Genomic DNA, 72,089 nt, shown 5'->3' with positions numbered 1-72,089 from the left:
ATGATGGGAACAGGGCAAACCAAACTACAAAAGCCAATTCTTACACTGGGAAGGAAACAAGCTTCCGGGGGCCGGTTTCTGGCATTACAGCCGTCTTCGGCCCGGCTTGCTTGAATCCTGATGGTGCAATGAGCAAGGGACTCATGTCTGAGTATACCCTTCCACGCTTAGGGTGGACAAAAATATTTACAACAAGGGGTGGTGAGGGACAGAGTCTCTGAATTAAGCAGAATACTCTCACCCTGTCAAGAGATCAGGGCTAGATCCAACACCGTTTTTTAGCTCACTGCACCATCCCAGTTTCAGAACCTGGCTGTATGCAAATTAGTCAGTTCCTGTCCCAGTGCATGATGGGAACAGGGCAAACCAAACTACAAAAGCCAATTCTTACACTGGGAAGGAAACAAGCTTCCGAGCAATGAGCTAAAAAACGGTGTTGGATCTAGCCCTGATCTCTTGACTGGGTGAGAGTACTCTGCTTAATTCAGAGACTCTGTCCATCACCACCCCTTGTTGTAAATAATTTTGTCCACCCTGTGCGTGGAAGGGTATACTCAGATGTGAGTCCCTTGCTCATTGCACCATCAGGATTCAAGCAAGCCGGGCCGAAGACGCCTGAAATGGCAGAAACCGGTCCCCGGAAGCTTGTTTCCTTCCCAGTGTAAGAATTGGCTTTTGTAGTCTGGTCTGCCCTGTTCCCATGATGCACTGGGCCAGGGACAGACTAATTTGCATACAGCCAGGTTCTGAAACTGGGATGGTGCAATGAGCTAAAAAACGGTGTTGGATCTAGCCCTGATCTCTTGACTGGGTGAGAGTACTCTGCTTAATTCAGAGACTCTGTCCATCACCACCCCTTGTTGTAAATTATTTTGTCCACCCTAAGCGTGGAAGGGTATACTCAGATGTGAGTCCCTTGCTCATTGCACCATCAGGATTCAAGCAAGCCGGGCCGAAGACGCCTGAAATGGCAGAAACCGGTCCCCGGAAGCTTGTTTCCTTCCCAGTGTAAGAATTGGCTTTTGTAGTCTGGTCTGCCCTGTTCCCATGATGCACTGGGCCAGGGACAGACTAATTTGCATACAGCCAGGTTCTGAAACTGGGATGGATCTAGCCCTGATCTCTTGACTGGGTGAGAGTACTCTGCTTAATTCAGAGACTCCGTCCATCACCACCCCTTGTTGTAAATAATTTTGTCCACCCTAAGCGTGGAAGGGTATACTCAGATGTGAGTCCCTTGCTCATTGCACCATCAGGATTCAAGCAAGCCGGGCCGAAGATGCCTGAAATGGCAGAAACCGGTCCCCGGAAGCTTGTTTCCTTCCCAGTGTAAGAATTGGCTTTTGTAGTCTGGTCTGCCCTGTTCCCATGATGCACTGGGCCAGGGACAGGGACAGACTAATTTGCATACAGCCAGGTTCTGAAACTGGGATGGTGCAATGAGCTAAAAAACGGTGTTGGATCTAGCCCTGATCTCTTGACTGGGTGAGAGTACTCTGCTTAATTCAGAGACTCTGTCCATCACCACCCCTTGTTGTAAAAAATTGCAGTAGTCCAAGCATGACATTGCAAGAACTGTGACAACCGTCCTGAAGTTAACGTCCGAGAGATAGGGTTTTATTTTCCTTAAAGTTTGCAGAATCAGTAAACAGGAGGATACAACTGAGCTAATGTAATCATAGAAAGTCAGTCTATTGTCCACTATTACCACCTACCTATGCTCTGCTTAACCTTCCTCCACGTCACCCTCTTACATTACCCCCTTCCCTTCTGCACGCCATGATCCAACGGCTGTAACTTGTAATTGATGTACCTGCTGTAACAATGTGTAATCTTGTAACCTATGTAACTCTCCTCATGTAAAGCACTCTGATACCTCCGGGTCTAGCCAGCGCTATATAAAACTCAAGTAAATACCCCCAAAGTCCTGGACTCTTGGCTGGTTTCAAAGTGTGCTCCTCCTTTCATCTCCTAGAACCTGGAAATTAGAATCTTTTTGTCTTCAAGCACCTCTGGAGGACTGGGACCAACTTAACAGATTGATCTGAAGAAATGCATTGACATTGGCCCAAATATTCAGGCTAATACTCTGAGCTGTTCCATAGCAATAAATCAGATTTAGCTAGACGCCTTGGAGAAAGTATCTATCTTGTGGAGCACTCTTCAGCTACAGCCTGAAGGTTTGCTCTGCTGGAAGAATCCCAAGCTCCAAAACGTGACTAAATTCAAAGCTAAAATTCTTCACTGGGCGAAGGGGTCAAAAGTATCCCAAAGGGGAGGTATCTTCATTGGGCATGATATCCAGATTTCTTGCACTCGGAGCTTACCTGCCAAAGTCAGTAGCTTCACCAGGATGTCATCCAGTGGCTAGCCAACATCAAGGAGCCTTCTTTGGCCTTAGCCTGCTGCACTGCTCCGCTGAGAATTTTTGACTTCCATTTTAGAGACTAAGGCACCCATTTACAAGATGGTTTGCAGTTTCAGACTCTCTCACTTGCACTCCTGATGTGACCGAAGGCTTCCTGTGGCTCCTCCTCAGGTTTCTGCTCCCGATGGGGAGGTGGCTATGACAATCCTTTCTTTGGTCCCTCACCTGGGTAACATTGCACCGGTGCTCCCACAACATCCTCACTTCTCCAGGGGGGAAGAACAATTCTCAGTCCTTGATGCTCCTGGTGATCCACACTCTGCCATTTGGCGTCACCACAATTCACAGTCCACAGGCTCCAGCCCGAACATCATTGTGATACTCTGTATGGTGACCCCTCCTGGCATACTAGGTCGCCTCTCCGCTACAGCACCAAGCTAAGGCTCCTTTCCGCACTGCACTATTTCTCTGGTCGCCCCTCATGGCATACAGAATAGCAGCTCTGCTGCTGCAAAGGGCTACAGCACCATTCCTCATGACAGTCTTTCTCCGGTGGACACTCCTGGTATACGGGGTCGCCACCTTGCTACCACATATGGGCTGCAGTCTGATTGGCACAGCGTGACACATGGCTAAGTTCTCAATGGCCCTCTCCTTGCATATGGGGGTCACCATCTCTGTCTTGTTCACTGGCAATGACCCAATCGCAGCACCTGTTTCTTCACACCTCACAAAAAGAGTCCACTTGACAGGACTAACCACTGGGCCTCGTTCTATCTGACATTTTCCTCTTCCTCATAGGGCACACTGGTCTTGGGAAGTAGGCAGTAGCAGGCGCTCCAGGCTCCAGGGTTGGTGGTTTGGACTTGCTGAGTGATGTCCCCTCGCCCAACAAAGAGACAGGCAGTTCTTTACCCCAATCCTGGTCACAGCCAGTAGTCTTGCAGAACCTCCCCTTTTTGCACAGCGTGCCTTCCTGCTTATCTGATGACAGTTTTTGGGGTCTCAACCTCCCCTTTTTATAGTCCATTTACAGACACCAAATGTGATTTGATGACTGAGTCTTTGGCATGTTATGCTGGGTGTTCTGCTTCTTTTGAAGTACTCACTCGTCATGCATCCTGTTCCTCCTGAAAAAGAAGTCTGTCACAGCAGGAATGTCTCCGAAGGTGATAGTCAAACAACACAGGCCATGGTAGTGACTAGAGTTCACACCCAGATGTCAGCCACTATGATATATGCATCAAAAAGTTAGCCCAGTTCTACTCTTTATGATTCACTTACCAGCCTCATCTCCTTCCTGAGATGTGCCTTTGCCCCTTCCTTGTGATCTCTCACAGAGTCCAAGAGCAACCTTTGAAGTGTACAGGGGAGGCCTGTGCGTCCCCTCTCACACTGCAGAGTAATGTATCATCCACATATTGTATAACTCACAGGCACACACACATCCAGCATATGCATTTAACATGCACACACTGCCTAGCACTGTATTCTTTGTACATTGTACCATTCAGAAGCCCACATACATCCAGCATAAGAATTTAACAGGCAAGCTCTGTATTCTTCATGTATTGTATAGCTAAGAGGTACAAATACACCCAGCATATGCATTTATTCTGCTTGCACTGCACAACACTATATCTTGCAGGTACTTCATCACTCATAGGCACACTTACATCCAGCACATGCATACAATATGCACGCGCTGCTCAGTACTGCACTCTCCCTGCATTGCGCACTTCCCAGGTATGCATACACCCAGTACAGATACATCACGTCTGCACTGTGGAGCACCTCACACCTATGTGATGTAGGCCAAGGGAGTTAAGCACACAGCAGCATAACTTTAAAAGTGAGCGAGCTTGTAGGCCTTCTTCCAATTCACTGTTCACTCCTTCTGATCACTACACCATATACTGCCGCTACTGCACAGGTGCTGCCTAACTCCTGGTGAAAGCAGGAACCTTCCATCACTATAAGGGTAGTTCTTTGGGCACCTCACCCTGTCCAACAAGATCACATTCTGTAGACGGGCCTTTGTCATCACAAAATAATCTGCATTAGTGATCAGTACAGTTAGGCAACTCAGGGCAGGGATGTACATCTATTACCATGTAGAAGACTTTTCCGTCCAACAGAAGCCCCTCCCAGATCAGAACAAACCGAACCAACTACTTTCTTGGAGCGTTTGGGTGGTCAGATTGGTAAAAATGATGGTAAAATACATCAGCTTTCCCATAGCTCAACCGGGCTCTATGCTGCACCACAAAGTCTAAACACTGCAAAGAAATAAACTCTTAACAACTCAGGATTTTCTCCCTTCAAAGTTATCAACCATTTCAGTGGCTTATGATCCATTTGCACTGCAAACTTAGTGGCAAACATATAAGGTTGGAATTTACGCAAGGCCCACACTATGACAAAACACTCCTTATCATTGGCTGCCCAGTTCTTTTCTCTGGGTAGTAATCTCCCAAGGGTGAGCTGAACTTGCAGAGTTTCACACTGCAGAATTCAGTGGAGTTTCTGAAATACTCCAAGAAATTCCATGGAATTTCACCAATGGATGGAGAAAAACAGGTTGAGCTGCTAGGATGCAATTTAGCACCAGTAGTGTGATTAGCATTAGAAAATCAGCACTAACAGCAGCATGCATTGCAAAAGGGTGCACAGCCATTTAAGTTGAAAATCCACTTGCGCAGCAACAAATCTCCTCGAATTGCAGCCCTCTGACTGTGACCATTCATGAATGCTGATGACAGCCCAAGCTAGAAAATTGTGCCTCATGAAAATTACTGGAATTTGCCCTGAAACAGCATTAAAGAATAATGGGGAGTAGCCACAATTATGCCAATTCTGCAGGTAGAATGGAACATTCCACCCACCCCTATAATCTCTTACTAATAATGGCTATCAGATGCTCTCTACCTTTGTCATCCAGTTGAGCTAACACTGCTCCAACTGCTTTGTCAGAGGCAACTGTCTGTACAAAGAAAGGTTGACTGTAGTCGGGGGCTTTAAACACAAGCGCAGTGCATAGCGCCTTCTTCGGTTCCTAAAATGCTTTCTGATACTCTGCAGTTCATATCACTTTTCTTGGCAGTGTCCTAGTGGTCAAAGGAGCCAATAGGCAACTATACATCCATTGTGTACCACCAGGGGTGGGTGGAGCTCCCAGAATTGCACTAAGCAAAATTCTGTGGAGTTGCATAAAAACTCAGTGGAATTCTGCATTGTTCCATTAGCAGGCAGAGTTGCTCCACTCACCCACCCCTAAAAGATGAACAGTTGTCACAATAAAGGGAACGTAATCATATACATTAAAATGCAACACTACTGGGAGGTTTTCCCTAAACAAGGTGTTGATTTTGGCAATAATATAAATCCCTAAACATGAAGTCTATTTTCCATATTTTCATTGTGCCTTACTTTTCTAGCACCTCATTCCCTCCTAGGCGGGCCGGCCAGCTGGGACTCCCCTTTTGCCCTGCGCGGTCATCTTAGAATTACACAATTAAAATGGAATGGAGGCAGTGTCAAGCTTCAGCGAGTGCTGCTTGTTTTACATAAAATTCAGGTTAGAAAATGGCCACGTTCACATTAGCACTGCCATTTGATTTTCTCTGCAGCTGTCTAATTGTAGTGTAGCGGCAACACTGCATTATTCTTAGCCTTTTACAAACAGGTTTACTTATCAACGTGTAGTTAGCAGTTGCCTCTAGGCCCAAGTAACAGCAGGCGCACCTGGGCCTGTCCCATACAGTGTGACGACACTTACCGGTGCATAGAAGTGTCCTTACCCTGAGTGCTGCTCACTGGATCCCCAGTCCTCGCAGGGATGCCCAATTCTCCTTATCTGAGCATGTTGGTGACTGAGAATCTGGCCCCAGGGGGTGATGCTCAGTCTCAGCAGGAGTATTGGGTTCTGCCTGAAGGATGTGCCTGTCCAATTCTTCCAACAATGAGTGCTGCTGCAGGTCCCGGGTGCTCTCGGCATGCTGCGACTGCATCTGGTTCCAGACTGGCCCTGGGTGCTCCTAGTGCTCTGTTCTCGCAGTGTGCTGTTCACTCACAAGACGCTGTGATGCACTTCCACTAGGAGCTTGCAATGCTTCCGAACTTGTGGCAGCTTCGACCCCACCTGCATCGTCTCCGCCAGTGATGTCACAGCTAGGAGCTGCCTCTGTAGCCGGTGCTGAGAGCAAGCTCTCAAAAGATCTGCATTAGGCACTCAGATGCTGCCATTCCCTGGGATGAGAGGACGCCCGTTCTCATGTTTTGTTTCTTTCCAGAGAAATAGTTAACGTTGGGCAGTAGGGGCAAACTCCACTACACAGCGGAATCGAGTGGAGAGCGGAGTCGCAAAATTCTGCAAACTCCATCACGAGAGCAGAAATCAACCGCCCACCCTTATTTGCTTTAATGTATCCGTAATACTTGTTGAGTCCTAAACATGCACTCACTTCATTTCGGGTAGTAGGCACCTCCTACTCCATCACAGTCTGATATTGGCATCCAACGGGCAAATGTTCCTGTTCCCCACCGTATTCCCAGATAGACTACAAAGAACTGCCCCACCTGACACTTGGCTGCCTTAATGGTCAGTTTTGCCTCCTACATCCTCCCCAATACCTGTCTTAGGTAGCTTAGCTGGTCCTGCCATGACTTGCTGAACACAGCAATGTCATTCAGATGAGCCACTCAGAACTCTTCGAGCCCTGCAAGAACATGGTTCAGCATGCACTGAAAAGTGGCAGGAGCATTCTTCAATCAAAGGGCATCACTTTGAACTGATATAGCCCCTCTGACATAGAGAATTCAGTCTTCACCTTGGCATTTATTGTCAAAGCAATCTGCCAATTTCCAAAGTACCTTAAAGCACCTAATCAAACCATAAGCTCATCTGCTCTTGGAATTCAATGGGCATTGGTTTTGGATACCTCATTTAGAGCCTGGTAGCCCACACAGAACCCAAGTCTGGAGACTCTTGCTTTGGTACTAGAACCACAGGACTAGACCAAGGACTATGAAATCTCTCAATGACCCCAGATCCAACATTTTGACAACTTCCACCATACTGGATCCCTGAACCCAGTCAAACATTCTGTACAAACTGCCCTTTACTGGCAGACTGTCACTTGTGCCTATGTAATGCAAACAGACAGCAGTTAACCCTGGAGTCATCAAGAAGAGGTTGACAAACCTTTCCAAAACTGTCTATACATTCTCTCTGCTGCTCAGGCGTTAACTCAGATGTTAACTGAACCTCCTCCACAGTTCCATCCTTCATGACACTGTGCTGCAAGTCAGGAAGAGGATCACTATATTCCTTAACTTCCTCTGTAATAGCCATGACATTCACTGTGCATTCCCTCTGGAGGTATGGACTAAGCCTGTTTACACGGAACAGATTCTTGGGTTACCGAGTGTCCATACAGAAGCTCAAAGGGACTGAACCCTACCCCCTTCTGTGGATTCTCTTGGTAGGGAAGCAAGAGACATGGCAGGAGAATATCTGACTTCCTCCTGGCATTTTCTGGCAGAGTTGCTATCATGCCCTTCTGTGTCTTGTTAAACTGCTCCACCAAAGGATTGTATTTTAGGTGGTATGGTGTGGAGAAGTAGTATGTCACACCAACTTGCTCACACATCTCTATTATGTATGAAGAGATGAAGTTGGTTCACCAGTTAGAAGTTAATGTCCTTCAAAATCCGACCCTAGAAAAGTTCATTCAGAGATCTCTCTCTACCACCCATGCAGTCATGTTTCTCAGAGGTACACCTTCAGGACACTTGGTGGCATGATCGCCACAACTAAGATATATTTGTTGTCTAATTGTGAGGGGGTTAAAAAGGTTTCCAATCAGTACCTTGTGAGCTACTGTAGCTCTCCAGCTACCTTCGAGTAGCTCACTGTGTGCAGCCCAGCTTATTAAATTAGAAAGTATTTGCTAGGTTGAAGCATGATACATAAAAATAAATTGAAAATATACAACACTAATAATATTAGGAGCTGTACATGCATTTAATTGACCATGAGTAGCAATAAATACAGAAAAGGTAAGATACCCTATTCCCACCTGCTCAAATGGAACACCTACAACTGGTAGAGGCACTAACAATTCTTCCTCGTGTCCAACCACTCATCAGGCAAGCATAACAGGTTCCACAAAACCACTCTGTGTCTCTGTGCATCCCTGGCCATTATAATAGATAGTCCAGATTATTCTGGGTATATCTAATCCCTAAGTGTCCTGCTTAGGGAACTTCATGGGCCAGTGACAACAGGGAGTTCCTGTGCAGTAGATACATTTTTTGCATTGCTGTTACGCATCCGTTCCCTAACTTGCAAGCAAAGTCACATACTGAAGAAGTGCCTTTGGAAAAGACATGATGCCTGGCACTGACCAAAAGGGATTAACTGAGGGAAGAGTTGAAAAGGATTCCCAAATAAGGGAATATCATGGCCTTATTAAGCTTATTGCTTTTAACATCATGTCCTCTTACCTTGATGTTTTTCGGTCTAATGATCATAATATTGGACCTGGGAAAGTTAGTATTAACATCGAGATTTTCCATAAAATCAAAAAAGCTATTCAAAAGTTGCTGCAAGCCTAGTGTGGGTCTAGAAATTAGGACCGTGTTCTCTGCATGAAGTAGCAAGGTAAATCCTGCCCTACCTCACACATCACCTTGTCCAAGCTGGTACTATATAAGGTAAATAAAAATATACAACCCTGCCTGACACCGCTTTCCAGAGAAGACTTAGTAGTACATTCTCCAGAGGGTGCATAGCAAACAACAGATGTAAGGACAGGTTGCAAATCATGTAGGAAAGTAACAATAGAATAATTAAAGCCCATACCCAAAATAATGTTCCATAGCTTGTACCTACTCACCCTATAGAAGGCTGAGGTTATGTCCATAACACCCAAGTGACCCGCCTTCACATTGTTCTACTTGGCTGTGATCAAGTAAAGGTTCAACCACTGGTCCACTGTCCCTTTGCTGGGCTGAAAACCATATTGCACATGTGACAGAACCTGGTGGTCATTGGCCCACGTAGTTAATCAACTCAATAAGATTCTTCCTATAATCTTGACCATAGAATCGATCATACAGATAGGAGGATAACTGCACATGTTGTCTCTTTTACCCTTTTTAAAAATGGGAACAAGTATGGAATTGGTTCAAAAGGGGGGAATCTGATGTCTAATGCTAATAATTTAAAGTGTTAAAAGAGGAGCCCATAGGTTGACATTGGTTTTGAATTTATCCAGTAATAAAGTATGTGGGCCTGGGGCATTTTTATTGGGAAGGTCAGAGGTGGAATCTCTGATCTCCTTCCAACTAAATGTTAGTGGGAGGGCTAATGAGAAAGGTGGCAGAAATGGTTGTCTGACTGCCTGATAAGGTAAAAGGGGTAGGAGTGTCATAGATGGAAACAAAATGCTCAAGCTAAAAATCAGGAGTAATGAACTTTCAGATGGTGCTATGAATGCCTGATTAACTACTTCCCAGAATATCAAACAATATTTGGAAGAACAGGAGTCAATCTAATCAAACCAGGCTTCCTGCTTAAGCATTCTCTTCCTATTTTAATAGTCAGGGTATAATCCTGGTGACAGTAAATAACTCTATTTTTATCTCTGGGCTTCTCCTTCAAAATTACCATGAGTTGCTTATGCAAAATGGAACTAGCATGATCAAACTATCTGTAAAGAACTTAAACATTGATTTTGTTTATGGGTAAACTGGACCTCACCTTAGTACAAATGATGGTAAAAGAGAGTAGAATATTGTCGACCAGGGGATCTTCATCAAAACAAACAAAAATCTCCTTCTGACAATCCCTAAAGAATTCATGATAGAATTGACTAGAAATAACCTGTACGTTTCTTTAGATCCCATCGGTCACATCAGACAGTTATTGTTTAAGCAGGGTAGAGCACTCCTCGAGTCACTCTGTCACAATCAACTGATTAAGTGACTGTAAGTCCTTGGCCTCCATCCCTCTTACCAACTTATTACAATCACGCAATACACCATGATATCAAGTTTCAAATGGAATACCATCCTCTCTCTTGCAGTCAGGGAATCTCTGAAGTTACTTAGCTGGCTTCATCTCAACCCTCCTAATCAAAGCTTCCTTCATTCGCTCATACACCATCTGAACTGCCTCAGGCCTTCTCCCATTAACAGCTGTGCCTTCCAATGACATACGTCCCTTTAAGGCAGCTTCCTTAGACACATCATTTAAGCATTGTGCTTTACAAGCAAGTTGAAGCTCTCAAACCATTGCAAAATATCCTGATCTTCCACATACACATGCACAAGATTTTTGGAACCTGGGCCACAAAGTGGCCTGAACTGGATGTAGAGTCACCTTCACAGATGTGGTTGTTATTGCTGCCCTCCTAATCTTTTCTCTTTCAATGGCTATCTTTTCCCTTTCTAGCTCCCTTTCCTTCTCCTTAAGTTTCACCTTCCACTCTCTCTGTTTCTCCTCCATTTCTCTCCGTTTCTGCTCCATCTCTCACAAATCCTCTTCCCCAGGCACTTTCCTCCCAATCCCCCCTCCTCTTATTCCCAGTGAGCTAGTCTTAATTGCTCCCTCTTAGACTCTCTGGTTTTCTCATATTCCTCAGTTTTAGCTTTCTGAAGTGCCAAGTGAAAGCTCAAGGTCGCAGCTAGACTCAACACACCAGAGGGATTGACTCCTGGAATTTGTGTCTGGCACACCCTAAAAATGCGATGTGATATGTATACCTGAGGTATTCTAGAAACTAAAGGTGGTGAAACTCTGGAAAATTAATTAGCTGACACACTCGGTGTGTGTCTTGTATAGAATTGTGCTATGGGGATCTTAGCGCCTGTATCCACAGTGCTGTCTTTCTGGGTTCCTAACATGGTTCACTTTCAAAAGTCAACTACAGCCTCATCCCTTTCACTCAGTATCTCAAATTAGTCTCTAATGAAGTTAGCAAGGACCTCGCTGCCCCTATTTCTGGGAGTCCTCCACCCTCTGTCCCTATGTAAATCCTTCATATGATCTAAGGACATCGTGCTGAGATATATACCCAAACCCTTTGTTTTCCATTGACTATGCTTGTTGACTTTGTGCAAAGAATAAACTGAACTTATTGTACTACTGGCACAAATTGTAAATGGCCAATGCCATACCTGTATCCAGGCTTCTAGAGGTTAGGCTCATTGTTAGAACCCCTTTCAGAGGGCCACCGGAACAAAGGGTTACTGGGCCCAACTGTGAAGGTTAAGGCCTTTTACTCCTGATATACTGGGGCATTCCCTTCTATGAAATCTGGGTTACCAGTACAAGTACCCTTTCTGTACTTAACTCTCAGGATAATGTTGTCGAAGCAGTTCAAAGCTCCACAAGGGGAGGAGGGGGAGGTGCAGATACAGATTAGTGAATACAGGCTCACAACTCAAAATGTGTGCAACAACAGAATAAACCATTGTGCAGACAAATACTCATTTTGATGAAAAAAAAGACAAATATATTTATAATGCTACCCAAACCAAGGAAACGTATAACATTCACAGACAACTACACAATCCCACTTGAGGTTAGGATTCTAGTTTTTCTATGATAATTCCCTATGCCATTCCTTCCTTGTGTTAGCAATGGTGGTTACTCCCTATTCACTATTTGCAATGTCTAGGGCATACCCTAGTAGCAATCCAAGTCTAAAGAATCCGCTTTGACTCTCAGTTGAAGTCAATAGTGGTCATGCGTCATAGAGCTACTAGCAGCAAGTTCCCATGAGCCTGAAAAGCTCAAAAACAGTCTTAGCCACACCAGCAGGTGTGAAGCAGTTAGAGTTCCTGAGTGCATACATTCGCAGGTGCTCACAGCGGTTTCAACCAAGTTCAGGTAAGTCGACACGTGGACCAGGCAGCTGCACTCAGCGAATGCAGTGCAGACTCTCTCACTCGTGGTCGCACTCTTGAACTGACTGGAGACTTCCTGCAGCTCTTCTTGTGGGACAAGTGTTCTTTTGGCTCCCGGTTGGGGTGCTATGATAATCCTGTCTTGGATCTAGTGCCTGGGTGATGGTGCACCAGTGCTCTCATGGCTTTCTCTCTTCTCCAATGGGGAAGAGCAAGTCACATTCCTTGATACTACCAATGACCCCCTCTGGCAAAGGGGTCACCACAACTCACAGTCCACAGACTTCGACACAATCAGCATGGTGATACATTTATGGTGGTCCCTCCTGGCATACAGGATCAACACTCCAATACCACAAATGTCTACAGCCTCTATAGTATGACAGATATTCATTAAATGCAACAATACACAAATCTGTCTGGGGATCTCTCTACCTCCTTTCCATCTTTCACAATGCATGCCTAGGTCTGCCAAATTGGGACCCTCTGATCTCCACATATTGGACTGTCCACAGATACATATACACCCAGTGCATGTATACAACATGAAATGCACTGCACTGCGTAGTACTGTTTCTTCCATGTACTGTCTGACTCATAGGCACACACATATCCAGCATATGCATTTACCATGTACACACTGTATTCTTTATGTATTGTACCTCTCACAGGTATACATACACCCAGCAGATGCATTTATCCTGCACACACTGTATAGAGCTACATCCTGCAGGTACTGCACCACTCATTGGCACATTTACATCCAGCACATGCATACAATGAGTGCAAACTGCTCATTGCTGCATTTTCCTTGTATTGCCCCCTTCCCAGGCACACATATACCCAGCGCAGATATATAATTCCTGCTAGTGCAGATACATATTTCCTGCTCTGTAGAGCACTTATCTTAAAATGTATTTGAAAATTGGGACATGTTACAAGTTTTACATACCCTGGTAGTGAAAAACTCTTACGTTTGTTTTTCACTACTGCAAATCCTACCTCTTCAATAGGACAGCATTGAAGTTACCTTATCACATGTATACGCTGTAATTTCCAAATCAGAGCTGTTAAACAGTTCTTGTTAGGTGTCTTTGGGACTGTAGTGAAAAATAAGAACTTAACAGATTTTAAATCACAATTTTGAAAATTCGACTTTAGAAAGTTGGCATTACGTTGCCTTAGCCATGTAGTGCCTGTAGCTTGTACCTGGATCACATTACTGGGTGTAAGTAATGGTTGAGCTTTGTGTATGCCTACAACACAGCAACACACAATGGGGAGCTTAGTTGAGCTTGGTAGGGCCATCTGTGGTATGATGGGGGAGGAACTGGGAACAGCCCCACCTACACTTGAATAGGGTTTGTCCTGGCTCCACACAAAGGCTGAATACCCTCTGAAACCATTTCAAGGAAGGCCTTGGGACATTAAAGGGAAACCTCTAGAAGGTTCTCTCCCACTTCAAAGACACAACTGGGAATAAATACTGGCCATCAGACAGCAACACTTCAGAACACTTCTGGATCTGTGGAAACTATGCAAGGAAAAAGGACCACTGTGCTGCTGAAGGACTGCTACTCTGCAGGACTGCTGCCCTACTGGACTAGTACCATACTGGGCTGTTGCCTTGCTGTGCTGACCTGCTGTCTGATGCCATTTTGTCTGGCTGAGAAGAACTGGACCTGCAGCTCTTGAACCCAGAACCCCAAAGTTATTCCAAGGGCTAGTTGGCTGGCCTCTTGGCTTGAGCCTCAGGGACCGAATGCTCCAACAACCTTGACCCAGCCCCTGGACTCTGCCCTGCCAAGTGATGCCACCCCAGTCCAGGACCCTTGGAATGAGGTCTAAGGTGCCCTGTCAGCCTCCGTGGATCCAGCCAAACCGACAAATCTCCTCTACTGCCCGGTGCAACCATGAGCAGAACTGACACATTGCTGCTACTGTGTGGATCAGACCCACAGCAAAAACCTGCATTGCATCGCAGTCCATAACCGCATCAGATCCGCCACTATATGACGCATACTCAGCAAAGGTCCTCACATCCCGTATCGACCGCAGACTCAACGCTGACACCAGACTCTGCATTACGACCTCGCAGCTCCTTGGAACCAATGCATTGCCTCAACTGCGCAATGCATCCTCGAAGCTGGACTTCCATCATGAGCCCCTCATCAACAGAATCCTTGATGACAATGCAGGCCCTCGCATCACAGTCTAGCCGCATCTCGGAACTGACACTTTGCTTCAGCGGAATAACACATCTTCGACATGGATCCCTGCAATGATATGAAAGCCAGGATTTAAGGTACTCTGTTCAGGGGGACTCACTGGCTCCATGTATTTGGTCCATGCTCCATTGTGGTCCACCTGATCTTGTGACTTTGCCCCGGTCCGGCGTGACCCAATATACATTCACAGTTGGTGCTTTATGCCTTTTGGCGATATCTTTACTAAAACTTGTACAATTGAATATCTCCGGTTCTACTAATTGGATTTTTGTCATTTTAGTCTGGTTTTATTTACTCAAATGACTCTATTGTTCTAAATTGGTGTGGGATCCTTTTGTGGCGTGTTTTCACTGTGTTACTGTTTGAAGTGTTGCAGAAGCTTTTACACATTGCCTCTGAGTTAAGCCTGACTGATCTGTGCCAAGCTACCCAAGTGTTGGGCACAGGTTAATTTAGAGTTTGCTTGTGACTTTACCCTGAGATGAATTGTGGTTGAATATTAAGAAGGGTTTCACACCCCTCAAACAGGAAATTATTTTTTTACACAATGAACCCTTCAGTTGGAAGGTCAACATTTTTCTTTACCAATTAATTCTGACTTTATGTCTACTATAGCTCCCACACAACAATTACATTTCTCACCTACTAGGTACTAGGTGAGAGATTCCAAGTAAAGGAATGACTAGCTGTCACAATAAGAGAGTACTAACTCTATTTGACAGCTACTGGACAGGCTGGCCTTTATCCATGAATCAGACTGTTTACCATCCCAGAGGAGATTTTTCCATAATTGTCTTGCTCAGATAAAGTAACAACAATTTTTCCTGATAAAATATTTAACGAGATTGTAATAAACTGAAATTAGACTAAATCATGTTCACCTTCTAAAAATCAGTCCAATTGTGAGCATCAGGCCTAAGTAATTTATTTAGATTATAAACTCATCACAAATACATTTGTGAAGGCAGGCAGGGCATGGAGGCTGGTTGTTCAACAATTTTGATTGAGTTTTTCAACTATAGATATTAGCAGTTACAGCAGGATAAGAACAAAAACAGGTAGTATTCTTCAAGTACATTTACATTTTTATACATAAATGAAACCAGGAATTTTTCAGTGTCTGCGCAAATAGCATGTGAAACAAATAGCTGATAACAATAGAATGTGAATTTCAGCCTGCGCAACACCATGCAGGCTGGGAATTAAATGCATTGGCTCGTAATAATAAGAAATATTGGAATTGTTCAGCTATGTGCTTTTGTGTCTCCTTATGTCTTCTAGAAGGATAAGGGGAAAACAATGAATAATGGTGATAGGTTACAGAACTTAGAAGAAGAAACTAGGGGGAGCACGAGCGACAACGGTATAATGATGTGAACTCTGACATATTGTGATGGGGGAGGGTATCTGGGGACCAAAGGCCTTTCAATAGGATATGAGGAGGGAAGGGAGTCCTTTTATGTATGTATGGCATGAGAAAAGCTTGCTATGTTAGGGCAGGACTAGAACATTAGCTGAAGGTCAGCAACCTGGATGAGATATCTGGGGCAAGTGAAATTTGCTGAGAGGAACATACAATTTAATTTAGATGGTATAAGATACGCCCTATGAACGATCATATACTGGATGTTTTTCAAATGAGTGTTCCTCGAAACAGTCTCAGGGGATTAAAGGGCTCTGTACCATTCTGTGCTGTGAAGATGACTTGTTAGGTCTTCCTGCCAAAGGTGTCAAAAAGTGAACAGGAGGAATGCCTCTGTGTTCCCTAATAGCTTTTGTATAGGGTAAAGCACCTTCATCCCGCATCCGTGACCCAGCATGCTGTCACAATTCCATCGTTACAACAACCGCGTTTTGACAACGCATACCATCAGTAGCGGTCCGCAGTAGGTGTTTTCGGCAGGGCGGTGGCATGAGCAGGGGCAGGGGCAGAGTGGGGGGTAGTAATGTATGGATTACGGAGTGTTACAGGTAAGTAAACATTTAAATAAATAAAACGAATTTCGTTGCTCGCACTGCATCACCAAATGTGATGCAGTGCGAGCAACGAAATTCGTTTTATTTATTTAAATGTTTACTTACCTGTAACACTCCGTAATCCATACATTACTACCCCCCCACCCTGCCCATCCCCCTGCCCGTGTCACCGCCCTGCAGAAACACCTACTGCCGACCTGCATACCATTACTCCGCAAGTCATTACAACGACTTGTGGAGGGGGGGAGAAGGTGTGGATTTAAAATCAAACACCAATCCTAGTGTCCGCACAGACTGGAGTTGGAATAGTACATTTTACTATTCCAACATCCTTGTAATGAGGTGTCAACCTCCCCCATAAAGTATTCATCACTGCGTGGGATGGCTGTTCTTAATTCATTGCTCCCCTTAATGTACAGAGTGGCACCTGCAATTGCCCATATGTTGGTAACTTTCCCGGGGGGAATAGTATCGTCCTGGCGAATTTGCTCAATTGTAAGGAACTGTGTGTCTTGGAAGAGATCTTCCACAGTTTCTAAGGAGTGTGTGTGCCATTCCAATAGCTGGTCTGCTGTAAGCAGATCCTAAAGGCCAAGTAGGCTCTGGAGAAGGATTTTGGGTGAATATAGAGTGATTTTACCAATGAGCTGGAAAACTTTATTTAGACATTTTTGTGTGATCTGCCTACGTGGGGACTAGGAGTGATGTATCTTATTGGTGGGGTGTAGAAGCTGGCGTATTATGTGGCTGTAATGCTCCATCTGCTGTGCTTGTCTCATGGAGGTTAGTTCCTGCCAGCCATCGGTATGCCCACTGGAGCTGTGCCGCTAGGTAATACGTTTGAAAGGATGGCACCCCTAGCCCGCCTGGACCCATCAGCAGGTACAGTTTTTGAAGAGCCACACAATGACTCCCGTTCTGCCATAATAAGTTCCCCAGCAATTGATCCAAATTGCGCAAAAAGTGATGCTGTGGGAACACAGGAACATTTACGAGATGATTAAAGAGGCAGGAGAGGACGATAATTTTAGAAAATGCTGTCCTACGTGTGAGTGCAAGGAAGAGCCACTGCCGGAAGCGGGCTTGAGATTTAAGAGCTAAGTAGGCTTGTTTCACGTTGCCTTCAAACAGGTCATTTTGGGGGGATACAGATGAATCCCTTGATAACTTACTGCAATTATATTCCAGGCTAGCAGATTATCTCCCATTTGGATGACATGTGGGGGTCCATCGCTGCAAAATGGAAAGGCACATGATTTTCCCCAGTTCACCCAGAGGCCAGCAACTTCCTCAAAGTCCCCAAAAATAGTTGATATTGAAGACTGAAGTGTTGCGTATTTATATTAACAAGTCATCCACATGCAGCAACATCGCATGTGTGGCAACACCGCATGTGTGATTCTGTATAGGAGAATTCCCCACTGCTGCCACTCCGAATGAAGGCGATGAGCCAGGTGCTACATGACGATTGTCAATAGGATAGAGGAGAGAGGACAGCCCCGATGTGTACCTTGGAGTTAATCTAGATCCTCTCGTAGTAAAGCATTGATGGTGGGCAGAGGAAGGGGGTTAGGAAATGTCTAATTATTCCATGGAGTGGAGCAGGAGGTGCCTTATATAGCCTTGCATTTTATGATCTAAATGCTTATAGTATAGCTGATTAGGATCTTAAATTAGGCTCGTGGCTGGGGCGGTTTCCATAATTAGGGAACTATGTGTTTCCTGTCAGGCCAGCCATGCCAATAGACTACTGGGCTTATCTCCTGCAGCGTGTACGTGAGCTGTGCATTCAGAGTAATTATAACAGTGGAGGCGTTCCACTAAGGCAGCTTGTTGTTTCTTGGCATCTATTAGAGTTTGGCACATCATATCATCAAGAAGGGGGCAGTTATCCAATATAGTCATTGCCTTATCTGTGTCTCGGAGGACCCTAGTCAACTCCCTGTGAACCCCAGTTAAAGGAATCCCATTCAACAGCACGACTGGTGGCTATGCCATGATTTTCCTCAAATTACTGGGCTATGTGGCTTAAACGGGTATAAAAAATTATAAGATCATTCAATGTATCTTTGGACAACCTCCAAGTAGGAAGCGGTGGGTGAAGAGTACCCCGCTCAATGTCTACCGTATGTGTGTCATGGTCTGATAATACACAAACTGAATAATCAGAGTGGAGAAGTTGCGGAACTATGTCCTGGGAGCACATAAAACTATCTAAATGGACATAAAGATTGTGTGGGGTCGTGTAATAAGAGGAAAGAGATAGGTGTGGATTATGGATTCTCCACATATTGTGAAGGGACTACTGTTTTGCCCAATCAGAGAACTGTTTGGAATGTTGGTGAGCTGGAGAATGAGGGACTGTGGGGTGGGAACGTCCAAGAGAGACATCCAGTACATTGTTATAATCACCACCAAGTATCCAAGCGATACCTACCCATTGGGCTAGGACTCTTGATATAGTTGTCCAGAATGCCTTTTGTTCTGAGTTTGGTGTGTAAATACAACCTAGAAGGACAGGCTCCCCGTCTAAATCCCTCAACAAGAACAAATCTGTCCTCTTTATTGATAACTGTATTTTAGGTTTGAAAGGGGGTACCAGTGCGCATCCAGAGCCGTGCACCCTGGGAGAATGTGGAATACGTTGTGCCGTGGCTTATACCTCTCCATCACCTACAAAGGTTTTGGAGGTCTACATCAGGGGCATTGACTCAATCACCGCTGTGGGGACAAAACCGGCACGCCGCACGGGACTCCAGTCACCAGGAGTCCGTGCGAGAGTACACCTGCATGGAGGCACGCCCACCCGCCCACCGCCAAATCAAAACGCCTTGCCGGACCCGCTGGCACGGGTCCCGCATCCCCTTCGCCTCTTGACTGGAATCAGACCAGCTACCGACCTCGGAGGGGCTCTACATCAGGGGCATTGACTCAATCACCGCTGTGGTTACAAAACCGGCACGCCGCACGGGACTCCAGTCACCAGGAGTCTGTGCGAAGGTGCACCTGAGTGGAGGCATGCCCACCAGCTCACTTGCACTTTATAACAACATCCGGGTCATGCAGCGCGGAACGCGCGCAGGACAAAGCCCAGACAAAGGGCGGGCTGTCTGTGGCCGTCCGAGGACGTACAAGGACGGGACGGGCCACCTCCCTTTCATCTGCCTAGGACAATCTCACGGAGAAGGCAACTCATAAAAAGGTACTGTTACTTGGATTCAATTCCCCCGGGCTAGAAACACACTATAACAGCAGTCTACTCTGCAACCTCAAGGGAGTTAGACTATTTGATTGTGTCCTTGTTGCTTACTTTTATCCCTACCCAATATTATCGACTTCTTCAGAATGAGTAAAGTGGGAAAAAAACACATACCCCAGCAGCAACACGACCAAACACTAGACTGCAGGTGGCTGCATCACAGCCTCTACCCAGCTTAACAGCAATCGATAAGATGCTACAAAAAACTATCGGGTCGTGGTTACTGCAATCGAAAATACTGAGAGAAGGTTATCAATTACACCCACACTATGTATGCAAAACCAGGGAGATGACTGTTCAGTCATTGCAACCGATGTTCCGGATCAAAACTCCTACTTAACATCGTCCTATGTAGAATTGCCATGTGCACAGGTGTCTACAGAGACCCCTGTGGTTGTAGAGGACCCACCTATTGTTTCGACTCCCTCCTTTCCTAGGGAAACCCCTACAGTAAGCAAACCACGTCCCAGGAGAAAGAAAGAGACCCTTCCAAAAAAATCGGGCAAAAATATTTTGACTAATCATAACCTGGTGACCCCAATTGTCAATACGTTGCATCCGACCTCAGGAATTCCGTGCTGGGTCACTAATATGGTAGCTGACTTGCAAGCATGCCTGGAGCGGACTAACATTACCCACATTAAACCCTTGGTGTCAAAGCTTGATAGATTATCCTCTATACTAAATAATAAGGGGGTAGGGACAACAAATCCAGCTAATTCTTTGGGAAATTCTACACCCTCCTCTGATTCTGATTGTGGTGGCATACCCAAAAGTACACCCAGTGACAGGGTAGCCTTATCAAAAAAAAACTAAAATCAGACTAAAAATGTATTAACACCAATAACTAGCGCTGAGTCTGTACATGTTCTACCCCCCCCCCCCTCTTTTAATAGTAACACACACGGCCAAACTCATTTGGCTGTGGGGAAACTCCACTGTCAACTCTGATAAAACTAATCCAAAGCAGAAGGAGGGTAAAAATGAAAGCAAAACTAGTACCCTAACGACCAGGAACGTACCGCCCAAAGCTTATCCTTGCCAGTTACCAACTATTAATCTACCCCCGGAAGCACTATCATACGTGGTAGCCCTCACAGGAGTTCCAGTTTTAAGTGATGGGAAAAGAGAAAAGGAGATCAATCTGAAAAACAAGTGCATTCAATGGCTAAGCGCGAACAGACCCCTACCTCCAAATGTCGCAGGGGAAATACTGGCAGTTAGAAGAATAGATTGGATAGGGAGGGGACCTAAAACAGTGTCAGGAGATGTTGCAATAATAAACTTTAGGGACACCTCCGCTGTGGACTACATCTGTAATGCCCCCTTTCGCAGGTCAAATTCCCAAATATGTCCAATATGTCATTCTTCTATTCTACCCCCAATTTGAGATCAACCCACCCCAATGGGACTCATTATAATAGGGGAATTCATCCACCACCAAGTAGAATGCAATACAGGCTGACATTTGGAGAGGATACGCTCTTACATAACTCAGCACACCTCCTCCTGCCCCACTGGAACAGGTTTAGTGTGCTGGAGGAGGTAGATTGACTCACATCGAAGGGAAATTCCCCATCACAAATCACTAATGAAGAGCCCACTAGGAGACGGGCCTCGGAGGAAAATGTTACACTCACCTCCACCGGGGACGACTCAGTATCTTTCTCTTTGATGAGGGAGGGGACCATAGGAAAGGGGAACCTGGCTACCCCCCTTGTAAATGGACGGGGGGGGGGTGCACAAGGTTCTGACAAGCCAGTGGAAGGTTGTTTAAAAATTATTTCTTGGAACATAGCCGGGCTAAAAAACAAACTACTCACCCCCACGATATCTGCCTGATGCAGAAGACCTGGGCAATGGAGGAGACCACTAGTCCGACCTTTGCAACTTACGATATCCTTGCAGTATCCACAGGTAGAGGCCGCCCTTCGGGCGGACTTTCAATTTGGATAGGCACTCATTTGGGCATTCAGGCCAAACAAATCCAAACAAACTCCCTAGACGTTCAGTGTGTCCTACTAACACCCCAAAGTAAACCACAAGTAGCTATAATAAATATCTGCTCAAGGCCAGTTAAGAAGGGACAGGAATCAAACACAATTAAAGCACTCGACCATTTATCCAGGCATTGGACCCCTCAATTGCGATAATTCTGGGTGGCGATTTCAACTGCCAGTTTGAGCCTCTGGGTAGTATGGAGTGCTTTGAACAAGACGAAGTAGACTCAGTCTGGCATATTCCAGACCCCAAGATCATTCCAGTCAGGGCATGGACACTGTTGGTGCTCCAGATAAAATCTTTCTCCCTTGCAACGTCTTTGCGGGCGTGCAATGGAAGATTGGATCCCGACTGTCCAGGGCTAGCCACCTATAATAGGGCAAACCAAACCTCCATCATTGATTACATCATGATGGAGGCAAAATATTGGGATAGGCTGAAAGAATTTAGGGTAGTACCAAGGCACGATAGTGACCATAATGCCTTGGTCTTAACCCTTAACCCTGGGTCCTTTGGCCTAACAAACCCCATCCCTAACTCTGCCATGGTGATGACACCTCTCACGGTAACAAACAATAGGAGAAGGAATAAACGGCCCCATTTTGTGAATTCCCCCACCAGGCTTGCAAAAATATACCAGATTGCAATCCCTCGCATAAGCGAGATGGGCGATCCGGCCCTTTGCCGGCAACCCGTAGAAATACACACGCAGTTAGCCGTGACTCTAGGGGAGGTGCTCTATCCAATAAGTAGAAACAAACGAAGCACGCCTAGGTCGCACCCCTGGTTCGACTGTACCTGTAAGAAAGTAAAGAGGGATCTCCTTGCAGCTATCAAATCTAAAGATAATGCAAAAATTAGGGCATCTAGATTACTGTACAAAAAGGAGATCACCAGGGGCAAGAGAGAGTGGGAGGAAGCCAGGTGGGAAGAATTGAGATAAGCGCTCCTTTTAAAGGATGCCAAATCATTCTGGGCTATAATTAATGCTGGCGCAAAAGGGGGGGGTGAGGTTGATTTCCCGAACATTGCTCCCTCAGTATGGGAGGCACACTTCGCAGCCCTTTACACAAGCCCCGAGACTGGTGCCTATGTGTACCAACGGCAGGCCCAGATGCTAGGAGTAGATAGGACCCTTCAGACTTCCCCGGCCCTAGACCCCCTGCATGAGCATCGACTGCCGGGGGCCTCGGGCTTGGGTCGTGGGAGTGGCCCGCTGGATGATCAGGAGATGATTCCCTTTCAAAACCGTGAGAGTATTTCTCCCAAGGAAGTGGAGTCTGCTATTGATAGATTGCTCCTAAACAAAGCCCCAGGCCTTGACAAATTACCCGGTGACCTCTTTCGCTCCCAGCCCAAAATTTGGACTCCGTTTCTTGTAGTTTTGTTTAATGCGATCCTTGGGGGTTCCAAGTTACCGGAAACCTGGTTGGGAGCTGAGATCGTCCCCATTTACAAGAAGTGCTGCCCGTTATCTCCATCCAACTACAGGCCCATTAGTCTTTTAGATACTACGCAAAAACTAATGGGCCGGATTTTATTGGACAGAATATTGGGATGGATAGAGGAGCATAAAATACTGACCACCCTCCAAGCCGGATTTAGATCTGGCATCTCGACTCTGGACCAGAATTTTAGGCTGCAGGTCCTCTTCTTGAAAACTGCAAGAGTAGAGAGTGGCAGCCTCTACCTTGTTTTTGTGGACCTGCGAGCCGCCTTTGACCTTGTGCCCAGAGAGAAATTATGGAAGGTACTGGAAGAACTAGGCCTCCCGTCCTACTTATTAGATGTCTTGATCCGACTTCATGTTGGGAATTACGCCCAGGTGAGGTGCAGAAGGAGTGGAGAACTTTCGGCCCGCTTTCCCGTAACTAGGGGCGTACGCCAGGATTGCGCCCTGGCCCCCACACTTTTTAGCCTTTATGTTAACGGCTTGGTGGATGTATTAGATGGAGTCATGGATAGTGATGCCCCGAGGCTGGCTACTGGACGGGGTGCCCGCTCTGATGTTCGTGGATGACACCTTGTTGTTATCCTGAACATCAACGGGCATCCAGTGGGTTCTGGACGGGTTTGCAACTTTTTGTGCCTCGAGGGGATTGGAGGTAAACTTGGATAAAACCAAGTTTATGGTTTTCAACCCCCCGAGGCACACCTGCCCGAACCCTGTCTTGAATGGCACCCTGCTTGAGCGGGTGAAAACCTTTGTTTACCTCGGTGTCACACTGATCGAAGATTTTGACTGGGGTCACCAGGTGTCTAGATCTGCCCTGAGACTTTCACAGATTACAGAGGGTATAGGCAAATTTCACAAAACATCACAATTTAAACCAGTTGCCCCTGTTCTTGAAACCTATAGAACTCAGACCAGGTCAGCAGCTATGTATGGTGCTGAACTATGGGGACACAAGAACGTACTGAGTCTTCTAAAGGTCGAGCAGGCCTTTATGAGAAATCTGGTAGGCCTACCCCAAAGAACCCCTCTCACACCGCTGTGGCTAGATATGGGCCTTGAGTCCATTGAAGAACTGATAGCCGCACGAACTCTGCTCTATTGGAGAAGGCTTTGGACTGTACCGGAGCTTGTTGATTACAGAGCGGAATTCTCTGCAGTCTGGGGGCAGGTCAAGAACAAAAATATACCCTGGCTATCCCACATCAAGGTTCTTTTCTACCAAATTGGCTTGCCTCAATTGTGGGAGTCCCCGGAGGAGCGCTGTCCATGGTTACAGAGGTCAGAGCTGTTGGCCACTCTGAGAAACCATAGCCTCAACATGTTACACTGCTCGACAACTCTGTGTAGGCTATCAACTGATTTTTACAGGTGAAAATTGCACCCAAGAGGGAGGAATTTCTAGATCTAATGCAGCCTCCTCTTGCGAGAAAACTATATACCCAATTGAGACATGGCTGCTTGCCCATTAGGGCGTTGACTTCTAAATGGACTAACTCAAATGAGGGAACCTGCCCAGCCTGCAACAATAGCATAGAAGATACTGTGCATGTTCTGTTCTTCTGCCCGGCGTATAGTAAAATAAATACAGAAATGCTGGTTGTCTCCACTGTGCAGAAACTTGGGACTCAGACAATGCGCACAGGCTTGCAGAGTTTTAACATATGACACCTCCCCTTCTATTGTTTTTTCGGTTTCCCGCTTCCTACACGGTATGTGGCGTAGAAGGACTACCTTTCTGACTAGGATTTAACTGGGGAAATTCCCCTTTTTTTTGGATAACTTCCTGTTTAATAACTTTTTAACTGCTTGTATTTATGGATTTTATCTGTGCTTGTATGTATTTTATCTGCACTTTTATGGTCAACGACCGAAATAAAGTTATCAAAAGTAAGAAAAGCTAATCGCCACAGCAAAACACCACTCCTGAAATGGATTCTATGTCCAGACTACATTTTGACTTATTTGGTCAATATCTACCAGGAAGTTTCATAGCCAAAAGCTTATTAGTCCCAGTCATAGAACCCTTCAGCTTCTTGTGAAACAGGTTAAGTATGTTGATGAGCGTGGTTCCCATCACTGCTGTTTTACTAGTTGTTCCTAGTCCTACAGGAGAACATGTCTGTGTCCATGGCTTGTGGTACATATTAAAATTAAAAGTGTTTCTGGTGTGTGTAGGTTGTTCTAAACAGTATAATTTGTTACAGTATTCACTCTGTTTCAAAGTAACTGCTTCGGATAAGCACATGTAGGGTGAGCATGTTGTCTTAAGGAATTGAATACTTACTTTTGTTTTATTAGTCCGTGTTTCCCTTTGTTTGTTTATATGTTGAGCTCGATACATATGATACCAAATTCTGATATATGTATGCATAGCAGTGACAGTACAAATAAATGCAATCTTGAAGTATGCTGTAATCTATGCATGCATAATGATCTCAAAACCAGTAAATGCAATATTGATGTACACTGTAACCTATGCATGCACAGTGATGTCAGTAAATCCAATGTCAATGCGCACCATTCCTTATGCATGTATATTGACGTCAATATCAGTGGATGCAATGTTGATGTACTATATAACAACTGTTCACTATTCAAAACTTTATACAGCACTAAGCAATAAAAGTATAAGTATCATACATAATGTACGTAAAATAATGAGAATATAGGTAAATATGATATTAGTGACTGCCATGTTACACGTGCTCACACTTACCCACATGTATCATTGCTGTCGGGTTCATCCAAGATGACCTCCTCATCAACCCCGAGTCAGAGATCCATGGTCAGACAGGCCCTGCGACCCAAACCAGACTCAAACTCTCGGGGAGGGGAGGTAGCCTTACGGCTAGAGCTGTCGACCTCGAAACTGGGGAACCGGAGTCAAGTCTCAGTATCAACGCTCAACATCCTGTGATTCTGGGAAAATCACTTAATCTTCCCGTGCCTAACAAAAATTACTTTGACCTTCTGTAACGAAACTGGTGCTCATGTAAAGCGCTGTGATACCCGATGTCTTGGGTCTAATTAGCGCTATATAAAACTCTAAAAAAGCGAAAATGAAAAAAAAAACAAGCCTGACTATAGACAGGTCACAGGTAGGGTTACATCCAAAAGACAAACGCGCACCCTGGAAAAACACTGATCGATCCCACTGATATGTGGGAACATTCGTGACCAACATCATAGAGCACACAAAGACGCACATACAGACCGTATATACAGGTCAGAAGAGAGTTAAACAAGAGGCTCTACTTGAACTATGGTCCGTCTTCGAGGTGGCCCTGTTCTATAGGACTATCCCTGAGTCTGTAAATGAGGCATCTGCACCTCCCCCACCATACACTGGCAGGGATGTGCTCTTGCTGATGCCGGCCATCCCAGTTGCCCCTGCTCTGGGTTATACCAATCTATCAGTCAAGGAGGTTGGTGGTCCTTCCGTTGGTCAGCAAGCCACCAGACCCGGGGAGGGAGATCACCTGACCAGCCAGCCTAGACAAAGTCAGCCCTGGCTCAGTCCAGTGCCAGGGTCCCTCGGGGGTCCTACCCGCCCCTCAGGGTGCCTTAAGGGAAGTTTGTGGCAATCCTGTATGGTGATTTCACCAGTGCGGGGGAAGAAAGGGGCCCCAGTCTTCTAAAATCCAACTCTGAAGGGGTAGCTATGGACTATACTCTCCAGGGTATGCTCATGGTGTGGGGAAGCCTCAGGGAGTGAGTTGAAACCAAGGTATTACCTAGAAGAACAGCACAGAGCACTGAGCAAAGGAGGCAGCCCAGGTGGGAAGTACAGGAGAGGTATAAGCTAAGGTTAGCAAGAAAGAGAGCTCATGCCTGTAAAGCCCAGCAGGGAACATGTATCTCATTAGAGACCAAATATGGACTGCCCTTAGTGAAATATTTCCTGACCGCCCAGATGTAGGAGGACTGAAGGCATTAAGCATGAAGACTGGGAAGATGTTAATGGATTTCCTAGAAAGGGTGAGAGAGCGATGGGGACAAGAGACAGGACAGTCCTGGAACAATGCAGCTCCCCAGGTTGCATTCTTTTACAACATCCTCAAAACGGGACTACAGAATGAGGTCCAGACTGGATCAGATTGTGCAATTAGACACCACACTAGAGGAGGCCATGCTCTCCGCTAGCACACAGATGGCACCAGCCTTCAAGGGAGCTCTGCAACTGGACCCTATGGGATATTTGCCCAATCCTAGCAGCAGACACCAGGGAGGCTGGCCACAGCCAAGCCTTATGGAATGCCACTATTGTCACAAACCTGGTCACATGGTACATTGATGTCACCTGAAAGCATACCAATATCAAAAAAGTCATAATCCCAGGACAGCCCACACAGAATACCCATCCACAAAATCAAGTCCAGAACAATGCCATTGCACGTTTTAATCAGCTCCAGGGAAATCAGGCAAATGGTACCCCGCCACATCAGGTACTGAGCCGTTGGCTGCAAGGGTGGCAAAATTCAACTCAGACAGGGAGTACAGCCAGGGCCAGGGCCACAGCTGTGGCAGGGAGTGGTAAATGGGAAGGCAATGTATTTACACAATCACAAAAAACGAACATACAGTAGCATAATATCACCCCCAACAGTATGCATCCCCCTCAAACAATCATGCAGATACATTTCCTTACCTACATCTGTAACAATTGTGGAGTCCTACAAAATGCTAGGTTGATCAGGAGGTCATGTCAGACTTCCCATCCAGGTGCACATAGGGATCTTGGCCTTCCTCCACTGTTGGTCCCCCAGGGCTGGGTTAGCTGACCACACTCTGAGAAAGGATAGGATGATGAGGGAGCAGGGCATCCCCCAGCTGGTTCATTAAAACAGGCACCAAGGAGCGCTCACCCAAGTCCAACGTTGGGTGGGTTATGTAATTCTCACCAAATGAGCCCCCCCCCTTCAGTTCCAAAACAAGGTGAATGCTCTGGTGTCAAGATCTGTGTTCCTCACATGAAAAGGGCAAATGTTCTCAAACCTCCAAAGAAATGCAATCACATGACCCCAGTCTGTAGTAGAAAATCCATTGAGTCCATTGCCACCACCCACATTGAGCCGAGCATGATGAGCCTCAGCAGCACACCCGACCCTCGTCGACAAACACAGCAAACAAACTTGACCCCATTAATTTCCCTTCAGAGCCCTAATGGGGGGACAATAAACCACACTCCGACCATCTGCGGTATTCCTTGTTAAAAGCAACAACGCCCAGACCGGAGGTAGATGTTCACTAGAACCTGTGCAAGACAGCCAAGGAACAGCCAAAAATTCTCAAACCTTCCAGAAAGAATGCATATCCCAACAGAACAACCCTGTTCAGAGTGAAGATCAATGGGTGCCTTTTTACGGAGCAGCCCACAGAGGAAAATAGTGTCCCCATCGTAGCAAGCCGAAGGGGTAGCAAAAGTACAAATACAACTTAAAACAAACTTAAAACCCAGCATTCCCTAAAAGTGCTACCACCAGTCTTCCGCACACACCTAGGTGACTTCATACTCCAATAAAGCCATAGAATGCACCCGTATAAAGAAAACCAGGAATTGTTCTAAAAACTGTCTAACAATGTGCTTTTCCCAAGCTAACACACAACCCACAGCCCTTATCCTATCGGTCAGCGATCCAACCACATGTGCACCATAAGTGCAGCATCTGCCACATCTTCAGCCGAAGCTTCCGAAAGTAATTTTGATCACAGCCTTCAAAAGGACTTCCCCAAGCCAACCGTTCAGGAGCATAGACTACAAATTGACTTTCCAGCAGTTTTGTTTGATAACTAACTCTTTTTGCTCTTTATCGAGACAAGACACCTCTGGGCGCCCAGATGACAGACATCTACTCAGAAGACCTTCCAAAAGCCTACTAATGTTTTTTAAGTATGTACCCCAGTATTTTTGTACACCCTCTGCTTATCTGGGGTTCTTGCATGCCCTGTCGATCCCCGAAATGTGACTAGTTACACAAACGCCGCTTTGACATTCTTGCAAAGCATGCACAGAGACCACTCACACCTCATGTACTGAGACACTGAACCCAACAATAGCATGTCATACTCAGTTCACAACACATGGTATCAACACATGACCATCGGGGGCACTCAAACCACAAACAGAACTTGTTACATATGCTTAGCGACAATTACGGCTTAATCTCATGAGTTCACAAATGTTTGCACAATTGTGTACACTAATGTATCGTAAACACCTGATATAAGGATCTATCACTCCTAAAGAAAGCTGTTTGACCCTGAGTGGGTGAAGGTTCTTCTATAAATAATTAGGAGTACACGTTTATCAGACATGAGTTTCCAGTTGGTACGGATAATAATCAATCAATCAATCAATCACTGCATTTATATAGCGCGCTACTCACCCGGGAGGGTCTCAAGGCGCTGGGGGAAGGGGTGTGTTACTGCTTGAACAGCCAGGTCTTGAGTTGCTTCCTGAAGGAGAGATGGTCTTGGGTGTGTCGAAGGTGAGTGGGGAGGGAGTTCCAAGTCTTGGCTGCCAGGTAGGAGAAGGATCTTCCTCCGGCGGTGGTTCTGCGGATGCGAGGTACGGTGGCGAGTGCGTTGCTGGTAGATCGTAGCTGGCACGTGGGCGTGTAGAAGGTCATTCAGTCGTTGAGGTACTTGTGTCCCAGGTCGTGTAGGGCCTTGTGTGCGTGGGTGAGGAGTCTGAACGTCATTCTCTTGCTGACGGGGAGCCAGTGCAGTTCTCTCAGGTGTCAGGTGATGTGGCTGTTTTGGGGGATGTCCAGGATGAGTCGTGCGGAGGCGTTCTGGATTCGTTGGAGTATTCTCTGGAGTTTGGCTGTAGTTCCGGCGTAGAGGGCGTTGCCGTAGTCCAGTCGGCTGGTGACGAGTGCCTGGGTGACGGTCTTCCTGGTTTCAGTGGGGATCCATCTGAAGATCTTACGGAGCATGCGCAGGGTGTTGAAGCACGACGAGGAGACGGCGTTGACTTGTCTGGTCATGGAGAGGGAGGAGTCCAGGATGAAGCCCAGGTTGCGTGCGTGGTCTGTAGGTTTGGGGGCGGTGCCCAGGGCCGGGGGCCACCAGGAGTCGTCCCAGGCGGAGGGTGATGATCCCAGGATGAGGACTTCCGTCTTGTCTGAGTTCAGTTTGAGATGGCTGTTTCTCATCCAGTCGGCGACTAAATATTACTTTATTTGATTTGTAAAAATCATAAAGGGGTGGATCTTACCACCATGCAATAAACTTCAACATCTTTGAATCAACGTAAAAACAACATAAAATGGCACAATAGAATTACTCAGATCAAGCTAGATTGCACGAATAAGCAACAAAATATAAAATAGTATTATTAAAAAAGAAATAAATACAAATAAAAAAAACCACACTGAATGCCTTTGTAACGGAGTTACTGTCTCATTAGAACATTTAGACCAACAAATGAATGCTGTGGCAGAGGATGCAATGTACGTAGGAGGTTATATATAACTGAGTATAACTGTCACATGGTCAGACTGATAAGTGCATTTGCCAAGGGAGTGGGTAGGGAACTGTCTATTGAGAGAATAAGAGAAAGTCCAGAACCGGCCACAGCGGGACCATGAAGCCCAGGTCATCTTTCATTGCTGTGTTTTGTCTAGCTCTTGGGCAGCGAAAGCCAGGAATTTTATCGTTTTGCAGGAAAGTTGTATCGAAGACCCACTGAGGCATTTTATCACCGCCGCCCTGCAGGTCCTGACTTGAGCTTCTCTTAAGTGTGGTTTCAACAAAGTCTTCCTTAAGTTTAGTAATGCCGGGCAAATACATAGTAGGTGCAGTAGCGACTCATCACCCTTCTCGCAAAGGCGACAGACTGAGGTTGGCCAGATCCGTAGCCATCTAGGGGTAAGATCTTTGCTCGTGAAACAACCCAGCCTCAGGAGGCTTAATTTCCTCTTGTAGTAGTCCCTAAAACATTCTTGCAAGTGAGGTTGTTGCTTCAGATGGTTATATGTTGGCATCACAATCCAGGTGTGGCTTTTGCCAGCCACTGAGCCTTTATCCATTTGCAGCAATGCTTGTTTAACAGCTGTCTTAGTGATCTGTTTAAAAGCATTATAAGACATTGGTGAATGCCAAACTTCTTCCAGATTTAGTGATAGAAGCGCTTGCCTAAGGGACTTACATATGGAGTTGTAATGTCTAGCCTGTTTTTCGACTTCTTCCCAGCAGAGGTGTGCAAGTGTGTTTTCTTCGGCATCTCTCATACACCAGTAGTATTTGGCCAGGGCCCCTTGTCTTGCCGGAATCTGATTTGTTAACCCATATTCCAGACGTATTAAAGCTTGTGAAATATGTCGCGGAATCCAGAAGAGATTTTTAAACAATCTTGATTGGGCAAGATTTAGCCTTGTAGAATCCGTGGTAGCCATCAGTTCCGAGCCATATGTGAGGGAGGGCAGAAATGTTGCTGCTACAACCTTTAACACGTGACCCGTTGAGTTTCCACTTAAAAGTGTTTGTACTGTTTTAAAGGCAAATTGAAGTTGTTTGGCTTTTGATTTCTCGAGCTCTAACTGGTATTTGTACTTTAGATGATGGTCTAGTAGTACCCCCAAGTATTTATATTTATCTACCTGGGTTAAGGGGCAAGAATTTAACCTCCAAACAAATTTAGGTCGTTTTTTTCTGGAGCTGGAGAAACATAGAATTTTTGATTTTTTTAGATTTATTGTTAGTTGTGCATTGGAAATGTACAGCGTAAGTTGGTACTGCTACATCTGTTTTGGTAATGCGAAAAAGTGAAGAAGTACTTTCAGATAGAGTCATAAGTCTTCATCCATGCAATTACAGTTTATGACTTGGATTGGGCCTCATCATGTTTTTTAATGTTTTTATATAATTTCCTTACATTTTGGTTACACTAAAAATTGTTTTGCAGTAAGCTCACATTCACACATAGATATATAAAAGAAAGAAACTGAATTTGAAAATTAGAGATGGAAAAATATAACTGGTAGGAATTTTGCACAATTTAACTACCCACTCACTGGAGAGAGGACTTTTTTTCTATAATAAGGCTCTCAGCCCCAGTTTGCACTCTGTTCTCCTGATGAAGTGTGGGCTGGGACTGTGCAATCTATTATGTAATCTTCCACCAGTTGTTCTTTATTGCTCTGTGTTGAAGCTATTGTAAAAATCTGTGGAATCAAACAACATGGTATTTCTGTTGTATTTCACCCAACATTTCAGATGTCTCTCTGAGGTTAATGCTGGGCTTAATTTGAACCAGTGGCTGCAGGTAGGGCACACTGACACTCATTTCTGAGTATCAGGACCTATTTTTCATGGTCAGACCAGAACAAGCGAGAGAAAGGCAGGAAACAGCGAAAGAAGGAAAAAGAGAAAGATAAACAATGACACTCAGAGCAAACAGGGGTAAGAAAGAAGCTGCAGGAATGAGACAAGGGGGCAATGAGTGTATGGTGGTTGATGAAAGAGGCATGAGGTTGAATCAAGACTAGACAGATTTGGTACTAAGCAACCCCACTATTTAGCACCACCATCAGGTTTCTGGTAATTCTTTGGTACTAGGCACTTATTCCTTTCCAAATTTAACACTGAATGAATGAGGATGCTAATTCTGAGTTTATCCAAAATGTGCCCCACAGTCATCTTTCTATACCACTTTCCTTTCCTCTGTTACTTTCTCATGAGGTGCCATCAAAGTAAAGGAAGATAACATAATACAAATGGTAACATCATATAGGAACACACAAAAAGTACTAAAATAAAAACATCAGCACAATAAATCATTCAATTCTGTTTTCACCCTTTTTTGTGCTCATTTAAGACCCTCAACATATGAGTTCCTCATAGTACCACAAGAAAACACACCATTTTGCGAATTTATGCCCAAATCTCAAATATATATGCTTAAATGTGAATAATATCCAAATGAGTAGGCACTCCTAGGTAGCAGTTAACCAAAATCTGACTCTGTCTCATTGAATAAACTGAAGTGGCTAATGATGCGTAGTTATTAAAATATTGCCATGGAAGTGTTTTTCTTCAACTTTATCATTGGAGAATGCATAACACTACTGTAACAGAAATGCTCAGTTTCAATAGAATTTTCAAATACAAGTCAATACCACACCTGGGTGGCTATGATAACTTAATTTAATTTGACATTTGCAAAAAGCTCAAGTATTTTGAATAAATCCCTCAAAGTTCTTACCATCTGCAGCTGGGACTAAGGGAGTGGGAATCTCCTGCCGAGTTGTTTGTGGAGATTTTTATTTCTCTGCCTGAACTGCAAAGTTAAGTCGAAGATATTCACAATCTTACAAAAGTGCCGAAATGTCTGTGGGCTCCCAAAAAAATCCCAAACCACTTGATGTCTCTCGAGTATTGGAGGAAGGGTCAGCTGGAAAGTTCAAAGGTTACATTCGAAAAAGCATTCATAATCACTAAGCCAGCAGAAAAAGGAGAGTTGATTAAGGCGCATTACATCCATTTCCATTACAGACTTGATGGAATATTATCGCCACCAGAAAGTCACTTTTAGCAATGTTCTGTTGGCGATATGCCCTTCTCCATATTTACGAAGCGGCATTAGGCCACTTTTTGTGGCTTATCGCCACCTTATGAATAATGCCCTTATACACACATCACATAGCAGGAAAGAGGCATACAACGGGTATTGTTGTAGGTGTTCCCCTGCAATACGCATTGCTTTTAAAGCTGCCCCAGATTTGCAAGGAGGTGTAAATCTTAGGCAGCAACAAAAAATAAAGCCATGCAAGAGCAGGCTTTAGAATGTCAAAAAGGAGAACTGCTTTTACTTCTCCTGCTTTCTGTTTTTATATGTGTGCTGCATTCTGTGGCACACACATAAGTAACAGATCACCATTAATTAATGATTGTTTATGTGCAGGAGGGGACACCTTCCTACACATAAACAATCATTCCCTGCATTCCCTTCATTCCCAGCAATTGCAGGCACCCTTGCACTATGGTGCACGGGGTCTGCATTAACGTGAAACAGTCATTTTAGTGCCAGGGCTAGGGAAAACATAGGGTTGTCCCAGATTTTTGTGAGTACAACACATCCCTGCATTTTGAAAATGTCAGAGCATAGCGCTGTCAAATTTGGTGCAGACCTGACATTTCATTGTGAACATGCCGTCTTGTCACTTAGTTCAAGTCAACATATTGTAACAAAGGATAGACAGACCATACATTTGTACAATTATATTCAGTAATGGGAGAACTGGTGCATTAAAAGGGATATCTGAGTGCAGTGCTTATAATACTGGTGTGAAGACAGCAAAAGATCAGTACATATAAATTCTTGTAGCAATGTTGATTGTCAATTTTTCAAAATATACAGAAACTCTTACACTGAATTAACTTTGCCAAGGGAGTTATATAAAATGGTCTCAAATAAAAATGTGTTGCCATAAAGGTGATATCAAATGTTATGCGACTAAAATGTTATATATAACATGGTACTGTAAATTCTAAAATGTCTTTTCCAGCCTCACCCATTTCACATCTGATTGTAAACGCTACTATTGTAGAGTACTCATTTGTTATCTTGTTATGAAGGCAAGGTCTAGGAAATCATCATCCCTAATATGCTCTATAAACATCTAGGACGTCCAGGTAATAGGAGCTACTTAATGTTAAACCTAGGTAATAAACGTCAATGTTGTGAACATAATTCTCTTACCAGACTATGAGTTTAGTTTTGTGTTGATGCCCCAAAACATCACTACACCCTGAAATCCAAATCAAATGTTGTCATGGGAGCATCAAGGGTCATCCTTTAGATGTTGTGACAAACAATAGCAAAATATTCTTCTGCCTCATTTAAAATAGCTGTGTTTGTGGAGATTGATTCATGCCCAGGGTATCGGATATTTATTTCCCTATGTCAGTCAGTTGGCCTAGATTTACCATTTCTAGCTTTATAAAGGTCCTACGTGTCAAACATATATTCACTTAATCCCTTGGGCGCGGGCGCGATTCTGCACCTGTGCGGCACTTCAGCACTCGCCCACCGTGTTGCATGATGGACGGGGGCCGTCATCAGCATGGAAGGGGTTAAAAGACATAAACAACATTCCCTACATTTGGAGGGAATAGTGGGTTACTCATAGCTCTTGTCTATCTATTGGTGTATAATGCAAAAAAGAAGAAAGAGATTAAAGACAATTTCGAGCATTACCTTCTAATCTGATGTAGTGGTCGTTTATGGATCTGAGCCTATAGTGGTATTATAATTGTGCTATATCTTTGGATATCCTGTCCCCCGCTTGGGCGAAGAGCACCCAGTTCATGGAACAGTGCAGTTCTTCATTTTCACACCAGTGTATGTTAGCCACATATGAAGAAGCTACCTGGGTGCGCTGAAGGGAGGTCACTAAGAATCACACAATAATTCAAAAAATTGGACACCTATGTTTGTGCAACATTCAACTGGTTAGCAGGAGCGCAATTAAAAAGGTAGCCCCACATATGAATGTCCTCTTTCAGAACACTGATTTAAATAAATTATCTAGATCAACTAGGTGTAGGTGGTTTTTAGTGTCATGGGCCAATGGGGGAACTATCTTGCATGAGTAAATGGGAATTCCAAATTATAAACAAAAAATGAGAGTGTTTAAAACCAACTGTTGTGTACTGCGATTGACAGATTAATGAAAACACAAGGAGATAATGGACGGAGTGCTGAAACTTTTCTGACACTCACCCCAGTCATAGATCATTGTTCTTTAGCTCACTCCGCCACCCCAGTTCAGACCTAGCTATATGCAAATCAGTCTTGACCCTGTGCCCCATGGGAACAGTCCAGCCCAATCTGCCAGATCAGGTCTTCCCTGAACCGCAACAAGCACCGTGGGACCGGTTTCAGGGTAACACTGCTCATCAGGCAGGTTAGCTTGAATCCAGTAGCTTGAGTGTCTGAAAAATGTCAGTGCTCCATCCATTATCTCCTTGTGATTGACAGATAAATAGTCATTCATTGAGTAACATCCTAAACTACGTGAGACCATGTGCAAAAAAAAAAAACTAGTATTGGTACAAATATTCAGCATTCAAATTCTAATATTCATAGATGTTTAAACGTCTATTAACAAAGTGATGTATAAAAATCAGATATTAATTACTAGACATTGATCTGACCATGGCACCTCAAGTTGTGAGTAGTTGATTCCACTCTAAAACATAATTCAAGCCATTGTGATCTGTTGTTTTTGAAAAAAAAACATTTTGATATTTTTAATAAAGTACTTTCTCTGCTTAGTGCACTATTCGCAGTGCTAGAACTGTCCTAGTAAAATCTGTTGGTCGGGGTTTAGCTGATGTAAAGTGTAAAACTTTTTCCGGATGATGCTCCTGAATTCTGAGCTTGTTTTTACTTGCTACCATACCTATGTGCTGTTAGTGGCAGCTTCATTCCAATCTGTATACTATTGATGTGGTGTTACAGGTAGGCTGTAGTGAGGATATGATGTGCCCATGTTTATCCATCACAAAAAGTTGCTATTTTTGCGTGACATGATGAGTTGTCGGACATCATAGTTCTCAACGGTTTGTGACCGTAGGTGGATCTAAACACCATAAAGTTGTCTGAGATTTAGTATTCACTGGGGTGCAGGAATGTACACTTTTGTCCTCTGAGTTTTTACAATAGTAAATCCCTATGATTGGTCCACTACAAGATGGAAACCAAAATGTGCAATTTCCAGGGGAATGAATATTCCGGGTCTGATTACCCACCTATTCCCTCAATAGGATCCAGACATGTACCTAGAAATTTTGGCCGTTTTAAGCTATAAACATCAGCTTATGAAAGTAAACAGGTCTGCAGTGTTCCCACAGATATCAAACATCCGATGTGGCGGTGACTAGTTAAAAGAGTGTGAAACTCGAGTAATTTGCTCCTGAATAATTATGTGAAATTTTGTGAAGATTAGATGAAATTATGCATAATTGCATGACTTGCAAAACTGGCATTTGGAGCAGCATTTTACCATGTATTATTGCGATCACTTTGGATGCAAGGATACATTTTGTACAAAAATAAAAAGTGCATAAAATGAGCACAGTGAACAATAGCCCCGTACCCTCTGTCATCCTCATTGTTCCTGCACGTTCATGGTACATTTTAAGCTTGAATGGCTCATTTGCAGTTAATGTTTATTGCTAATGACACTTCGGTACACGACGTGGAGTAATAACATAAATCCAGGAATTTTGCATAACAATAGCAACAGAAAAAATACTGAAATTACACTAATTATGCCAGAGTAAAGCTAATTTTGCCAGTCCTACTAACTACGTCCCAGATTTGATAATGACTTGCTTGCATTGTTCTTGCACGGCGTACATAGTCGCAGGGCAACACAAGTCCTTATACGGCATTTACAAAGCTATGCAAGGACTTTGCGAAGAAATGTAACACAACGCACCTGCTTGTGCTACATTCCACTACCTTTCATAATGGGTAGGGCATGGGCATTCCCATGCACCCACCAATGGAATTCGATGCAATACCAGATTAACTAAAATCAGCTAATGCAGGATTGAGCCAAAATGGTACATCACCCCAACAGAGGTATAACAAGGAAAATATCTATGTTTCTTCTCATTACTTCTTCTTTCTATGTGTGATGCATTCTACATCATGCATAGAAAGAATATGCCTTCAAGGCCCTAAATCCGTGTCTGGGTGCTATTTATAGCACCTGTTAAATAACAATACCATGAAGTATGTTATTTATTGAGTGTGTTAATATCACCTTTACAAGTTTGTGGGAAATAACTTGCGGATATTGGTGTTTAATTCATCAAAATCTGCATGATATGGTAAAAAGCATATGCTTTTTCCCTATTAAATTTCAGCAGGTTTGACCTGCCAGAATTTAACAAGCGCTATGGTATTAAATGCATTTGATAATTATCAGATACTTTAAATGCCATCTAACTCATAATTCAGACCAATGCAAAAACAGGGGTTTACGCATGAGTTGAAAAAGACCGACAGACTCGTAATCAGGCCCTAAGAATTATTTTTGTGCAGGAAGCAATACCTTCCTGCACAAAAACAATACTCCCAAAAACATAGGCACCCTTGCCCCACAATGCATGAATGCCTGCATTGGTGTTCGGCTGCCTCAAGTCCGCCAGTGCAGGGAGAGAGTTGAAGATCGCATTATCCTGGTAGATATGGCACTGTTCAGCTCTCTCACATTCACATGACGCAGCAACTTTGCTGCTGCCCTGCATTGCGTGAAGTGTTAATAAATATGCCCCTATCTTTACTGGCCTCACTGGAAAGAATTGTCTATTGGTAATGAGGATCTAAAGGGGTTTCCTTCACAATGCCAGATGAGCCCATGTAGTTTATGTATATAGCACTCAATACTAAATGTGAGACTTATAAAACAGCAAATGTATCAAACAAAAACCTTCATTACCCCAAACCTGCCCCTCATATTTGGGGTGTTGTGAGCCCCTCACACTCTTGGACCCCAATGCAACAACACCTGCTGCACTAATGATAACCACACTTCTGAGTAGTGGTTTTTAAAACATAAATAAACATAAACAAAAGGCATTGCCATTTACAAAGCTAATAGCTGAAACTCGCAAAAGCGAGACATATTGCATTTAAAATGCTTGTATTTACTGCCCGTGCAAACACATACCTGGCACTCAGAATCAACACGCTTATCACATGCATGTATCTGTTGTCTGTTTGCACCCCTTGCCGAGTGTTTGCCTCTTTCTTGTGAGGTTAAGAGCTCTCTGGATAATGGAGCATCCAGGGCATGCACCAGCCACACCCTTTGAAGACCAGAGGGACTGTAAACCTTTATCACTGAACCTGTCAAATAAACAATCACTCGCGTTTTATGGGATCATTTCTCGTGGAAAACAGAGGTATCTGTTTACTCATTCCGAGCCCAAGAAAACAGGAGTACAAGGAGCAGTTCTATTGCTTTCCACCCCCATTCCAGCCATATTAAAGCCATATCCACCTCGATAGTCAAAAACATAGAAGTAAGAGTGGTGTGTTAACGTTATTTGCTTTGTGCCCTAATGGATGTGGGAAGCCTTCCCCTCCTCCACCCCAAAATTACATTGCAGTAACAGCAGCAAAACCTACGAGTACGATCACAATAGTTAGGCATGCAGAGCCATGTGCACACAGTGGCATCAGTGGGGAGGAGCGGTAGTTTAAACTAGCTCAATAGGCCCCCAAAGACATCTGGGATACGAGAGCTAAAAGGTGTATGTTTACTCTTTTCTGGAAAAGCGCATTTATTGAACGAAACACATTTTGGCAGAGAGGGTATGGGCAGCTATAAAAATGCACATCCAGCCCATTCTTAAACAGGGATGTGCAATGGAAAAGGTCTTCCATTTTCAAAATTTTGACATATTGGTATTGTAAATGACAACGCCTTTTATTATTGCAGGTTTTTTAAACGCATAAATAAAAGGCATTGTCATTAAAATACCAAAAGCTCAAAATCCCGCAAATGCGAGACCTATTGCATTGCAAATGCTTGTCTTTAAGTTTAAAGCAACCTCTTTGACCCTTCCAGAAAACTCACTGACCCCAGGCCCCACGGCACTCCAAGTAAATGAAGACAGACTGTAAATGCAGAAAGTAAACATCGCTGCACTTCCAGGCCATATTCATTTGCATGTAATGGCAGGCGTGTTTGCGCCTCCCTGGGAACCCATCCACCCCCCAGCGGGGCGAGCCCCACAGTCTGAATACCTCTGCCTTAAGGGTACAATTGGTTGGTGAAATATTAGCATAGACTGAAAAGAGCAAAATGAGAAGACAGCAAGGAGAGGAAGATAAACAGCAGATACTTATGTATTAACAGCTCACTTTAGCAACCCCATAACATATGTTCATTGTTTGAAATATTACCCCTGATAGATAAACGGATTCACAGCAGATGTCTTTGTCTGCATGGCTTGGATGTGTCATACAAATGTACTATTGCTCAATTTTCACAAAAAGCCACACAACTATGCCCTTATGTATGCCCAAATAGGAAAAACATGGGTGAGTTTAGCATGTACACTTCTGGCTATTGTATTCGGATGAAGCAGACATAGGTACCTCAAGATGGTATGTGTCGGTGAAGTATGTTCCACAACTCATCACTAGCTAAACATTGTCCATTCACTGTGACAGTATAGTCAAACATGGCTCAGGTGAAGCATGAGTCTACCGCTTATTTAAGAACATTCAGACCAAAGGTTTAAGTGCACTGGCCTAATTCTGAGAGCTATAATGCAGCACAATGCAGGGCCAAGGCATGTGAACATGCACAATTGCAAGGTGAAATTGTGCAATACGTAACAGACAAATGTAATTTTGCATTTAACCCACTGGGAATACTGCAACAGCACCCCTTGTGTGATAAAGGCATGTGAAGTGTGACCTTAAGATGCCAAAAGTGTTTTCAATGATATTTTAGATCAGTGTCCATGGCCTGTTATACATTGTGAGAAACAGAGGTTGTGCGTCTGAAAAAGGTGAGTAAAGGAGGAAACTGAGGACTCAAAATATATGGGAAAGGTAAAAAGGAATGAATTAGTGATTGTCTTCCTTCACATTTATTACCTATAATGCATGCACACATTTTCAATGTGCATCAGGTTTTATTTAGAGATGAGTGTTGTGATGTGTGCTGGTGACCTTGATGGAAGGGCCTAAATAAACCTCTAAATTTACTTAGGCTTAAGTTTACCTCCAAGTCAATCTCCATATTTGTTGTACTAATCAAGCACCCACATTTATCTATAATTGACAAATTTTGAGTAACATGCATTCATCAACTTACTGATGGTGAAGCTAGCATGTGTGGCTCCAGAAAACTGACATACATATGTAGAGAGAGTTCCAAGGCATCACAGACTGCTTGCACATAGGCTGCATGATAAAACTGATGTTGTATTGTGAAAAATGTGCTGTGTTGTGATGTCTCACATATGATGCATAACTGGTGTGCCTGATTTCTGGGTTAATAATTTGTAGTTGAGCTGGGGTGTGGAGTAAGTGTTCTTTTTTCTTTTTGGGCTACATCTTTGTCTTGGATTAGCCTTTGTATGTGCTTGTACTTTTAAATGCACCTTTTCTGCAGCATTTCTGTTTTTTTTGTGAATATATTGCAGCGTCATAATGTGTTTATGTAGCTTTGTTGTATTCATATGGCCACTTACATATGTTCTGTTCTGAGTCACGATATAACTCACATTGTTTTCTCATGCTGTCTTATCATATTCATTTTTAAATTACATTAACTTCGTTCAGTGGCCGCTGGTGACATTTGAAAGTGGCTGGGGCGTAAAAGGTTGGTATGACTTTTATGCAGTGAGGGTAGTGGGCTATTTTAATGGACAAACGTGGAGTCCGGGGAGGGGGGTCTTCCCCCTGAATTTTTTTAAAAGAATGGCAAATTGTGCATTTTAGAATAAATGATTTTAGTGAGAAGGCTAGGTTAATAAAGCAGTGGGAACAAATAGGGGTCTATTTGTAGTGTAGTTCCTATTATCCCAATAGGCTCTGCGCATTGGAATAATACCTTCAATAGTATAGACCTAGGGCATAGGTTAACTAGGTCTTCTACTGACGATATTAGACTTAAAGTTTTGTGTTTGCCAGCTAGCTCAGAGTTCACTAGAAACTTTCTCGAATAGGCAAGGAGGATTTTAACCTCCCTGGATAGACAAGAAGGGATTTAGTTTCTGACAACCATAGAACATGACAACTTTGCTCTCCCCTAATCAAGAGTGTATCTCTAGAGTCGTGTGAAAACAAAAGACAACTTATTTTACTCAGTCAGTTCAGTGCATTCTTAGTTTCACCAGATTGTAGAGAAAAGGAAGAGACGGGCGTGTTCAATAAAAGATGTTATTTATTGATCAGTCTCTTTTCTCATTCAAGAGAAATGGATCGATATTATTGCGATACTTATGGTTAAGTAAAGTGCATACAGTAAAGACAGAATTATAAAATAATACTGTAGAAGCATTGATATGGTTTCTTAGCCATATGATATTTAAAATGGATAAAATAGATACATACATATATACATTTGACTAATCATACTCAACTGGTGCTTCTAACTACGCCTACCCCGGTGTACCTGACCTAAGCCTAATACGTGGGCAGGAGTAGATAAGTAGTAGTTTAAGTTAAGTTTGTTTTGCCAAGGGACTGACTCAAGAATTCTCTGCAAGGGGTTATTCAGTTCTGTACCTGGGACCTAGAAGTCTGGAGGGCTGGTATCTCTCGTCTTTGGTCTTGATATTCCAGCTGCCTGCAAGGGCTGCTTGGAAGCGCCGGAGCTGGATTTCTCGGCAGGAGAAAGGCAGCGTCTCCTTCTCAGCGCGTCAGGAAGGCGGGGCAGCGTCTGTAGGCTTTGCTTTCAGCTGGGCTCCTCGACAAGTCTCGCTGCTCCAATCTCGTCACCACCGCGTGTGTTTGCTTAAGGCAATGTCGGTAATATTTATACCTGAAAGGGGCCGAGATTGACGTAGGGATGGACATATATACGTCAATAAGGATGTCATATGAACGGGTTCGTTCGCACATTCTTTACTGAAGTTCTCGGTGAAATCAAAACAATGGCTATGGGATTTTCCCAGGTTGCTGCAGGTTTTGTTTTGAGAACTCCGTATGCCTTATCAGGGGCCGGAGGAATAGTGCTTGCCTAATTAGATGGCATGCGTTATGACCTAATCAGATAACGTGCTTCTGTGCCGTGGTGTGGCTTAATCAGATAACGGGTTTTTGCGCCGTTGGATGGCTGCTAGTTACTTATTAACCAGACCAGGGTCTGGAATAGGGGGATCGATACAGTACCTATAGGAATACATCACACCCACTCCACGTAGACTATGTCCATATTTACAAATCTAGGCATAGTAAACATAACAAACTGTGCATGTGTATACCATACCACCCCAAAATACATTCATATGCATTTTGAAATTGGAAATGCGAAATACACGAAAAAGATGAGAATAGTTACTATATGCAAGCAAGCAGTATAATAATGCAAATCTATTACGCATATTTTTAAATCAGCATGAATAAATGCGAAAATTACACATGAAATGGCTCTTATTACAGAAGAAAAAAGTGCGAGACCATCTCATCACAAAATAAAATACTTATGAACATGCTAGAGGGTAGCTAATGTCTCTAAAGTACCTAAAATAGAAATTTAGTTCTCTAAGAATAGTCTCTACTTTAAGCAGAAGATAAGTGTCCCGAAAAATATTTTGGGGCTGTAGAAAAAAATTTATGTTCCGCTGTCCGTAAACTGGAGAAAAAAATCGTTCATATTACTTTATTATTAAAGTTGAAGGCCAAATTCAGGGTGTTGGGAACGCCGTGTGCTCGCTTTCTCAAGCCATTATTTCTGCTCTGGTGAGAACATCATATCACTTAGACTGTCGAAAAAGCTGTCAACAGCTTCCTGTGAAAGTTCCACTAACTCGGAAAAAGTTGTTACCATGCATTCATGAGCATGATTGCCTTCATTTATGTTTTGATCAGCATAGCTGACAGAAGGTCGTACCTGATCGATGCTGCTTTCATCTCGAACTTCACTACCCCTCAATCGTAGTGGTGAAGTCTCCACGAATGCCGTCATCAGGATTGGTAGCCGCTGGGGAGAGCACAATGCGTGAGCCGTTACCGGACCCAACAAGGTTTCTGCGTCCATTGGCACATCCGATTGTAGTGTCAGACAGGTGTCTAACACGCATTCTTCGCCACATAGCAAGCACCTTAATACAGGCATAACACAACGTTGCCACATCGGTCTAAATGAAAGAAACCAAGTCATATTCAGCTCCCGAAGCCGTGCTAGTCCAAGGACTTTAGTGATGCGGTCCCGGTAGCCAATGGCTAGGATTGTTTCTTCCCTTGTCGCAGGTGTTTTGTCTGTGACACGGTCTGCCATAGCGAAATAACAGGATCAAAAATAGGATACCCGCTATTAGTCCCAAAAGGAGAGGAAGTCCGCCAAAAATGGAATGGACAAAGTCTGGAAAAATACCCAGGATGGCTTTGAATGGGGTTAAAGCTCCTAAAAACACTGCTTTAAATACACTGGAGACACCAGTGGTATCAGAAATATTTAAGATTTCGTTCAGTATTTCTGCAAAATGTATGGGGGAATTAGTTGATAACAATGAATGAATCTCTGCCGTTGTCCTTCCAACTTGGAGATCTTACGTTTCTTTCGATGACGTTAGCCTGGTCGGCGTCTGTAGGAGCACTGTCTTCATTCTGCTTAAAGTATCAATTCGAATAGAAGCAATTTTCAAACTAGGCCATAACCTTGCCTCCCTGTCTGGTGAAGCGCTGGGGAACAATACTCGTTCACAGCACATGACCTTCGCAGTCACAGTTATGAGATAAGGTTTTCCGGGCAGTAAACTACAACATCTGTGATCTACAATTAGAATGTAACTCCCGTTTGAGAGCCTCCTAAAGAATGGTTCTATTTGTGTTGCAGGTGTGCCTAGCTGGTGACATGAAAGGTTATTTGAAGTCCCTTCACAGGCTCCATGCAAACTAATACCCTGACACAGAAGTGTACCGCTTAGTGAAATCGCACAATTATTGCCACTAAGAAACACACTTTGTCCTTTATTACTAACACATGCGTGTGTATAGGGCAAGTTCCATGTTGACTTAATGTATCCTTTACCCAACCTTTCATACTGGCCTGCCTGTATATATTTTTGGCAGTATTGAAACTGGAAAGTAGTTATCGGAATATTTATTATCCCATGTATTATCCATTCTATGACAGTTCGTTCTGACATTGTCAATTGTAATCTCTCAAGTTTTTCAATGCTCAGAATTGTATAGTCAGCACCCTTCTGTGCCAAACTGATTTGTTTATCAGTAAGGTTATAGATATTAAATAATGATGTAGTGTTGATTAAACGCCAAGGCACATAGCCTGAACGCAGATTTTGTAACGTCCAGCCTAGCTGTACAATAGAACGCAATTGTGACTGACCGTGTTGTAACAACAGTAAGTCTTGCGATATTATGTCGATTGCTGAAGACACAATGCTGTCCAGAGAGTATATTCTGGAGGACAGAGTCATTAACCCATTGTCCACCACAGAAAGTGATTTTTCCAAATTAATACGGTCAATTTCCCGTATTTTCTCTGCTGTCTCAATTTGAGTTTCTTTCCAGACTTCGTTATAAGCTGCATATATAGAGGCCGCTATGAAACGTTTTTGACGCTGTTTGCGTGGTCCCATAATGAAATCACGCAAGTCAGCACCTTCTGTAAGTAAAGTTAGGTGTTGCTTTATTTCTGCCAGTGTGGATGTTTGTAGCCATTGTAGGCAGAGCTTGCCCACACTGTACGTGGTAATTATTCCTGGATGTTGTCTTTGGGAATATCTAGGGTCTGGCCTGGTCAATGTGAACCCCTGTATTTTGCTCAGGAATCTGTCTTGACAGTTATTTGTATCTGTGGGCCAGATCAACCATTTTTTCCAGTCAGGATGTGTTCTGTTTTGGTTTAATATATGGTTTACGTCTATCTCATCATCTATAGAGCTATTACTGTCTGTTGTAGGCTTTGGAATAGACGGTTTGTTTAAATCTTTGATTTTGGCTAAGCCAAGACAGGTAGTTTGTTGAATAGTGTCATTCAAGAATATAATTTGTTCTGGGATCATGCAGGCTCTAAACAATGATTCTATACCTTGTACTTGCCAATCTCTTGTACCCCAAACAGTTTTTGCTTCAATATTTTTGTTCCAGAAATCAAACCCAAATGTACTCATTTGCTCAAAAAATGAATCTGAATATATCAATTTAGTGTTCGTAAGCATGGTCTTCATACCTGTCTTATTTGACAATTTAAAATAAAATGTTTCTGCATTACTTGTTTTAAACCCTGAAAAGTATGAATATTTATCATAAAACGTTTTCGAACTACCTTTAGGAGGAGTAGCACAATGTTCCCATTGGTTATAATTTAAAACATTTCTAGGATTTGCAGATTTATGTAGATAGTGGTTACCATAGTGGTTGTAGCAGAACATTTGATCATAATTAGACGAACCCTGCAAATAATCATGTTCTGTAAATTTAGCAGACATCACTAGGTCAGACATCATATCATTAATACTTTCAAAGTCCCAATCATCAGCAAATGTGCTTGGTTTTACAAAGTCACTTAATGAGATCTTAAATTGGTGTGGATACTTCAGGATCTCGACCGGACCATAGATTTCGTAATCAGTATTGTCCCATGCTACCCCGCCGGGTATAGGATTGGCTGCGAAGTTGACTGAAGAAAGTTCTCTTTTCTCGACGTGTGAAGATGTGTATGGTTTAAGGATCAAGTTGATTTTCTGGCCTGCTGTGTCCATTTTAGCATATTTTCCCTCAATGAAATGTCCCAAGCATAGTACCATGATGAGCCAAAGTACGAGGATGAATGCGCCTAAGGCCACCCAAAATTCAATCCATGGAGAAATTAGATAGGTTTCTTTCAGTTGTTGAAAAAGTTCCTTAGGTTTATCTTTAATAGTTTTTGTTGATGTCTGTTTCTTAGATTCACTCAGATCTTCAGATGAATCATCGAAGTTAATGAAGTAGCCGGATGCTGTTCTGTCTATTGTTCCAATTGCTTCTGGATTACTTTTTGCTCTAGAAGTTTCCTTTGTTTCATCAGCATAGTCATATGTTACTTCATTACAGGTTGGTGTGTCTCGACTAAATGTTTTTATTTTGGTTGTTAGAGGTTTAAGTTCCATTGCTTTGTTGCATAGTTCTTATTGATTTTCTGAAGGCATTTCGAATGTGATTAGCCTCTTAGTTTGAACCTCTGTATTTGTAGCAAACTTTGGTGTTCTACTACTTATCGGGAGTCCACTTGGCCTACTGTTTGTTATCGGCCACATGATTGTGGTTTTACCAGGTCGATTGATACAACTCGGTTCTCCTTTTTACCAGCAAGAGGCGGTAGTATTACTGATCTTGTCCCGTTGATAGACAAGACAGGAACTGCTTTTCTGTAAGAAGGCCCAAATTCCTTCTTTACCGCGATCTTCTCTCTGACTAGATCCCCGACTTTTGGAATCCAGACAGGTCTTGCTGGGACAGGTGGTTTCTCTTCAGTGGTTGTTGGCTGTTGTTTCAACTTTATGTTGCTCAGGTCTTTCCTTGTTTCGTTTAAGTCCTGCAAAATAGCCAAACGATCTTTGATATCAAAGCTTTTTTCTTTAACCACTGAAGTCTGACTATCAAGATCTAAGATCATCATCCTAGTCCCAAACAATAGTTCGTACGGACTGAATCCCTTAAGAGAATTTCTTGGCAGGTTATTTAGACTACGTTGGACACTTATTAGATGTTTGACCCACCCAGCTCCCGAACCTAATACCTTTTCCGTTATAGATTGCTCTATGCCTTTGGTTTTTTCTTTACACCATCCCATATCCCTCAGGAAGGAAGTGAGAAGAGTCCCGCTATGCTATGCTCATTTGTCCATGCTTCCTCATAAGCTTGAGGGCTAAATGGAAGATATTAGTCCTAACGTAGCATGCTTCTAGCGTATATGCCATTATAGACTCGCAAATCTTTTTATAACAGTCCAGACATCAGCCTAGCGCTGGGGTCTACATTATAAGTGAAAAATAGTCTTTACATGTTATTTTGACGCAATATCTACACTGGGTTTTTATTTTTTGTTGATTTGATTCATTCTGGAGTGAAACGACATGGTAATATACCGTTTCTCTCGCCACTGCGATCTCTGTTGCAGTCTGGGCAGTTTTTTACAAAAATGTGATGATGCAAGCTCATGCCTGGCAACCAGTACACTGATTGTAATTCTTCCAGAGAATCTTTTAGCTTGAGGTGTCTGAGACCCTCACCCATATGTGCATCTGCTATTAACAAGCCTCTCATGTCCGTGTTTGGAATTACTCTATCCCCCACTCCAGGGATTTGAGCAAAAGGAATGGAGTTTGCACCGATTATGTATGTATAGTTGAGTGGATAATTGATCGGTAGTGCTGAGCAGTCGCCTTTTGATGACGTTCTTACCGCCAGTACTGTTTCTCCGTCAATGTATTTTACTGTACGCTTTTTTCTAGCTACGGAAGCCGATTTAGTTGCAACCGCTGTGGCTGTCTCAGCCAATGAATTCCCTGCAACGTGAACGCCATCACGCTGATGACTCACTGAATGTATCACGTGAGTTTTTGGTAGTTCTTTCCTTAAAAGAACTACTTGTTCCCAAAGCGCTTTCTGCTTTATTGTGGCACCTGTGTCATCCTTGTAACCATTCTGAATCCATTTCTGCAAGTCGTTGTTGTATGACTTGACGCAGTAATGCGAATCGCACACTATAAGTGTCGGGAATTCGCGATCGGCATTATCTAGCGCCATTTTTAACGCTATTATTTCAGTTTGTTTCTCTGAATTATTTTCCACTGAGTGTGTTTTTGTCAATAGAGGTCTTAGTTTACCTCCGCGCCACACATCTTTTACAATTTCGCATGTGGCGTTGTATGCTTGATTTCCACAAACTGAGGGTTGAGCATGTCCGTCTGTATATATTACACAGGCGTACTGTCGTAAGGGCAGAATGTCGATTGGCAGAGGGTATTCTCTTTCGTATTCTAGATATTTCAATTCCTTTAATTCTGGATCAAAATAGTATTTTACTTTGTCTGTGTCAATAGAATTCACCCATTGTATCCATTCTGGATCCAATGCTGTTGTTGGTAAATTACACGGGGTTGTTAATGCCTCAAAGGCTGATTCTGCTGTTCTGACTGTGATACGTCTACCGTCAGCTTTGTCTTTTTCTCTTGCTACAGCCGTTTGAACCGCATGAACAATGTTTTCTATAATACTGAACTTCTTCTCAGTTTCTGTGTACAAGTGTGATTTGTATGTAATTGGTACATTTTCTCCCTCATTAGAGGTCAGGTATGTGAATCCGCATCTCCCTGGGATGACTCGAATCACAAGGTTGCGTGTGTTATCACGTGTTTGTAATTTTGTTTTAATTAACATGTCTGTTTGTAAGGATCTCAGAATTTCTGTGTGTTTTTGAGTCCAATTGATTCTTTTAAAATCTGGTTTTATTAGATCATAAAGGGGTTTGACCCTATCTGCGTAATTTATAATGTAAGTTCTTCCGAAATTTAGGAAGCCTAGAATTGATTGTAAGTTTTTTAGTGTTCTAGGTGCTTGGATTACAGCGCATTTCTCTAGGAAATTGTCAGCCAGGCTTTTGCCTTCACTTGATAATTCATATCCTAAAAACAGGACTGTTAGATGGGCAATTCTAGATTTTGTAACCCTCTGCTGCGAACCCAAGTATTATGGTGTTCACTCTTTTCAAGTGAGTATCCAAGTCATCATCTGTTAGATAGATGTCGTCGACATAGGATAATGCCTCGTCATCATATGTTTGTAGTAAATCTGTTACTCTCGCTGAGAATAACCCTGGGCTGTTCTTGTGCCCCTGGGGTAAATGGCAGAAACTTTTTTGTGAGCCATTTACCGAGAACGCGGTCAAATATCTGCTTTCTGGTGCTATATTTTGACAAAAGAATCCATTAGAGATGTCTAATGTTGTTTTGTATTTTTTGCGCACTATGTTATTCATTAGTGCAGCACTATGCGAGTTTTGCACTGCAAAAGTTTTGCAACATGAGTTAAGATGTCTGTAGTCCAAAACAAGACGATAAGAGTTGTCTGGTTTGGAGACAGGAAACAAAGGATTGTTCATTTGTGAGGTGCAAGTTTCAATCACCCCTTGGTATTCAAGTTGATCTAGGATCTCTTTTACCTGTTTTTTAGCTTCTTGCTTAATTGGGTACTGTCTCTGTGCAGTAGGTTGTGATTTTAACTGGATTTTGTGAGGAGGAGAGTCCTCATCCCATCCTACATGATTTTTATATAAAGCAGGAGCTTGAGCTACTGCCCACTTCCTTGCAAGTGTATATTTTTTATGAATTGGAATATGATTTGAGAAGGCAGGCATAATTATTTCTTCGCCATGAGGGCACTCCCTGACAAACTCGGGTGGCCAGTCTTTTTCAGCTATAAGGATGTCATAGCCCTTGGAGAGATTATCCCAAAATAGACCCCTTATTTTTCTAGTCTTATCCCCCTCTATACGCAATGTTATTTCATATATTTTATGAGGTTTGCTAACTCTGGTATCTGCAGTTTCCACTTGAATGTATTCATTCGTGTCCACTGTCTCCAGATGATTCATAAGGATCTTGCGAGCTATGCTCACTTCTGCTGCGCTGTCTAGCATTGTCTGAGCCCATTCTCCGTTTTTCAGGTGTGTCCTCAGAATTCTCGGCATCGTTGATTACTTTAATGCTGGCTACCTTCTTTTTTGGAAATTGTAATTTTTTATTTGGATGAGCAGGTTCCTTGTCTTTGGACTTGACGTGCTCTTCCCTGTGTTCTGATCGTCCTCTTCTTTCCGATTTCTGCGAGGAAGTCTGAAAATATTGAGAGGGACGTGTATCAATATCTTGATATCTATCAGGTTTCTTTATATTATACCTATTTCTAAGGTTGTATTTTTTCCCAGAGGGCTCACTTTGGGGAGACCTGTGTCCTTGGTTCGGAGATCTTTCTCTCCGCCGAGGAGACCTTCCTCTGGACTGGAATCTTTTTTCTTTGGGAGTGGATTGTTTATTTCCATCCCAGCTCTTTCTTTGAGTGTTTAGAGTATTTTTAATAAATACCTTTTCAGGACTTTCAATTAGTTGGGGTTTTACCGGTATTCCACCTAAACTATCTCTACCCAGTTCTTCATAGGATTTTTCTATAATTCTGGCAATTTCAGATGGTTGGTCTGCTATATTTGTCTCTTTTAACCTCTGGCGGATCGCCACATTCGCTGCTTCTCCCTTTATGTTGGCTAGTAGTATTGCCGAGACCTGCTTGTAGTCTTTCAGTAATTTCATACTGAGAGTTAAAGCGGGTTCTGGACCGTACTCATCTTGAATTTGTTTTAGCACATCTGGTATTACTGACATGGATGGAACACCATGTGTTTTTGTGTAAATGGAAGCAAAGACTGTTCCCCAAGTGTCACAGTCCTCCATGAGTGGTGCGATTCCCATTGGAAGACAGATAGTCAGAATCCTGTGTTTCTCAAGAGGGGTGGTATCTGGAAATACTGCCTCTATTTGAGTGATTTTTTGTGCTAACCAGAATGGAATTTGTTCCCGTTTAGCTGGTACTTTACCCAGACAGGACTGTATGTTCTGTGGTGTAATTTTATTTGTGTTCCCCTGATGAGGGGTCAGCTGTGGAATTTTACTTACTGGTTGGACAGTTGAAGTCCGCATTACATATTGGACTAATTGTCTATGTATTTTAATTAATTGTTTTAGTTGTACTAAAAGTTCTGGTGCAGGCATTTCTTCAATGTCTGGATGTGGTGTGTATCCGGCTAGGACCGGCCACGTCGCTCCTGGTCTACCTAGTGGACCGAGCCTGGTGATGTGATTATTATGTTTTAGGGCGCCATTAAACAAGAGCAGGTGCTCTTGGAATTTGAGTGTTACTTCCACCTCCTTGAAAGGAGTGTACTCATTAGGAGGTTCCTCTATTTTGTAATAGTGGAAGTCCTTTGTTACAGCGTTTGCTGCTGGAAAGTTTATCCATGAATAGAACACCTCTGTCTGCCGATATTCGTGTGCCTCTATTACGAATATGACTCTGCCACCTCTCGGTGTCAGTCCATTTTCTATAAGTTTCAAAGTTATAGATTTTCTTATGTTGACCGGGATGAGTTTTATATCCGGGTCATTTTCCAGCAGAGTATTATCAGCCGCTATGAGTTCAGCTGCTACTCTAACAGTCTCCCTTTCTTCTTCACTCTCTGTCATTTTGCTGACAAGAGGATTTTGTTTATTTGCAGATCAGGTTTCCACGGAAACAAAGATTAGATGCACAATATTTTGGAACAGTGTATCCTTCAACGTTGAATAAACCAAGAACCGTACATAGGAGTCTCCACCTGCGAGGTTTGGCGGATATAACCTTTCACCCACTCCAGACGTCTTTGGAGTTTTATGGGAAAAAAGGGGCTCTGTGTGAAAAAGCACGACTGAGTTACTCTAATGTCTTGCGTTAGTTTTATCGCCTATCCAAACGTTTGGGCGCCATGTAGTGTAGTTCCTATTATCCCAATAGGCTCTGCACATTGTAATAATACCTTCAATAGTATAAACCTACGGCATAGGTTAACTAGGTCTTCTACTGACGATATTAGACTTAAAGTTTTGTGTTTGCCAGCTAGCTCAGAGTTCACTAGAAACTTTCTCGAATAGGCAAGGAGGATTTTAACCTCCCTGGATAGACAAGAAGGGATTTAGTTTCTGACAACCATAGAACATGACAACTTTGCTCTCAGTGCATACAGTAAAGACAGAATTATAAAATAATACTGTAGAAGCATTGATATGGTTTCTTAGCCATATGATATTTAAAATGGATAAAATAGATACATACATATATACATTTGACTAATCATACTCAACTGGTGCTTCTAACTACGCCTACCCCGGTGTACCTGACCTAAGCCTAATACATGGGCGGGAGTAGATAAGTAGCAGTTTAAGTTAAGTTTGTTTTGCCAAGGGACTGACTCAAGAATTCTCTGCAAGGGGTTATTCAGTTCTGTACCTGGGACCTAGAAGTCTGGAGGGCTGGTATCTCTCGTCTTTGGTCTTGATATTCCAGCTGCCTGCAAGGGCTGCTTGGAAGCGCCGGAGCTGGATTTCTCTTTTTGTTTGAAGAATGGGGGAGTCAGGTCCAGGGACGTGGGGCTAGCTGGACCATTAATATAAATTCTAAGTACACAAATTGCCAGCCACACACTTACTCAAATCCTCTATTTTTGAGGGAACAAACCATAAGAGACTTCCTGGTTCGTTCGGGTATATCACTCAAACCCTTTTATTATTTATTTATTTTTTGTCTTTTTTTTAAAAGTATTGATGTATGAAAGGGACACCTTATCGTTTGTACACCTTATATACAATTATTTACAATTCGCGATTATTTACAACACAAACACATACACATACACATAACTAGTTGTATTATACAAAGTGAATTGCTCTGATATATATACACTCAAATATTCATACTATGAAGAAAAAATCATCCGTAATTCCATAAAGACCAGAGTCAAAAGTATAAACTTGATGACAATCATAAATCAATGAACTACAGCTGAATGTAGGCAGTTCAAATAAGGAAAAATAGACTCCAAATTAACTCATTCAGTCCATTCAACCAATAAATGGCTAATCTTTTTACACCAACGCGTTTCGAATCCGGTATGTCAACTCTACGGATTCTCATCAGGGCTCTGTATTAATACGGGATATCTGCAAGTGTGTAAAATAAGGAGCTGGATTTCTCGGCAGGAGAAAGGCAGCGTCTCCTTCTCAGCGCGTCAGGAAGGCGGGGCAGCGTCTGTGGGCTTTGCTTTCAGCTGGGCTCCTCGACAAGTCTCGCTGCTCCAATCTCGTCACCACCGCGTGTGTTTGCTTAAGGCAATGTCGGTAATATTTATACCTGAAAGGTGCCGAGATTGACGTAAGGATGGACATATATACGTCAATAAGGATGTCATACGAACGGGTTCGTTCGCACATTCTCTACTGAAGTTCTCGGTGAAATCAAAACAATGGCTATGGGATTTTCCCAGGTTGCTGCAGGTTTGATTTGTTTTGAGAACTCCGTATGCCTTATCAGGGGCTGGAGGAATAGTGCTTGCCTAATTAGATGGCATGCGTTATGACCTAATCAGATAACGCGCTTCTGTGCCGTGGTGTGGCTTAATCAGATAACGGGTTTTTGCGCCGTTGGATGGCTGCTAGTTACTTATTAACCAGACCAAGGTCAGGAATAGGGGGATCGATACAGTACCTATAGGAATACATCACATATTAGGATGGCAGACTGACTCCAATCTGCCCGCCACCCTAGCGGTGCTAGGACCCACCACCACTGGTGCGGCGGTCCCTCGCCGCCAATTAGGCTGCCACCGCCACGTGGCGGTGGCATCCCGTATATATGACATTGTGGCGGGGGGTGCTGTAAGCTGCACCTACCACCATGCAATATATGCATGCTGTGCATTGGCATGCACAACTTAACAGGCCCGCGCTGTACCAGCCACCTTGTGCATGTCAATGTTGGGGGGTACCATCGGTAACCCCCAAGTGCTGCCCCGACCCCCCTCCACCCTGGGGGCCCGCAGCAGGCCCCAAAGAAAACTCTGCATGCCTTTCCATAATGGAGTCTCCGCCATGGAAAGGCAATTCACCGCCATCATCCTAATATGGATGGCGGTGCCCATGTTGCTGGCCTTTTCCGCCCGGTAGGCAATCGGGCGGATTGCCTACCGGCGGAAAAGCAGTGGACGGTCTTTCCGTCTGCCGTGGTACCCCCTGCCATGCTAATGTGACGGGGTAAAAGGCCATCCGACGGGGTGATTGGCGGGCGGCTGGAGGTGGCGATCCGTCCGCCATCCTAATAGACCCCATAATCTTGAAATATTAAATACATTAAGAACTGCCCCATATCTTGCTGCATCAATATGTTATTGCCATTTGCAAACTGTACATCGCAATATCTTCAGGCCTTTTAAAGTGTGTACTTGCACAGTGTCTTGCACTGCATGCAGCCTCGACTTTGAAGGAAAATGCTCTGACCAGGCTTCAACAAGTACACACAGCTGCAGACTGCAAGCTGTCACATAGAAATATGTGCAAACAGGTCTTTAAGTGTGATGAAAAAAGTGGGAGCATTCTAAAAGGGAATATGTATAAAACATTTCTGTAAAGCCCATAGAGTGCCACCTGACCAGTATTTTGGTTGTTATTGCATCCAGATTAAAAGCTCAATAACTGACATAAAACAAAAACATAGAAGTACTATTGCCTTTGTCAATGGTTGTTAGCTGTTTAATGTAATTGAGCAACAAACAATGATTTGGAAATATTTCAATTCTGAAACTGTGAGACTGTTGAATAACATGTTATTGAGGCCTGTGGAAGGAGTTATGTGCGCTTCATATTAGATATGCACACCTTTTTACTATGCACATCTCGTCCACCTGCACATCTTTAATCTCATCTCTTTCCTCTTCAGCAGTCTCTTTTCACTCTCCTCGAAATTCACTTTCTCCCATCTTCCTCACTTCACCACCCCTAAACATATACTGCACTCCCTCACATTTAAGCACTTTTTTTTATTTTACTTTTGCCGTGTAGATATGTTGACACCTGTGTACCTCTAAACATACATTTATACCGAATTTCAATTGCAACTGGAATGCATGACCCGTGTTCTGTATGGTCTGCAGAGGCCAACCCACTGACAGGCACTTTGCTTTGCCTACAGCCTGAGTCCCAGAGGTCTCCATAAAAGCCCTTCACGAACACCTGGCACGACTCAAAGTATGCACTATACAAGAGTAATAAGATGTGCAAAAAAAAGTACAGAAAAACAACATGATGAAAAAGCTATCACTCTTGTGGAATGCAAGATTAAGTAAAACATGTAAAATGAAATAGGAACTGAATCACTGACATGCATTACCTTAACGTTTTTAACTTTCATTGTTTGTAATTCAAGCCATGTTTTTGGCATTAATGTTAAGGGCATGAAGATAGGGCCAGTTTTAAAGCCTTTTAATTGCCTTTACTATAGAACATATTTCACCCTGTGCGCTTGAATCGGATGTCTGAATCAACTTCACAAGTGGTCAAAAACCATGCTTTTCTTTTAGAGCAATTTGTCGGGGGAACAAATACAGCAGCTCAAATATTAAAGGGGCCAGTGACCTGCAGCCAGGGCCTGGGGTTTCACAGTGGGGAGATTAACGTTACAAGGGGTCTCAGCACAATATATATACCACAAGATGAGCATTATAACACTTATCATTACTGAGGACAAGGCGCCAAACCACACGTACCTGCATCCAGTCGTAGCATGTGACGAATGGGAAAGGGTAGGATCTATGCCTGTGAATGACAGGCACCTGTCCTTACGCAAGGATGCAAACATTTGAGGCTAGAATTCACCTGAAAATAGCATCTATGATGCATAAGGCCATACACCACAATTCCGAAGCTACCTAGCTCAGAAACTGGTACTATCTGCTGGTAATAGATCTTTCAGAGGCTCTAAGAATCTTTTACTGAAACTACAACGATTTGCCAAGAAAAAAACTTACAACCGGGCCTTCTCTGGAATGGCTCCCAGGATCTGGAATGCTTTGCCGACAGAAACAAGAACAAACAAATCCACCGCTGCCTTAAAAAAAGAAGTGAAAGCGATTTTCATGGCCAAATTCAAGTGAATTGCTTACTTTTTCCTAGATGTTAATTATTAGTCTATATTATTGAGCACCATATCTTAATTGCTAGTTCTGTACTATTGAGCACCTTATATCTGAATCGCCTATAATTGTATTCTTTTATGCTAATTTTTCTTTTTCCATGTTTACTTCCAATGTATGACATGTAAAGTGCTCTGATACCCGCAAGGGTCTTGTTCGCGCTATATAAAACGTTCAAAATAAATAAATAAATAAACTCAGACTCCCAAAACCGCGACGCTGACAGCATTACTCACTACAGTGGATGCCACCATAGAATACAATGGCAATGAGGGGCATTAGATTGGTAAGCCCTGCGTTGTGCATCACATTGCAGAACGTTGATTTACTGCCTGGCTTTCTTCTCTTGCTTCAGAATGAGGCAGGGCAGCGGCTTACAACAGACAGACAAGACTTAAATACATCAATTTTTTGGGAGATACTTTCATATTTTCTAAATAAATTGATCTTTTTAACATTTTTGAGGTAAACATAAGAATTTTAATGGGGCACAGCCTCAGAGGCCTAATGGAGCAACCCCCACTGACTTCATTATTATACTCGCCCACCTTTGTGAATGTCTTGGTTAAGCATGGGCGGAAAATCCGTTCCGCTCGCGGATTTTGCGGATTTTCGGTAAATTCGCAATCCGCGAGATTCACGAATTTCCCGCAAAATCCGCGAGCGGAACGGATTGCGTCAAAAGTTCAAGCTGACTTTTGTATCTCTTTTAGAATGGCGCCGGCAAGCTGCCAGAGCCATTCAAAATAGTTACAAAAGTCAGCTTCAACAGGAAGCTCTAATAGATAAAGTAAAGCAGGTGCTCGAGTTGAAGGTCAAATTCAGTTACACAATCATTAATCACCCCAAACTTGGGGTGATTAATGATTGTGTAACTTAATTTGACCTTCAACTCGAGCACCTGCTTTACTCTATCTATTAGTGCTTCCTGTTGAAGCTCTTTGTAGCTATTTTAGAATGGCGCTGGCAGCTTGCCGGCGCCATTTTAAGTGGGGCTGAGGGCAGAAGGGCACAAAAGTGGGACAGAGGGCAGAAGGGGACAAAAAATTAGTGAGGCAGAGGGCAGAAGGGCACTGAAACGAGTGGTACAGAGGGCAGAAGGGCATAAAAACGGTGGCAGTGATTAACAAGGCAAAAAAAAACCCCGCAAACACGCAAAGCGCCCCGCGAACACCCGCCAACACGCAAAGCGCCCCGCGAACACCCTCGAACACGCAAAAATTTAAAAATCCGCAAATTCGCACAAATTTGCATATTTTGTGGATCGCGAATTCGCAAATCCGCAAATTCGCGGATTGCGAATTCGCAAAATTCGCCCATGCTTAGTCTTGGTATAGTACATACCCTAGCTGTGTCTGCGTACCGTCCAGTTTCTGTTTCATACATTTGATCCTTCTTTCGTTTATCATGATGATTGTATTCTTGACTTTCATTGTTGTTTGTGTGATTCTATTGCAGGCCCTATGATAGATCTGTGAGCAGTTTGGGATTACTTCAAGGCCAGAGTGAGTATAATTCTCAACCTGATTAGCTGTTAATACAGCTTGAGTAGGGATTGTGTTTCCTTTTTGTGAATTCTGCTTCATGTGGCTTGACTTACGCTTTTGCAAGCACATCAATTTTTTTAATTGCCTTACCAGTGACCCTAGATCTGGTATTTTATGGCACATGCATTTTCATGTCCAATCCTTTGTACACATCCACAGTTTACATTGATAGCCTTTTGTTGACTATCTAATATTGCACTGATTTGGCTAACATTTATGCTGGTGGATTTCAGGCTGTTTCTTCAGCCATAGAACTTCCTCCCCATCAGCTGGAATCAGCCTACCCTCTACATTCATAAAAGCATGCCTTCAAGTAGAGTGAATGTTCTTGGTGCTATGAACTTAGGGTCTTTGACAGAGTTTGGTGGACAGTAGACTGTAAAAATGTGGTGGATACCCTGTAAATAGAATTTAGAATGTCATTGACTATAATACATGTGTAATACTTGGATATGACTACTTCCACATTTTTCACAGAGTACCCTGCACACTAAGCTTCAAATAGGCATCTTAGTCTATTCTGTGTTAGGCTTCACCATACACAATTCTACACTGCTTTGCCCAAAAAGGCTTATGCAATTTGGTCGTGGCTGGAAGGGAATCAAGGAATTGAACTTTCCTCTTAACAGATATCCTTTTGAAGACTACTACTATATTTTTTCAATGATATCCATATTGCTACAGAAAATGACTTGCATATGTGTGAGGTAAAGCGAAAATCAAATAAATTGTTAGCACTGTGTATGGTGCTATAATTTTCCTGATGGCTATATTGTATCCCTCTAAAATGTGATCTGTCCTTCTCCCAAGAGCCTGCTGCTACACACATTCCTCTTGTATCTCATCAGTGCTGTGGGCCAGCTTAATTCAGCAAATCAGTTATTAGCATTGGTTTCGTAAGAAGGACCTACTTCTCCGAGTAACATTTCTACAGCAGCCATGGAAGATGCCCTTTCTCATGCATCCCCTTCCATGGCACCCTCTATTCTCCCACCCATCTGTGTGCACTGTTCAGTCTCTCTGTCTCTCTCTCTCCCTCTCTCTCATTCTCTTTCTCTCTCTCTATACCTCTCTCTCCCTCTGCTCTGTCCCAGGGTGATAGACTGTATCAAGGCTTTCCACTGAAGCTTCCAATCGCAATGTTATGTTGCAGTAATTGAGAGATAAAAACACAAATAAAGCATATCTTTTGTATTGAAGGATTTTTTCCTACGAACCATATGAACAAACCCTATAAACTGTGGGGCAAATTTACAAGCCCCTTGAGCCAATTTTGCGTCACTTTGAAAATGGGAAAAGTGACGCAAACGTGGCGCAAGGGGCTTGTAAATCTGCCCCTGTATTTGAAAGCCAGCCTGTTAAATAACTCAAACGCTGGAATAAAGGAAAATCATTGAAATGTTCAGCTGTTGCTAACATGGAAGTTTTAAGCCGTTAAGCATGTATAGGCAAATAGTAAACTGCAGTACACATTCGATATTAGAAGAACATACAATTGCTCATGAATAAAGAAATAAACTTTTTTAAAAACTAAAAAGAAACATGAACCTTAAATGAAGTATATGACTAGGGACATAGGGTTAAAGGTTTGAGCAAATCTACTACTCCACACAGATTTCCTAATAGTTTTTTTCTGAAGAGCAGACGTTCCCCGCTGATATATGTTACAGATATCAGCACATCGTACTAGTAAACATTGTCATAAATCAGTTTGTGAATCGGCCATATATTTATAAGTATAAACACATCTATCCTCAGTTAAACATGAACACTGCTAGTCTTTAACTTCTCTCATTGTTTATCCACTTCACCGATGTGAATGGACCTTGCACTAGAGCAGAGGTCTTCAAACGTTTTGATGCCAAGACCATCTGTCAAACCTTTTTTGGCGTAAAGACCCTCTGATGACAAAAAGGTCTAGAACTTGGTACTTCTCATCATTGACAACTTTCGACGACCATAAACACTGCCAATTCCCACAACAAACCATTTTTACAGTGGGGAAGTAATATTAAACAGTGTTTAGCAAACCAAAGGTCAGTGAGTGTGGGGGCATGGTGAAAGGTGTGGCTAAAAACAAATGGCCTCATTTATGAGGAATTGGCATAGGGCAACGCCAATATGAAAGGGCAGAAATGCGCCTTTTGTATGAAATATGGTGCATTGCTGGCCTTTCCCCCTGCATTGCTGCACATATTGCTGCATAGTGCTAACCTAGGCAGGATAGTTTTTGTGCAGGAAGGGACACCTTCCTGCACAAAAACAATCCTGAGAGGGGTTTTCCTCTTTCTTTGTGTGCTGCAGAATGCAGCACAAATAGAAGGCGAAACAATGAGGAGAAATGAAAACATTTCTCCTCCTTCTGCCTGCTGCGGGGAGGCATAAGATTGTGTAGCTGCACCAGATTTACATGCTTTGTAAATATGGGGCTATATTTACAACAAGGGGTGGTGATGGACAGAGTCTCTGAATTAAGCAGAATACTCTCACCCAGTCAAGAGATCAGGGCTAGATCCAACACCGTTTTTTAGCTCATTGCACCATCCCAGTTTCAGAACCTGGCTGTATGCAAATTAGTCTGTCCCTGGCCCAGTGCATCATGGGAACAGGACAGACCAGACTACAAAAGCCAATTCTTACACTGGGAAGGAAACAAGCTTCCGGGGACCGGTTTCTGGCATTTCAGCCGTCTTCGGCCCGGCTTGCTTGAATCCTGATGGTGCCATGAGCAAGGGACTCACATCTGAGTATACCCTTCCACGCTTAGGGTGGACAAAAATATTTACAACAAGGGGTGGTGATGGACAGAGTCTCTGAATTAAGCAGAATACTCTCACCCAGTCAAGAGATCAGGGCTAGATCCAACACCGTTTTTTAGCTCATTGCACCATCCCAGTTTCAGAACCTGGCTGTATGCAAATTAGTCTGTCCCTGGCCCAGTGCATCATGGGAACAGGGCAGACCAGACTACAAAAGCCAATTCTTACACTGGGAAGGAAACAAGCTTCCGGGGACCGGTTTCTGGCATTTCAGCCGTCTTCGGCCCGGCTTGCTTGAATCCTGATGGTGCCATGAGCAAGGGACTCACATCTGAGTATACCCTTCCACGCTTAGGGTGGACAAAAATATTTACAACAAGGGGTGGTGATGGACAGAGTCTCTGAATTAAGCAGAATACTCTCACCCAGTCAAGAGATCAGGGCTAGATCCAACACCGTTTTTTAGCTCATTGCACCATCCCAGTTTCAGAACCTGGCTGTATGCAAATTAGTCTGTCCCTGGCCCAGTGCATCATGGGAACAGGACAGACCAGACTACAAAAGCCAATTCTTACACTGGGAAGGAAACAAGCTTCCGGGGACCGGTTTCTGGCATTTCAGCCGTCTTCGGCCCGGCTTGCTTGAATCCTGATGGTGCCATGAGCAAGGGACTCACATCTGAGTATACCCTTCCACGCTTAGGGTGGACAAAAATATTTACAACAAGGGGTGGTGATGGACAGAGTCTCTGAATTAAGCAGAATACTCTCACCCAGTCAAGAGATCAGGGCTAGATCCAACACCGTTTTTTAGCTCATTGCACCATCCCAGTTTCAGAACCTGGCTGTATGCAAATTAGTCTGTCCCTGGCCCAGTGCATCATGGGAACAGGGCAGACCAGACTACAAAAGCCAATTCTTACACTGGGAAGGAAACAAGCTTCCTGGGACCGGTTTCTGGCATTTCAGCCGTCTTCGGCCCGGCTTGCTTGAATCCTGATGGTGCCATGAGCAAGGGACTCACATCTGAGTATACCCTTCCACGCTTAGGGTGGACAAAAATATTTACAACAAGGGGTGGTGATGGACAGAGTCTCTGAATTAAGCAGAATACTCTCACCCAGTCAAGAGATCAGGGCTAGATCCAACACCGTTTTTTAGCTCATTGCACCATCCCAGTTTCAGAACCTGGCTGTATGCAAATTAGTCTGTCCCTGGCCCAGTGCATCATGGGAACAGGGCAGACCAGACTACAAAAGCCAATTCTTACACTGGGAAGGAAACAAGCTTCCGGGGACCGGTTTCTGGCATTTCAGCCGTCTTCGGCCCGGCTTGCTTGAATCCTGATGGTGCCATGGGCAAGGGACTCACATCTGAGTATACCCTTCCACGCTTAGGGTGGACAAAAATATTTACAACAAGGGGTGGTGATGGACAGAGTCTCTGAATTAAGCAGAATACTCTCACCCAGTCAAGAGATCAGGGCTAGATCCAACACCGTTTTTTAGCTCATTGCACCATCCCAGTTTCAGAACCTGGCTGTATGCAAATTAGTCTGTCCCTGGCCCAGTGCATCATGGGAACAGGGCAGACCAGACTACAAAAGCCAATTCTTACACTGGGAAGGAAACAAGCTTCCGGGGACCGGTTTCTGGCATTTCAGCCGTCTTCGGCCCGGCTTGCTTGAATCCTGATGGTGCCATGAGCAAGGGACTCACATCTGAGTATACCCTTCCACGCTTAGGGTGGACAAAAATATTTACAACAAGGGGTGGTGATGGACAGAGTCTCTGAATTAAGCAGAATACTCTCACCCAGTCAAGAGATCAGGGCTAGATCCAACACCGTTTTTTAGCTCATTGCACCATCCCAGTTTCAGAACCTGGCTGTATGCAAATTAGTCTGTCCCTGGCCCAGTGCATCATGGGAACAGGGCAGACCAGACTACAAAAGCCAATTCTTACACTGGGAAGGAAACAAGCTTCCGGGGACCGGTTTCTGGCATTTCAGCCGTCTTCGGCCCGGCTTGCTTGAATCCTGATGGTGCCATGTAAATATGGGGCAGCGTCTAAATCCATGGACGTTGCATCAGAACACCCACTGCAATGCCCATGGAATGCATTCTTTAAATACAGTAGGGCAAGGCAGCGACTTGCGCTGGTTTGTCTTACTCCATATCTATGAGGCCATGCAAACCTATGTAGAGTGATTTTGAGTCGCCTCATAGATATGATTGAGAAGCTTGTGCTGCTGGAACTTCAAAAAAGTGATGCTCAGGCTGCGCAAGCCTCCCATAAATCTGCCCAAAAATATTTTGTTTGTTTTTTATGTCTTTCATAATCAGGTAGCTGCATACGAAATAAAGGGTAGATGAAATGAAAAATGCATTTTAAAAAGGTATTACTCAGTGGGAAATGGACTGTAGTACATTATGGAACCTCTATTAGTAAATGCACTGCAGAGGTCTGTATGTAACCAGAGAGTCACAGAATTAAATTTGGTTGGTGAAGTGGAGAATAGTGACTTGTTTATTTTTAGCGCTACAAGTTCACAGCCTGTGACAGAAAGCACTGGGAATGTGGAAGTTGTTATTTTGTACTTGCATTATACACATGATAAGATAGACTGCATTTAAACTGTGCAAATAGTTTTAGGATGGAATGGAGCTTCCAAAATGTAGATTTTAGTAACACCAGACCATAAATAATGCAACTTAATAACTGCACTCAGTTATGTGGTATTAAGGGGTACTAAGCACTGTATAAATACAGTTACCAATAAAAGCAAGCATTTCACAGCCCAGTTGTTAACTCTTCCTACCACCACTAAAAAAACAAATTTGTGCCATTTCAATGCTTGGAGTAATTCAACTAATTGAAGCCAGAACTGCTCCCAAGCATCCTTTACATTTGCAGATTAACTCATTGCACACATTTGCATTTCATTCAGGCAAGCAGGCACCCTGGCACTAAGGATTGATTTACCTGTCTGCCCGGCCTCTTTGTTTCACAGCACAAGAGACTCAATTAAATTCAGCAGAAGTATTTGACAATCGCAATGAAGTGTCCTGGGCCATTGTCTTTTTCCAAAAGGAAGAGCACATGTTTTGTATTCCAGGCAGAAGTGAGCCTTGGAAATCTGAGACTCCTTCCCAGGACTCCACAGCCCACCTGGGGGTTGTGCCTCTCAGTTTGAAGACCTCTGCACTAGAGGATGCAACACTCATTTATGCAGTTTTCCATACGTGCAATGAATAGTGCAATTACACTTCTGTAACTTTTCAAATATTGTTTTTAGTCACCACAGTGCATTGGGAATTACCAGCATGATCCAAATTTCAGTGAGACGCAACCAAGATCATGGCTCTGAAAATATACACTATGGGTTAGAGGTACTATTGTTGGATTTACTGAATGGTAGTTTCTGATTCTGAAAAAATTGTATTCACATTTTTTAATTTGCGTACATGTTCCTCCTAACGATTTCCAAGAATTTGCTTCCTAAACATGCTGAATCACCAGAAGTGATTCCTGCACATTCACAAATTGTGAACCACACCAAGACACATTCTGACATCACAATTAGGAAATACATTATTGCACTGACATTCTGAAGCACAGAAGCTTGCAGTGAGGACCTGTGTAGACTCCCAGCTAGTTTTTGGGGAAGAATGGCTACTCAGGAAGGGTAGGCAGGTGACTCCACAAGAAAGCGGAAGCAATTGTTCTCAGATGACAAGATTGGTATATGGGTGGAGGAGTGTGTAGCAAACAATGACCATCTTTGATAAATCCTCCGTATCTGTGCCTGAGGCCAAAAAAAGTGAATTTAGAGTCATAGCCAAGAAAATATCAATGCTGCAGAAATAAAAATTTGCAGTATTCTGGAAATTTGGAAGTGGCGGTACTACCTTTGCTCATGTATGAAGGAACAGCTGGCCAGTAGAAAGAAGGAAGCTGCTGAGACTGGAGAGGGCAAAAAACACAGTTGATGGACAGAATGTAGAACAATGTCATACATTCACCCCAGTACAAGGATCTGGGCCTAAATCCGTCGTTTTTTTGCACTCCACGCCACCCTGGGTTAGACACTGGCTATATGCAAATCAGCTCTGACCCTGTGCCTCATGGGAACAGTCCAGTCCGAACTACCAAGCCATGTCTTTACCAGACCGGAATCAAGCATCCAAGGACCGGTTTCTGGCTATCAGCCTTCATCAGCCTGGATAGCTTGACTCCAGTGGTGTGGAGAGCCTGGGACTCACGTCTGAGCATACCCAGCCCACTCGGGGTGAAATTGCAAAATACACAGTTGATGGACAGAATGTAGAACAATGTCATACATTCACCCCAGTACAAGGATCTGGGCCTAAATCCATCGAGACTGGAGAGGGGGCCTTCTACCCAGCCACCACCAACAGCAATAGATTAGGCCATTTAAAGCACCCTCACTACAGAGGCTATTTTTTGCCTATGTAATAGTGATACCTAAGAACCTCCACAAAATCACACAGGTTAATGTTTTTTAAAATAACGCAATACAAATGTTGGAGTTTAAAATATTTTCATTATAACTGTAATTAAATTATGTACTAACAGATAAAATTTGATTTGGGCTCGCGTAACTGCTCAATCCATTAACATTTCTTATGTTCAATTAATGGAATTAGGAGATTTATAGTTCAATGAAAGTCTTAGCAGTTCAATACAAAACAAATGTAACTCTTGTGTTGCAGTCTAATTACTTGACTAAATACAATATGTAAATACAAAAAAATGTTATCATAGATTTTAGAGGCTTACACTTCCAAAGAGTCTGTTTTTATCATTCAAAATAACATGCACATTAATTTAACTTTAATAGCATTTTATATACAAAGAGAGAAGACAACAAGAAACATGCTGCTTACAATGTGGAAAATGTAGCTTATAAGAGGTCTAACAACAATGTAATGCTTCAAGCAATGACATCACACTAACATCAATAGTGTCTGAAACAACTTTGCCTACAATTAGAGATAAACCAAGACCTAGTAGAAATGCCCTGCGAACTACACAATGTAGAACAAACTCTTTTATTCAGAGACTCGTGAGTCAAAGATTCTTACCACTCCGATGCCTGCTGATTCAGGCACCACATCATCTAGATCAGTATTTGTGAAAATTGAAAAATCAATGTTATGCATTCAAACAAAACAATTGGATGCCCATAACATACTTGCAAGAAACCTTGATAAAGGCATGCCTGCTATGATTAATAGTATTGACAATCTAAATGAAACAATTAAGTCATTATAAGATATTTTTGTTGAGGAGACGTAGAAGCAAAATAAAAGCCATTGGCACGTTGTATTCAAAATGCATCATTTTGGAAAAGTGAAGAAAAATTGGCAACTGCAATAGGTGTCGTGTAGTTCCTATATAACCTATACAGGATCTGCTTGTTTGGATAACATAAACTGTGGGTTTGGTGGCAGACTGATTCCGGGCACCCCCACCGGATACATTAGCCTGTCTGTATCAGCAGGCTCACAGTGCCTCTGTAATTTCCTCTTATCGGGGACAGAATAGTTTCTGGCAACCTCAGAACATGACAACCCTGATCCCTCAGAATCGTGGAAACAATATATTACCCTTCGCTCAGTCACTCTTGCTCACTTAGTTTGTCTCAGAGATGCATAGAATAAACATACCAGGTGTTTGTCAATAAGGATTCATGATATACCTCTGTTCTGTTTGAGTCGTATGCCTCAATCACAAATACTACTATGCCACCCCTAGGTGTTCAACCATGTTCTAGCAGTTTCAGAGTGACTGTATTTTCAAAATTTTCTGCAAATTTGTATTATGTCTGCATCTTCTTCTCCGGCTGAGAGGTGTAGATCTACTCTTACGTTATCTCTGTCCTCAGTCATTTTGTAAAGAAGAGCTTTTCAAGGGAACTAAGATAAGGTGTTTATGCACAATTTAGGAACAATGTATCCTTGAAGCTTGATTAACCAACAGCCAATAAATAGGATTTTTCGCCTACTTAGCTGTGTCGGAGTTTGTGCCCACCCATTCCAGACGTCTCTGGTATTTTGTGAGTAGGGTTCTCTGAGAATAGCACGACTGAACTACTCAGATGCTACTGTTAAATAAGTACACAACCAACGTTAGCGGCGCCATGTTGTGTAGTTCCAATATAACCTGTACAGGATCAGCGCATTTGAATAACATAAACTGTGGGTTTGGAGTCAGACTGATTCAGTGCACCCCCACCGGATACATTAGCCTGTCTGTATCAGATAGCTCACAGTGCCACTATAATTTCCTCTTATCGGGAGTGAATAGTTTCTGGCAACCTCAGAACATGACAACCCTAACCCCTGAGAATCGTGGAAACAATATACTACCTTTCACTCAGCCATTCGTGCTCACTTAGTTTGTCTCAGAGATACACAGAATAAACATACTGGGCATTTGTCAACAAGGATTTATTGAACAGTAGTTCTTCTAGTGTAGAATAGATGAGCTGCAACAACCATTAGACAGTAGCAGAGATATATGATTAGAAGCACTAAGAAAGTAAATTAATGGTATAGGTCTACCATCTTGCAATAATCATGAACACATACAAGTATATCGAACACATGATAAAAAGGTGCGTACTCCTACGATGCCTCTCCAACTAGATGTACCTAAATGTACCTAGCTTTTGTGTAGGTGTTATGTCAAGAATCCCTCTAGGATCTAGTCAACCCCAATACCTGAGAATGAGAGAACATGGGAACCCGTCCTGGTCTCGAGATGGACACCCTGCGAGGGATATGAGACCACTGCGAGCTGGAGTCGGCATGCAGGAACCTCATTGTCTCTGGTCAGTTTGTCAGCCGGGAAGTCTCAGTCTCCTCTGTCTTTCTAAGCTAGACATGATGTGTATATACCCATAGGTCTCCCCAGGGGTCCTACCTTGCTGTGTTACTGTGTCGGCCTAAAGGATGAAGTTGGGCCTTTATACAGAGATTTTATTCAGGAGATGTTTGTCCTGTTTTGTTTTTTTAGTCCTCATCACGCAGAGTTTTGAGAAATAGAGTGTTTATAGCAAAAGTAACCACTTAAAGAGAGCTTTTCTTGCTGGTCTGTACCTTCCATGGCCCTTCCCCGGCACTTGGACCATTCTATATCATGCATGGGGGCATCTTATCGGCCCTTAAGCATCTCTTGCGCGGCTTGCCCACTCTTTTTATAAGTGGAATCTCTGTAACCAACACCCAAAACTATTACTGCGCTTAATCATTGGACTTCAACAGGTCATCGAATTCTAAATGATTACAATTTCTCTACCAAGTACTGTTCCCAATTGTTCCAAAACTCTAGTCTTTTACTGTGTGAACCAGCTCTATCCAATAGATTTCTTCTAAACACTGAGTTCAGCCATATGGCCGGGATGCCCGCCACCCCCTCCCAACACATATCCCCAAGGATGGGAAGTCGGACAATAGTTGAACTTTTGGAAGACGGGAGGGAGTCACCCTCCCGGCCGTATTTATTAAAATATGAAACAAAATTTAAAACATTAAATAAAAGTTTCATCATTATGCATTATGTACAATTTGACATTTATTACATTTCGATGCAGTCATGTACTTTTGGCTAACATCCTGAAAATGCATACACTCTAATTCAAATTGTACATCCTAGCATTAAGGGCCAACGGCAAGGTCTTAACCGGTGTCAGATCCCTACTACCAAACTCCCGCCCTCACCGTGTGAGCGGCGCATGCGCAGAGGGCTCTACCCTCATTGCCAACTGTAACTTCCCTTGTCGTGGTGGGGGCCCCCTTTCTACTCGACGCCATCTTAAGGGTCGTCCGAGTTCCCGTATGAGGTCTCTGTAGGAAGGACAGCGTGGACTCTCCCCCCCAACCCCACACTCTCTATCCGCCGTCGCGGACATCCGGCCCCCGGGAAATTAGTCAGGAGGAGCATTTAACCGCCTCCCCTCCTGGGAGGGGCCCATGGCCATCTCCCCCTAGGCGCCCCATCCTTAGTGGGTGCCGCCTCCCCGTGGAAGGGGCCAATGGCCGTCTTCCCCCGGGCGCTCCCATCCATTGTGGGTGGCGCCCCACTTTAGGGACCTTTAAATTCCTGCTCACCGATCATGACCTTACCGCCCGACAAATATATACGACAGTTGTTTACCTACTAAAAAAGAAAAATTCCACATCATCTTACTGTTATTACTGATCATTCCTGCAAGAAGAAATTTCTCCAATGCAAACCATATTTACATTTCTCAATATTCCTTTATTCACTCTACCAAGGAAAAAGAAAGGCCTCTACTTTCATCACTCCGAAAACTTTATTTTCTCAAAACATTTGCTATCAGGGGCTGGTGGGTGGGTCAAAATTGCTGCTTGTTCCGTCGAGGGCTCACGAGCAACGAGTGGGTGCAGCCTTCCGATCCGAGGAACAAGAGGACGATCTTCTGGATTCCCGCTCCTTTATCCTTCTGCGGGAGGGCGTGTACCCGTCCCCGATACGCCTACTGGGCGTGGTCTTCCTTCGAGGTGTCTTAGGACAACCCCTCTCGGGCGGGGGAAGGCGCGCCCCGGCTACGTCGCTTTGGGCATACCAGCCGGGCCACGCCCACCCCGCCCAAAATTGGCTTCCCGGGAGGTTCGGGCCCCCATCCATACGTTCGGGGGGACCGAGCGGTCGCCCCTTTCCATATGGCCGGGATGCCCGCCACCCCCTCCCAACACATATCCCCAAGGATGGGAAGTCGGACAATAGTTGAACTTTTGGAAGACGGGAGGTAGTCACCCTCCCGGCCGTATTTATTAAAATATGAAACAAAATTTAAAACATTAAATAAAAGTTTCATCATTATGCATTATGTACAATTTGACATTTATTACATTTCGATGCAGTCATGTACTTTTGGCTAACATTCTGAAAATGCATACACTCTAATTCAAATTGTACATCCTAGCATTAAGGGCCAACGGCAAGGTCTTAACCGGTGTCAGATCCCTACTACCAAACTCCCGCCCTCACCGTGTGAGCGGCGCATGCGCAGAGGGCTCTACCCTCATTGCCAACTGTAACTTCCCTTGTCGTGGTGGGGGCCCCCTTTCTACTCGACGCCATCTTAAGGGTCGTCCGAGTTCCCGTATGAGGTCTCTGTAGGAAGGACAGCGTGGACTCTCCCCCCCAACCCCACACTCTCTATCCGCCGTCGCGGATATCCGGCCCCCGGGAAATTAGTCAGGAGGGGCATTTAACCGCCTCCCCCCCTGGGAGGGGCCCATGGCCATCTCCCCCTAGGCGCCCCATCCTTAGTGGGTGCCGCCTCCCCGTGGAAGGGGCCAATGGCCGTCTTCCCCGGGCGCTCCCATCCATTGTGGGTGGCGCCCCACTCTAGGGACCTTTAAATTCCTGCTCACCGATCATGACCTTACCGCCACAGACCGGATAGTTGACCAACTATCCGGTGCCCCCAACTCCTCCTATAGGTCATGCTTCCTCAAACCTCTCAGCCATGCAACAAAATCTCCTATTAGTAAAATCATTCCCCTCCCTGGACAGGTGAACCCCATCGTTCAGATACATATTATCACCCCGGATACACCCATGAGGAATGACATGCAACTGTGCAGAACGGAACAGTCTATTAATCTTATTGTTGACCCGTTTAACTGAATGGTTCAGAGCTGACACCGAAAGGCCCCCCTGCCACCTCCTTCTAGGAATCATGTGGGACCAGGCAATCGTGCACCCCGGGACTCTTTTAGCCAACCAGCTAACAGCCGACAAGATTCGTTCTAGCAACACTCGTCTACCCAGTGTCACCAAATCGTTGCCACCCAGGTGTACTATGACTATAGATGGCGGTTGCCTATGCCGCCCTAAAAGTCCCTCGAAAAAGGACTCAAATTTGTCAAAAACGAGCCCACCTTTCCCATGGAAAGCCACTCTGAACCCGTATTCCCCAGGTGCGTGAATCGCGTCACCTTCCATGAATACGTCACCGGCGCGCCTCACGTATGAGTGGCCCACGACCCATACCATCCTCTCCCCAGTCGGTGATCTCTGACCGCTGGTCTCTTGATGTAGGGTCGACCTCCAATTCCGCCCTGCATGGCAGGCCCACGAAACTGCAAAGTAAACAAAACACAGAAAACGTGAGTGCATGTCAATTGATCACTTACAACATGTGCAATCGCACATACCTCTTGAAGCAATTCGATGACCAACGGCCCAATTGTTTCACTTCCTCGGCACTCTGACCCCTGGCTGTAGCCTCTGTAGCAGCCCCTATCCTAAAGGAGTGGGTCCCAAAATCGCACGGGTCCATGCCCGCGTCAGCGATTGCCAGTGCCAGCACCCTCTGAAACTGAAATCTCGTCAGTGGGGTGCCATCCTTGTGTCTGAGCAAGCTCCCCCCCCAAGGGGCTGCTCTTAGCGCCAAATAGTCTTCCACACACTTCAACGGGCAGACGGGGGACCCACGCTTGCGCTGTACGACCACACTATCTCCCATAGCCCCCTGGTCGGTCTTGGACCTGGCTATCATGATTACCATCGAATCACCCCTTATCTGGATGTGATCTCTGCACAAACCTCCCTCCATCTCTCTCTTGTTCCTAGCGACAAGCTCGCTCACCCTCATGGCCCCATGAAATGCCAATGTGAACGCTGCCCGGAACAGAACTGCTTCGTAATGGGAGGAACACGTCTCGTCCAGCTTTGCTAAAAGCAGAGACAGTCTGTCTAAGCCAATCGGGTGCCTCGTATCTCTCTTGCAACCCTCAAGGCGCTGCCAGCCGCGAAGGGCTTTCTTCACCAAAAAGAACCTGTAGGATCTTTTATGCCATGTACCTGGGCCATGAAGGAAATGGCCGCCCTATGCCTACCGGCCGTTGCCACTGATCGGCCCTCCCTGTGTAGTGCAACCAGGTACCCCAGGAAGGATTCCTCCTGACCCCAATGCAGACTCCCTACGGGACCCAAATATGTGCAATAGGAACAAAACGCTCCTTCGTATGCTTTCCTTGTCCTGGGGGCTAGACTCGCTGCCACGAGGTCTTGTAATCCGAGGCACCGATTAGCCACATTGC

Source organism: Lissotriton helveticus, chromosome 4_1 (genome assembly GCF_964261635.1).
Source record: "Lissotriton helveticus chromosome 4_1, aLisHel1.1, whole genome shotgun sequence".
NCBI lineage: Eukaryota > Metazoa > Chordata > Amphibia > Caudata > Salamandridae > Lissotriton > Lissotriton helveticus.
The sequence above is the reverse complement of the archived record's forward strand: the minus strand, read 5'-3'. Positions refer to the sequence as shown.